The sequence below is a fragment of the Pholis gunnellus genome (genome assembly GCF_910591455.1).
Source record: "Pholis gunnellus genome assembly, chromosome: 5".
Classification (NCBI taxonomy): Eukaryota; Metazoa; Chordata; class Actinopteri; order Perciformes; family Pholidae; genus Pholis; species Pholis gunnellus.
The window spans coordinates 15678485-15735900 of record NC_136531.1 but is presented as its reverse complement, the minus strand read 5'-3'; the positions used below and the strand labels follow the sequence as shown (position 1 = coordinate 15735900).

The 57416-nt window shown below is 39.9% G+C and overlaps 2 protein-coding genes across 2 annotated transcripts; one reads left to right on the top strand and one right to left on the bottom strand.

Annotated features, from left to right (window-relative positions):
- Positions 1-2134: 2134 nt before the first annotated feature.
- Positions 2135-21337, top strand: dok7b (docking protein 7b; the record flags this gene model as incomplete). Its single annotated transcript, XM_079159954.1, has 13 exons — positions 2135-2188; positions 2304-2349; positions 3162-3250; positions 3533-3683; positions 5774-5974; positions 10427-10546; positions 12740-12847; positions 13368-14266; positions 17085-17156; positions 19393-19438; positions 19678-19821; positions 20225-20422; positions 21213-21337. The coding sequence occupies 13 exons, from the start codon at positions 2135-2137 to the stop codon at positions 21332-21334; spliced, it is 2250 nt and encodes a 749-aa protein (XP_079016080.1). The 3' UTR covers positions 21335-21337.
- Positions 21338-22591: 1254 nt separating this feature from the next.
- Positions 22592-30772, bottom strand: lrpap1 (low density lipoprotein receptor-related protein associated protein 1). The gene is made up of 8 exons (XM_079159955.1): positions 30531-30772; positions 29405-29549; positions 26960-27090; positions 25880-26000; positions 24743-24898; positions 23964-24046; positions 23376-23552; positions 22592-22730 (listed from the first exon to the last, which is right to left on the bottom strand). Exons 1-8 carry the CDS (start codon positions 30693-30695, stop codon positions 22662-22664), a joined length of 1047 nt encoding a protein of 348 aa, XP_079016081.1. The 5' UTR covers positions 30696-30772; the 3' UTR covers positions 22592-22661.
- Between the last annotated feature and the right edge of the window lie 26644 nt (positions 30773-57416).

Here is a 57416-nt window from a genome sequence, read left to right as displayed (position 1 = left end):
AGGAAGTGGGAGGGTGTGGCCTTAGAGCTGCGATGCCGTGGCAGCAGGATGAGGTCAGCAGTATACCAGACTTCAGAATTGCCCTCAATGGTCAAAGCCAAGAGGAAGTCGGAGCAGAGTGAGGGCAAAAGGCAGATTGACCGGAGTAAATTGAAAGCAACCTTTGTTTGAGGAGCCGGCGTTCATGACTCACAGACTGTCTGGCCTGGTGATGTTGTCTCTGCGACTCTGACCTCACTGACAATGTCTGCCGCAGCTGAAACACTGTCTAGCTTTCAAGCTGAGGCAAAGGGCTCAGTGTCAACAACTGTGCAGCTGTTCTCAGACTCTATACCGAAGGCTGCTATTAGAAGATGACAGGCTGTAATTAACCAAATGCTGTGTCTCAATTCCATACTACATATTCGTTCTCAGTATGTACTACGCAGTGGTGGAAAGTAACAAAGTATGTGTTCACTAAAGTGCCGTACTTAAGTACAGTTTTGAGGGACTTCTACTCTACTGGAGTATTTCTAGTAAATACTACTTGTACTCTCACTCTATTACAAGATAGAACTTTATTAATCCCGGGGGAAATTCTTGAATGTTTAATTCCGAAGTCACAGGCGGTGGATCAGCTAGATAAAGTATATTTATACCTCGTGTATATAAACTGCAAACACAGTATCTACAACAATTAGTAATACCGTATACAAAGAGCAGAGCACAGAATTTGGACATGGCTATGCACTTCCGGGGCCTAGCTGTTGGCCCTCTATCACGTCTGTTGAGCCCAAACGAGAGGATACTTGAAACACCTGTAGCTCTTTGGTTCTGTATTTTGACATGCATCTCTAAATGAAGGGGCACTCCAGCAGTTGTATTACTCTTCCATAACATTGGAACATTAGAATACTTGCCGCCTTGTTAACCCCAACATCTTTCTCACTCCACGACCCCAGTTTGCATCGGAGACTTATTGTTCAGAATGCGCATTCTTCAAGCCCAAGTCAAAATAACAATGACATCATCAGGGTTATTTCTCAGATTTGGCCGAACTCCTCCAGTAGTACTAAACATGGCTAGTAGTAGTAAAATCATCTTCATGTGTAAAATCTGTAGAGTGCCCTTTTAAAAGAGTTAGACAAAATAATGAAAAATCTAGCAGTATTAAAGTCAGTTAAAGCTCTATTTTCATAAACTGTTTTCACATGTCAACCACCTGAATTAGAATTAATACAAACATGTCAAAAAAGTAACCCGAGACATTGTCAGCTGTCTGCATTTTTAGGATATTCTAGCATGAATGTGCATTGGCCCAACTCTGTTGTAAGAGAAGTGTTCCTGGCACCAGCTATAGTTCAATCATTTCAAATGGCTTTCCAGGAATAAATGCCCCTGAACTTACAGAGGCTCTGGAAGTAATACCATCTCCACACATCAAACGCTGAGTCAAGTACCTCAGTCAAGATGGAGCAATGCAGGGATTTACAGTATAGCACACTGGAGATTGTTGCTTAGAGACAACAGTGATTCAGTAAAACCAGCAGGACTGCTGTTTTTCCCCTTTTGCTCTCAGGATGTGTTCATTCAGTGGGCATATGGACATGTTCACATAATAAAGTATTTTCTTGACGAGTAATCTTGTATAATGATTTATTTACTGTTGCAAATTTGGAGCTAATTTGCTAATTTTACATCTCTTAATTGGCATTACTCTCGAGCCAGTTTTTACATATTCAATTGGCTTCAGCTGAGGCTCAACTGATTAGCATTGAGGCAACATGAATCCCTGTCTAACACCCGGCTCAGAGCCATCTTCACGAGTTAAGTGAAAGGTGTGCAAGTTATTTAGTTTTAATCAGATTAGCTCCATTGTAAACAATAAGCACTTGACGCAGGATGACAACTGTACCAACTTTGCAGGACCCCGCGGGGGGAGGCAGGTGTCACTCCCCACCTCGTGGGTCTGAATGACGGGGAGAGAGTGCTGTCTGCCTGCGGGGCTCGGACTGTAAGCGCTATTTTGAAACGTGCTCCCCCCTCTTTCTCCCCCCTCCCTCCCTCTCTCTCTGTGAACTAGGGGAGAGGCAACACACACACACACATACACACACACACACACACACACAGCTGCTCGGAACCATGACAGAAGATGACGGATACAGTTGTCGCGGAGGGACAAGTCAAGTTTAGAGATGGAAAAAAGGTTAATTCCGCCAATATTCCTCTTCTTTTTGAGCGTTAAAATGTCTTTCCATACATAAGGGCCAACGGCAGGAATTTACTTTGTCATTTTTGATTCTTTACAAACTTCTCCACAGTGGAAGACTCGGTGTGTCGTCCTTAGGAAGCCCTCTCCGGTCGCAGGTATGTGGCAAACCACTTTTATTTGTTGCTATCATCTTATTATTACCTCTCAAAATGTGCACATCTATAGCCTACAGCGACAGACAGTTCATTCATCGGTATCATTCAGCACTAATCCCGTCTGCTTTTCTGCAGTTAAACTAATCACAACTTGTCAATTGGTCTCTTGGCTGTGCGCCACGAGAGCGCATAACGCACCATATCCGTGTCAACATGTGGGGATGTCTTGCAATAATAAACCAGCTGAACTGAACGATTGATTTCATTTAATGCCTGTGTCTTTCAAGTCTGAATATTAAAACTTTTTTTGCCAGTTGGGTACCAGGTTAATCACTTGAAAGCATTCCAGTTAAAAACGTAAACTGTGACATTTCCACACTGTAACAGAGGTTTCTCTCTTCAAGCGTGGCAGGAACAGAACGCAGCATGTAAAAACAGAATCGAGTTTCACTTGAGATGCTGTGAGGACAGACACTGTGCCTCTCAACACACGTAAACATGTGGCCATGCAGTAACCTATGGGTGTAATGTAGGCTACTCTGCTGTGTGTGTGTGTGTGTGTGTGTGTGTGTGTGTGTGTGTATGTATGTTCATGTGTGTGTATTTATGTCTTTGCTTTCACCACCAGCTGTGTCAGTGGATCAGTTCATTGTTTTCGGGTTTGTTATCACAGCTGTGCCATAAACACAGGCAGGCATGCAGCAGAGATTACAAAAAAAGTGACTGTTGTTGTTCTACATTCTGCTATTAAGCACAAAATTGACTTTTAAGCCTGTCCATCCTCAAAGCTCTTCACTCTGTTTCTGCTTCAGACTGTCTGTCTCTGCTGGTGTATAAGGAGAAGAAGAAAGGGAAGGAGAAGGGCAGCGGCCACAAGGAGAGGCTCAATGTAACACTAGAGGTATGTTAAGCTGCAGCAGACCAAAGGCTCGCTGCTTCTGATCTCAAGTGCAGGTGGAACACACTGGTGGGGCAGCTTTATTACAGCTCTTTGGTGCCGGTGCGTCACATGCTTCCTACGGCTGTCACATGTACAGGGGGTAGACTAAATGTAGATGTCACACGGATAGATAAGGACTTGAGGTGGGTCACAAGTAGACTGCTAGTAGACTAACAAAAAGAATACAGAATGAAAAAGAATAATAGAAATCCAATCTCAGTGTAATTTACTCTGCTCCCTCAGGGGATCTGTGGCGTGGAGCCTGGGCCTGGGTACGACGGGGTATCCTACACCCTCTCCATCCTCTGTCTGGCTCAGACGCTGGTCCTGGGCTTCAACAGTCGAGATGCCCTGCTGGCCTGGGATGCTCACGTCCGCTACAGCCTGGGAGAAGGTCAGTGGTTTGGCCTAGTGTGGATGTCACAGTCCTGGGTGCTTGTTCAAGGATGTGATGCTTGTGCAAATGATTCATGTACTTGATTCAGTGATCTGCAGTTGAATAACACACATTAACCAATTTAGCTAGTTGTTTTGTATCGGGTTAGTTTTTGTGTTTGTAAGAAGAAGAAGCAAGGATCTCAAAGAGTTGCAAAATGCTGAAAAAGAGGTTGTTTATTTGTGGAGCAGCAGTACTAACAACCCTCTTATAGAGAGGTATTTGTTTCAAGGGTTGGAAGGTTGGTTCAGTAGGATCTAAAATATTACGTAATCAAGCCTTAAAGCGACACTAGATGCTCCATGGCACAGTTATTATTGTCCGTAACATGTTTTGAAAGACTAAAGCCTGAATGTGGTTATATGCATTCACAGTAAAAATACATAAGGTATGTACTGTATATGTAACTGTTGGGATGTTAAGCAGTGTTGCTGAAAAACACAGGGGGTCAAAGAAGTGACAAGTGGAGTAGATACAATCTGTCTTCCATCACTCCGGTCTTTTCAAAGTGGTTATCTGAGGGACAGATAATGTTTTTCCCCCCATGCTGTTTCCAAAGTTTGAATTTGGGTACGCTGGGTCTTAAGGTCCACATGTAAGAAATGCCCAAATACACTGAATCCCATTTTATATATATATATACAAATTATTCGACTTACTTTATTATTTTAAGTTTAGTATAGTGTGCAGTGAAGCAAGGTTTTTAAGAACACAACACAAGGGTAGTATTTTTGTTGTGCCCCTCCTCTAGTTAGCCGTTACAGGCTTCTCCTGCACATGAAGAAGTTTGCAAGAAGAGTAAAAAAGTCCACTTTATTCAGTTGCCAATTACCCTGCTAAATTCTGCACTCTTTTATATGAACTCATCCTGCATTCTTGATACAGTCCCAGACAATCGGCCCAAAAAAGTATGAAACAAAAGCTTTGTATGTGCTGTTAAAAACTCTGGCTTTCAATTGTAAGTTTTCAGTGGTACACTTAAATATTATAACTTATTATAACTTTCCCTATTTTAACTTGTGTCATTGAGAAATGTCCTCTCCATTATCATGCATTTTAATATCATATTTAAATAACTTCAGCCTGATTTTTAGCTGTACTTCACATCCAGGCTGAGTTTAATTTGCATTTTCAGTCATGTCAGTACTTATATTTCTAATCATTTTTCTACACGGATAATTTTCCTTCCTCCTCTTTCCAAAATGTCAACTGTGAGATATTTTCGAGGCTCCATACTACCCCTTAATAATATTACAAGTCTCTTTTCTGTTCCTTTATCACATACTTTTATCTTCCCTTGAAACCCACAAACTTCTGTTTTTATGGTACTAAGAGCTCATGTTGAACATATTTCCAGCTTAACAGCAAATCTGTTCTTTCCAGACTTCCTGACTGTTAAAATAAATTCCACATTTAATATTTTATCTTCCGATGTAAAATCCACTGCTAAGAATCACAACTGACCTATTAAAACACAGGTTTTATTACAGCTGTGCTTTCTGTTGCTGATAATGGTTTTACACATATCCACATGCCTGCAGTTTGTCCACAGTGCTGCCGGCCAAATGTTGAAACCAAATTACCTACATTTACCCTTCTTGCAAGCTGTGAATACTTCAAATTGCTGTTAACAGTTTCCAAAGCCTACTGATTCAGATGCCTTCAAGGCAGCATTTGGTTTTACATAATTTCATTATGCTAAAAAAGGCTTGCTTGAGATCAGTAAATCTATACACCAGCAGGATGTTCCCCTCAGCTACATCTTTGAATGTGCAGCTCCCTGTAGGTCAGACTGCACCCAGAGGGGCTGGTGCAGAGCCCTTAGTCTGAAGGTGAAGCAAAATCAGCTCACTCTATTAAGTTAAACTCATTTTATATGAAAGTGCTTTCTGTAAATATTTTTAAATTATAATTCATTTTTGTCTTGTCACTTTTTTCTTTCTTTTTTTAAAGCTTGCCCTGTTTCTTTAAGCCATTACAAGAGACAGTTTGGAAACCACAGACACTCAACTTTCACTCTCCTCTCTGTCTCTCTTCTTCTCCTTCAGTCCACAGGTTTAGTGTCAATGTCGAGCCAGGTACCAAACTAGAAAGCGGCCCCGCCTCCCTCCACCTGTGCAACAACCTATTGGTCCTTACCAGAGGCGTCCCGCCTGTCGTCATTGGCCAATGGAAGTTGTCTGCGTTGCGTCGATATGGTGCGGTGACAAATGGCTTTGTGTTCGAGGGGGGGACTCGCTGTGGATTCTGTAAGTAATTCCTGGACTGAGAAGGTTTTACTGCAGTGTGAAATCAGTGGCCTGCATTCAAGAAGGGCAACACTTCAACACGAATAGCTGGATAACAGCTTTAGGCAATGCAGAGTATCTCACAGCCTTCACTCTGTTGTTGTCGTTGGTGTATTTGTGGCTAACTGATCAAACCTAGGGTCAGTGCAATTTCTACCAGAGCTACATTAGAGCTTAATGGGAGTAAAGCAAATATCACTGGTAATACCATATTTTAATGGCAGTATTTAAGAATCAAAGAGCTTCTTTCTATGTTCCCATTTTACACTAATATTCAATTCATCATTGACAGCACCAGTGATGAGACATTTGCATTTTGCATCATCAGTGTGATTTGAACCTCCTAAACACTGATGCTCTTCTTACATGCAGTATATATTTGCATTCATCTTGGAAAGCATACAAGTGGAAAAAACAACATTTTCTCACTCAATGAACATTGAGATTTTAGTTGCTCTTTTCCCGTATAAATGGACAATTCTACCTTTTTTCATAGATACCCTTCAATATTGAGAACTTGCTTGTAACTTACTAAACCGGTAACTCTGTCAATGTGAAATACTAACACTGCAGCACAGTTGTCTCATTCCACTTTTTATAGGGCTTCCCTTTCATAAATAAATATATCTCTTCATTTCTCTGTAGTGCTTACAGGTTGCAAGATCTGTCATTTAATGATATAAAAAAAAACCCGATTTATTACAGGTCTTTATATAATAAAGATCCACATAAGTTAATTACTAAAAAATGTAAATGAAATACTATGTATGAACCCACACACTATACGCCTCCCTACCAAATAACGTGGCGTGTGTTTGTGTAGTTTGCCAGGGTTTAGGTATCGTCTGAATGTCCTGTTGACATGGGCATGAATGTGAAGAATGAGAGGCAGTTTTATGTTTTTGGGTTGGGATGTGTGTGTGTGTGTGTGTGAGACACATGGACAGCAAGATAAATGTCTAATGGGACAGTGTTTAAAGTGTTCATTGTGGGAATACTTAACTTGCCAACAGCTGCTGTTTTCCTGATTTTATTAAGACACCTGGCTCTGTTATATCGTGAGACCTCCTCACTGACTTTTTTGTTTTAGTGGTGTGTTAGTGTTAAGAGAAAGTTTCTGCACTTAGTGAGGCTTGTGTGTGTGTGTTTGTTTGTGTGTTTGTGTGTGTGTGTGTGTGTGTGTGTGTGCAAACCCTCTCATGGCTCCTACAGGAATAACCCTGAGGGCCAAAGGGTCTGGTTTCAGTGTTTTCATGGGCAACATCTATAAATACCACCCTCCCCTGTAGTGGTCACTTAGCCAATCACATAGCACCTGCTAGCTGGACTGCTAATCACAGTTTTCTCCTTTAAACTCATCTACATATTACCCAGCAGCCTCAGAGGCAGTAGAGAGAGGCCCTCTTGGCATGGTGCAGAAATAGAGTGACAGAAAGAGAAAGATGTGCGAGTCAAATCGACAAGTGACATTCCTTGCATGAGTGCCGAGTGTTAGCTTACATTTGTACATGTTTATTTGTATTTGGCGAGTACATGGTAGACATACCAGAGCTCTGCAGTGATTCTATGGAGTGTTGTTTGAATTCACCCAAAGCAGACTTTATTTTGGGTAATAGGATTATTACAATAATAATAAGATTCTGACTTGTGTCTACTATTTGTACATTACCCCAAAATCATTGCAAAAACATTTCTGTGCACTTCACTCGAAGCAAATGCAGTGCAACATGGCTGATATGCTGTATTAGCATGCTAAAGTCTGTCCTGGAGTTCTGTTGGACCATGTAAAGCTGCTGTGTATGCACGTTTAGTATGTATTTACAGGAGAGAATCAGACCATGATCATTGCAAAGATGTGCAAACGGTTCAGTACTATTACGGTATAATATTAGGTTGCACTTTTTTTGGCACTGTACTTTGAACCGAATGACATATTAAGAAAATGCTCCTTTACCCTCTCGGCTCCCTAATTTCCCTTAAGGCCTCAAGCAAATCAGAAGGCCAGTTTGTTGGTCGTCTAATGCTGCTGTATGAACATATTTCACCCTTGACTGCCACCGTGCTCTCTGCTGCAGCTGCACTTTGAAAGTCAGCTGTGCCTCGGACGATACAATTTGCGGCTGCAGAGTTGTAGACGTACACCGCGGTGACACAACAAGCCTTTCTACTGCCATGCCGTGCAAAGACGTTTACTCGGCACTAATCGGTTCAGCCTGTGGGCTTTTGCACACACTGTATCAGTGTGAATCGTGTATATAGTGATATCTGTACTTCAGCTCCCGTCCAATGTGATAATGAAACCACGGTGTTCTGTAATCGATGATGCTTGGGGCAGAGCGGTGTTTTAGCTAGACGGATATTTTCTGACTTATCAAGTCCACATGTGTTTCTGTGTCACACACACACACACACACACACACACACACACACACACACACACACACACACACACACACACACACACACACACACACACACACACACACACACACACACACACACACACACACACGGTTTCAGAGCAGACACAGTAATAACTGATCCTTTGCAGAGGCCGGATGGCCGTCAAGCCGATCTTGATAAAAGCAACTTTAAGCTGACTTGCTCTTTCCATGTCCCTCAGCAGGCACAAACACACACACACACACCTAATATTGTAGTACAGTATCATATCAATGCACTTGTGAGGTAGTTTTTCTTGTGTAGAGATTATTACATGTTATAAAGTACTACGCAGCATTTGCTACAAAGAAACTTCAAGCCAAAACAGCTGTCGTCCTGCCTTTGTCTCATTACTCTCCGACAGTATATGACATTAAAATGACTGTAGAAAATTGCCTACGTGGAGAAATAAGATGAACATTGGTCCCTAGCAGGCAGAGATTTGGTTTGCCTGTTAAAATTTGACAGAAAAGCTTCTTCTTTCTCTATTTTGTATGATTTATTACTGCTGCAATATGAAAATAAGATCTGCTTCTTTCAAGATGAGCTGCCATGCAGCTGAACTCAGCATGTTTGTGAGAAATGAATGAGGACCAGGTCCAACAAGGCTTCTTAGTGTTCATAACAGATAAAACATAATAATTGGCATTCAATGAAATGACTAAAAATTAAGAAATAATTTATTTCATGACTACAAATCCTAATGATTTTCTTTCCAGCCATATCTGGTGAAATAAATATTTGTGCATTGTCCCTGTTCAATTAACAACAAAATTAAAGTGTAAGATAAATGACTTTGTGTAATCTGAAAGCGGACGCTCATATACAAACCCACAGAGACGAACAGCTGCATCGGGATCTCTCTTGAGCCAGCAGTGTTTGGTGCTGTAATTGAATTGATGGTGATAAGATGTTAAGTTGTTTAGTAAACACCATAGAATTGTCCACCGAGTATTTTTTTATACACGATATATGAGCTCTTTTGTTGTCGTGAAGTGGCACCGCGCAAGGCCAGAGTTGCAAGGCTCGTAACCTTGTAGCTGAAACACTTTCTGACGTACTTAAAACTAGATTCATGAAAGGCCAGCTTCTCAAAAGTCTGTCTTTCAGTTCAGATGAATCATTTGGATTAAAAAGCAGAGCATCTTTTTATTAGTTATAGTTTTTGTGAGTTCTATAGTTCACTATGTATATTCCGAGCTTTCACACAAGCATCACCTCAGCTTGTAGCCTAACGGTGATATTATCCGTGATGCTATTTTCATACTGCATCTGCTCCTGTTGGGACTCGAGAAAATACTATAAAATACACAACAGCTAATGAAGCTAAGAGTTTTCCATTACATTTAATGCTCAGTGATGATTCGAAAGGGAAACTCTTCATTTATTCACTAAATGGAAATGTCTTTAAATTGTCTTTGGAATTGTCTTTAAAATCATAAATGCAAACTTAACTTTCAGCTCTTTCAGTAATAAAACAACAAACGTTTTTGAAATTTGTAAATTACATTTAAAGCAAAGAAACTGAAGACTGACAACTGTTCCTGGGGAAAAAATGTTTTCAACAATTTCTACTGTACTTTCTCAGCAGTTTTTTTTATTGGCTGCAAACTAATTTCCATAATAACAGATACATGACACTTGCTTTGTGGCTGTCTTTTCAATAACGCGGCGATGTGAGGTTGTGATGTTTCGACATCATTTTTTTTGCAGACTCATGGCTCTGCGTGGGTTTGATAGCAGAGTGGGGGCTGGATTGAGTGTTTTATGTAACCTTTATAAGAGGCTTGTTGCTGATTCAAACAGCCTTGCCTTCACAAAAGCTTTCTGGCTCAAAGATGAGTTTACTCTATATTTCATAATTTACCACACTTCATGCTGTTTGCTGATAAAATATTTTTTTCTCATCCATCATAGGCGTATGTCTCTCATTCATGATGATGTTTGTCTCTTTCCCCATCCATCTTCCAGGGGCTGGTGTTTTCTTTTTGTCCTGTCCCGAAGGAGAGCAGATCAGTTTCCTGTTTGACTGCGTTGTCAGAGGCATCACCTCCAGCAGGAGGCCTCATGGCCTGCGACCTGCCCTGCCAGGTTGGGCATGCACTCACTCACGCAAGCATGCACGCACATGCATGTAAGCTTTTAAAACACAATACATACACAATATGCCTTCAAACATAAATGCCTATATTGGCAACACTGTTCTGAACTAAAACAATCCATCACGTTGGTATGGGACTTTGTGACCTCCATTATAAAGGTTTACCGCCTGTTTAGTGTACATGTTTAGCATTTGTGTCAGGCGCCATGCTAACGGAAACACCACGTGCTTAAAGCCCTAAGGGTTACCGTGTGGATTAAGGGGTCATGCCTTTGTGTGTGACTTGTGTGCTTTTGCAACGGACTGCTAATTTCCCAGGCACTGAGACCATAAATATGTAGACAGAGGGTTTAATGACAGTTGGAAAGAGAAAAGGACACTTGCCAAGGATCTGACAACTAAAACACACACACACACACACACACATATATCAGGATCTGGTTTTGGACATATGCCCTTGTGAAGAAACTTTTAATAATCGTTCAGTTTAAATTGGTGGAGACTTGATGCCATCATGGAGAAAGGTCACAAGTAACTCCTTTTGACTTTTTATTGTTTCGTACTCTACAAAAGGGACAAGAATAGACCTTCTAATCTTTATTTTTCCGACATTAACTACTGCCAATATTAAACAGCACTTAACATTTTTGCAGTCAGTCATCTAAAATGAGGCTATTTTGACCTGGACACCGTTTTTAAATCTATTTCCTGCATACTGATAGATTTTAACTTTCCTGTCAGTAAGTATCAGTAGAATAATTCATATCTTGCTTGTCAGGGAGTTCTCCACTTGCAGTTTTGTATTGCAGAAGGACTCAACCCTGAAGCTTGTTTTCTTTAACATATAGATTGCTCACTTTGTAATCCAGATCCTAATGATCAGTATGCTTCAGGAGACATGTTGGTACCTGCGATGCGTTTTTATGCCTCTGTGCCGCCAATAGCCATGGCCGGAGACATTATGTTTTCGGGTTGTCTGTTCTTCCGTGTGTCTGTCTGTCTGTCTCATACTGAAAGGGGCACCTCAGGAACACCTTGAAGGAGTTTATTCAAATTTGACAAAAATTTGACTAAAAAAAGAGGACAAACTGATTAGAATTTGGTGGTCAAAGGTCACTGTGACCTCACATCAGTCCCATTCTCACGAAAGTGATTGCTGTATCAGCTGAGTAAGTAAAATCTCTGAATCTGACTGCTGAGAATATAAGAAATAGTGTAAATATATAAATGTATATGGTGTGTTTTTCACATGTTGCATGGTCAACAATTAAAATGTCCTGAGTAAAACTTCCGCCTCCCTGCAACATTTGTCCTCGTGTCTGTCAACCTGCGTCAGCCTGCTCTGAGGCCCACTGTAACCCTCGGCATTCAGTGCTGTGAAGCAGCTATAATTAGCGTAGACCAGCTACGTTAGAAATGTTAGCTGACACCTCACATAGCGTAGTGAAGAAACTTGGCATCTGCACGTTAGCATTAACTCCTGCACTCCAGAGGCAGAGATCCAGGGGTTAGGTTGTTCACACCTATACACACAAACACCTTGACCCATTGCAACGTCCACGCATGCACACACACACACTGTGTATATATAGCAGGCATTAAGTGTGTAATTGGCAGGGTTTTACACTAAAGTGATGTTCAAACAGATAGCCGAGGCGCGTGTGACCTCCTGGGAAGAGGTTCAATTTACAAGTCTCACACGGCAAACCTCTTAAAGAAGAGGCTGAAGCTTACAGTAGCAACTTAACGACTTCTGCCGTAATATTTTCTGGTCTGGATTTGTGCCATGTGTATTTCTGAATTATTTCATTCTAGGACACTAAGGTTTTCACACTTTAATGACATAAAGTGAAACGTGAATTATTTTTATCTACATATACACCATCAAAATTACAGTGGATTCATTCACTCCAAAGCCTATTTGGACCACAGTCAAAGCAACACTTTCATTTTATAATGTGATAAGTAAACAATTTCTCACATTAGCTGATAAATAAAAAATGTTCACAAAACTCAACTTGAACTCCCCCCTTTTACTCAGTGATTGTGGAAATTGGTTTTAATGTCATCAGCTGTGTGCATACAACTGGGTCATCGTGTCTTCATTCTCTTTGCTCACACACTCTGAAGGTTGTGTGTTTTTGTGCCCTTGTTGTGTTTCTGCATGCCTGTATGTACTGCAGATCCCAATGCTGATCCAGTGTCAGCAGAGGAACGTATCAGCCAAGAGGCGTCAGAGCTGGAGAAGAGACTCAGCATGTTGTCTCAAAGCAGCCTAGCGAGCAGCACAGGTACATTACACTGTTACCTTCACTTTAGGATATATATTGAATATGTAACTCATGGGCTCTCTGTAATGTATCAGATGGATAGTATGCATCATTTTAGGGCCTTTGGATATTTGATGAACGTTTTGGGATTTCTTGTATGCGTCTGTCATTGCAAAGGATTTATCCCTGGTCTATATTTATGAGGACCTTCTGTCATAATAATGTTTGTATGAGTCAGAATTGTGAACTGCAGTGGGTCAGAGTTCCTGTGTTATTCTTTTTTGCTGACTAACTTTAAAGCTCAGAGAGAGTTTGGGAAAAAACAAGAAACAAGATTTCTGACTTCACTGCATAGAAAGGTATGAACCGTTAATTAAAAACTGATTTCACAGGGTCATAATATTTTGTATCTAGAGCCTAAATATATATGTATGAATCATTAAATGTTCTTTGTATACAACTTTGATGTTGGTGTGTTTGTGTTTAGATTAGTTAATAAATTACTTCGTCAGGCTCTTAATAACTTTCTCGCCCTCTTCAGCTTCCACTTACAGCTTCAGCACATCTGTCGCCGGGGACGACCACAGCAGCATCTCCAGCTCCTCCTCCAGTCAGTCGGAAGCAAGCTATGGAAGCAGACTTCCATTTTGGGTGGAGCCGTTAGCTAGACCGCACCTCCCTAACGAGACAGCCTCGAGCTCGTCCACACTGAATGCTTTGACCAATTCCGATGACCGGCTTTACGCTGCCGTGATGGGAAGTCCGGGGACTCGTCCGTCCTCCACCCAGCTGCATCCTCGTGGGCTCCATGACAGCGGGCGGCAGAGCTCATTAGACAGTGGGATTGGGATAGCAACAGGCAGTCAGTCATCTTACTCAGGGAGCTTCTCCTCATATACTGGGAGTCTGGACATGGCCAGCCAGGGAGGTGACGGGGAGTTTGGCTCTGTGGCCAGCCTACCTGCTCTGCCGCCGCCTCCTCCTTCTTCACCTCCTGCTGTTCCTCCCCCGCCTCCTCCTCCTTTTCAGTCCACACTTACCCCAGAGCACAGTTCTGCGACCCCCTCTTCCTGCCCTTGTGTCTCCAGATCTTGCTCTCGTGCGTCCCAGAGGAACGGTGACGAGTATCAAATCCCCAGCCTGCTAAGACTGCGGTACGACACCCCTAGGAGTCTGCTCAAGACCCTGTCCCTGGGGGAACCATCCATCCATGAAGGCCCCCCTGAGCTGAGCAGGTACAGCAGGAGCAGTGGGGACGGATGGGGTAGTCAGGGACAAAGGTTAAGCAACATCCCCACAGGACCCAGCGCTCAGCGTCAGGCCATGATGCAGCGCTCGCACTCATGGGGCAGTGAGGGGACGCCCTCTGTGGACAGTGAGGGGAGGTCCACACCTAGACCGCTTCTGGTCCCTGGAGGCCTGGTTTGTGGAGAAACACAGGTAATGGTATTCTCACTCTCTGACAATACAAAGCAGATGTATTTATGTGATGTAGGACATTTAAACCCCTCTTTAGAAATTGGAACACAAACCAGTTGTACATCACACACATATTTATTTCAGTGTGACCAGAGAAAATGTGCTTTTTCATAACACTAGAGAGATTTTCACATAATAATAAAATACAATCCAAGAAAACAGATTATCTTCAGCTCTAGTCGTGCCTTAGCACTATAGAGGAATTCTCAGACTCTTAAGTTTTGTTTCTGTGCTAACATTTGCATTAAGTAAGTTTCTTAATGAAAGAAAATGTTCATGCTAATCACTTACTCCGGCCTTTGGGTTTACGCTCAAAGATACTAATTTCAAATTTTTTTATCCTCTCATAAATAAATGGTAACTTATAAAATGGGATTAGCTCCTCGGTAGAATTGTGGTTTGGATGTTATAGAATGAGGAAAGAATCAGGGTGAGTGATATCGCTGGGGTTACCAAATCGACACCTGCTGTCACAGATGTTGAGCTCTATTTGAGTGGAGACACTGCTGTATATTCCAGTTCATGGAAGAAACTGGGTTTTTTTGCTCTCACCAGGCAATGTTGAATGTACTCTTAACTCCCAGGGACCTGTGGTACTGTGGGGTTTTAGTATGTTACATCTGTTTGATCCTGGGCATATATTTACCTTTAATATGGAATCAAGAGGCTCTGCACATTTCGGTCCAGTCTTGGGTTTTCGATAGTGATGTCAAGCTTTAGGCCACTAGACCTTCATCAGGGGGACCTTCAATCAAGTTTCACTGCAAATCAACTACCATATTTCAGCAAACACAGAGGTTATGGGATAATATTAGTCCCGTGCAAATCAGCATCTCTGTGATTTGGGGTTGTTTAAAAAAAAGTTGTTTTGATTTTATCTGCTTTTTTTTGGCCTCTTTCCTGCTTCAGAATTATGGAGGCTGAGTTGGCAATCATAAATGAAAGCATTTTGTTCACCCCACATAGTGATTCAACTTGAGTGTCTCTTCACTTGTCCAATGCTTGTTTTTCTTCTTAGCAGCTTGAGTGAGGATTCTAAATTACATGAGGTCCCCTGGTAATACTAGACCCAGTGCAAATAGGGCTGGAGTGTCTTTTAGTCAGTCTTGGTGAGGGTCTACTTTTCTAGAGTTTTCCTCTGTTTGGCCTTTTGTAGTTTCAACTTTTGCTCTTGCCGTATTACATAATTTTGCAGTGTTTGTCACTGATGCACCAACAGTTCAAGCAGCAATTATCTCCTCTCTTCACATACACACGGCTACTTGCAATTCAACCTAAAGATTCAGATGTCTGCCTTTTGTCATTTGTATTTATAGCCAATGCCTTCAAGGCTCTTTGGGAAGATGAAAACACTGTGAAATGTTAAGCTGTGCTTGCTGCTGCAGCAGGAAAAAGGATACATCAACATGATTTCAGTATGGAATATACTTGCTATTCTTTGATTCAAACTGGGGGTCACTAGCATCATAAACCATTCCTACCACACTTTTTAAGACCATACACCGGCTCATACTGTACTAATGTTTAATATGGTAACTGCTTAATATCACATGCCTCCTCAGTTTCTTGTCTACGGGCAGTTTAGCCTCCAGTCCAAGTGACTTGGCATGTCTTTGGTCGAACCACTTCAGAGTTTGGAAACATGGTGAGAGGATTCAAATAGCAAACAGAAGTGACTGTGAATCAAAGTCAGGTCCTTCTCATTATGAGGTGACAGTGCCACCCGCTGAGGCACTGGACCGCCAATATAGAAGAAAAGAAAACCTGTTAAAAATGACGTGTTAGTTTCCATCTAACACCTGTCTAGAGCCGGTGTTGTTTTTCCTTTGAATAGTTTGTCTGAAACCTCAAAAGCCCTCAGAAGAGACCTCTCCACATTATGTCTAATTAATTTTCTGTGGGGTTGTGAAAAGCACTTCCCTCTTGTAGCGAGTAAATTGTCATCAGAGCAGGATAGGAAGCAGCATGTCTTGTGGTTTCTGACAGCTTGTGTAGGAGTGTGTGTGTTCATTATACGAACGAGAGAGAGAGAGAGAGAGAGAGAGAGAGAGAGAGAGAGAGAGAGAGAGAGAGAGAGAGAGAGAGAGAGAGAGAGAGAGAGAGAGAGAGAGAGAGAGAGAGAGAGAGAGAGAGAGAGAGAGAGAGAGAGAGAGAGAGAGAGAGAGAGAGAAAGAAATATGTGCCAATGAGTAGTGATGAAACCCGACAGAGACCCTGAGAGGAGAATCCTATTGTATGAAACAGAAATTACTTTTCTTTATTCATCATTCCTCGACCCTGAAATGTCGGCGGTTCAATGTGGCAAAAACTACACATCCTTCGTGTCCGATAATGAGACAGTCCACAAGTTGTATTATGTACCTTGAAACAAACCGTATGACAAATAATGTTCCTGATGCTTGAGCTCGCTGTGTTATTCGCTGCTGTGGGCAAGAGAAAAATGGTAAATTGGGACACATTGTCCTGGTTTCTTATCTCTGAGCCAGCCACCCTTTTGTCCCTTGTCTACCACCTCTAAAAATATCACCTCTGTCCTTTCGGCTCTGTATCAACATTTTTTTTTCATGTCATGCCCTCACAGTTCCCCAAATTGCTCCTTTTCTCCTGATCAATCCGTTTCAAAGCTTCTCTGTCCTGCTGCTTGCAATATATCTATCAAAACTAATTTGTTACGGGTTTGAGCAGTTGTAGTTGTTTCCCTTGTAGCCAGTAACAAAGTTGAATGTTGCAGTAAAAGCACTTACACCTTCCTCGACAATAACATCTCTTGTCTCTCCAGTGCAGTCATGGTTTGGACAACTACATAACACCAGAGCAGTGGTGGTCAGCGAGGAACAGATGTCTGACTCAGGTATGATTTTATTTGCCTATTAGTTCCAGGTCTGGACCATAAAAAAGTTTTTTTTTGCTTAAAGCTTAACTGTGTAACATTTGAAAGAAGAAACACGCATTTTTCATTTTCAAATGAAAAAACACCGTTGCTTTTAAATAATCTCAGAGGTTTTACTGTTATATGTATGATCTTGTATGATCAGTAGTTAACGGTGATTAATATTAGCAAACTTGCCTGCTAAATTTAAAAATCAATGCATATCTATAGTTGAGGGATTGCATCCACATGGGTCTCAACATTGCTACGGCTGAGGTTAGCACCTAACAGCACAAACTACGGAGTAAACTTTGAATATAACCAGAGGGTAGGCATTAGGCTTCTGTGGCAGCGGCGTGGGTTGGGACGGCCCTTTAACTTTTGATTGGTTTGCCCGTCCCTTCCACAGTCTCTAGATAACTGGGTGACGGGAATGCACCCGAAAGCTGTTGGGTTTTCTGGCTCATAGTGGTTGGATTGCGGGTGGGTAAAATAATGCATCATTAATGATGAAAAGCAGTAAAACAAACAAGAGAAAAGCCCCGTGGGCCCAACACTCGCAGGGATTAGCATTGGGGTCCTGTGCATTGTGCCTCCATTGTCGACTGGTAGGAGTTGTGTTCGGAAGGTCATTGGTGCCTGTCGTGGTGGTAACCTAAGAAGTGGTTCCCATTTATTAAAAGGGAGAGCGGAGAGTGTGCTCAAATGAATGGGGTATCAACCTGCTCAGCCTCCCCAAGATAGTTTATTCAAGGGTGCTGGAAACGGTAGATCCAACCGATTGTCAAACCTCAGATGCAGGAGGAGGGATGCGAGTGCTGTCCTGGTCATGGAACAGCGGTCCAGCTCTTTACCATTGCAGGTCTTTTCAAGGGATCAAAGGAGTTTGCACATCCAGTCTTCATGTGTGTTGTGGACTTGAAGAAGGCTTACAACCGTGTCCCACAGGAAGTCCTGTGGGTGTACTGGGGGGAATACTAGGTTCCCGGAGTTGTTGCTACAAGCCAAGTCAAACACCTTTTCAGTGGGTGTTGGTCTCCGCCAGGGTTGTCTCTTGTCACCGATCCCGTTTGTGATTCTCATGGACAGGATCTCATGGTGCAAGCGAGGGAGATAAGAGTTTCCGGTTTGGGAACCTCAAAATTGTGTCTTAATGATGTCTCTGTAGGCTCCTTCAGACCGTGACCTACAGCACGCAGTGGGTCTGTTTGCAGCAGAGTGTGAAGTGATTAGGATGACAGTTGAGTGTGGGAGTGAGTCACTGACCCAAGCGAAGGAGCTCAAGTCTTTTTTACGAGTGAGGGTAGAATGGAGCAAGAGATGGAACGCGAAGCTCTCAATTTAGCAGTCCCTCTACGTTGCGTCCCTCACCTATGGTCATGATCTTTGGGTACTCACTGAAAGAATGAGATTTGCGGATACAAGCGGCCCAAATAATCTTCCTTAGTACGGTGGCTGGACTACTCCCTTTAGAGGTTTTCCGGGCATGTCCAACTGTTTTGAGGCCCCCGGGTAGACCCAGTACACCATGGGAAGAGATTATAAATCTCTTCTGTCCTGGGAACGCTTTGGGGTTCCGCAGAAAGAGCTGGAAAGCGTTGCTGGGAAGAGGGACATCTGGAATACCCCGCAACCCGGCCCCAGATAAGCCTGAAGATAATGTATAATGGATGGAGTTTGAATAGTAATATAATTCAATACTTTCATATCTAAACATCATGATTAATATATAGTTGTTTGAGGTCCTTTTATTTTGGCCCCCGGGCCCAGGTTGCCTACCTTGCCCAACAGTAAAGTCTGCCCCTGGTGTTTTTACCGTGAACCAGACTATAGGCCTAATTACTGGTGGTTCTGATTGTGAGTTGCCACAACTGAGGTGTGTGACCCAACTATGTCATGGCAGGTGTACAGCTAAGGAACCAAGGAAGCACAGTGTTACTTATGTCACAGGTAAAGATGATGCCGTTCTTAAATCAACTGACGAAAGAGAATGTCCATGACTGAGCGAGTGTGCGTCTCTGTGGCTAATCTCCCAGTCTACTGCAGCAAACTGCATACTTGTGGGTTCCCAGTTACGGATGCATGCTTAAGGACCTCTCTCAGAAGTTATATAACATGACAAAAGCATCAAACAAGCTTGTTTCTTAAAAATAATGCACTGTAAATAAGTTTTTCAAGACAAAATCTGAAATCATGTTTTTGTCATTTTGTTTTCTAGGTTGCCAACTCTCCATCAGTCCTGTCACCTTCTGCAGATACACAAGGTATGTTTGTATATACAATTAGTGAACTTGGGTTGTACTCGGTGGTGGGAAGTAACTGAGTACATTTACTGAAGTACTGTTCTTAAAGGAGACATATGTAATATGTTTGCAAAGCAGTGTTTTTCTTTGTTGTTAGACAACGTTGTATCGGTACATTTCGCTGATATTACATACTACATCATATTTTCCTGTAGTGTTCACATTGTTTTATTGTAATAATCTGAATACTTTGCTCCCAGATCGTTTTCTCTGTGTGAGAGAGGAGCAGGATGAAGCTGGTGATAAGTTAGCGGGTCTGAAGAGGTCGATGCCCTCTTTGCCACCCTCTGCCCCTCCACCTCTGCCTATTGCACTGAGCATGCATAGGCCAACATCAGCCTGTGGTAAGAAAATCACAGAATGTCTGTTTTTGACTCATTTGTCTTGGTGCTTTTATGTCTCCTTTGACCTTTTTTTAGGACATTTCTTTGCTGTTTTTATGAAATACTATATCATGACTTCATTACATTTTTATTTTTTTTATTTATTTCTAACTCTTAATGGCATACTATACTGTCATACTATACTCTGACTTTATGTTGCATACTATAGAATTATATATATATATATATTTTTATGAAATACTTGGGTTCTATTAACGGACTACTATCCTTTTAAGACTTTTTTGGACATGCTATACTATGACTAGTCCAATCAAGAGTATCACTGCTTACATATTGGAACTTGCTGGTGTGGAATCAAATGGGCAACCAGCTTAACAGCTAATCTTTTGGGATTTTTCTTTAGGTATTTTCCAGTCTGCCCATGAAGCTCCTCCGTCTGTAGCCCTGGACACTCGGCTCCATAGGGACAGCCTGGTTAATTATGTTAACATCCCCATTAGCGCCCTACCAGCTACAACTCACGGAGAGCTTCTCTACACAGAGCTGGACCTGCAAGAGCCCATCTCAGCGTCAGTTTCCAGTGTGTACAGTGCTTTCAGAGGTAACACTATGCAGCTCTGCAGACACAGTAAGAACGGCAACATCTGCGTGTGTATGTGTATGTATGTATATATATATATATATACTACCGTTCAAAAGTTTGGGGTCACCCAGACAATTTCGTGTCAATTTTCAGTTTCTTCGCAATTTCTCGCATGGAATAGCTTCATTTCTAAGAACAAGAATAGACTGGCGAGTTTCACATGAAAGTTCTCTTTTTCTGGCCATGTTGAGAGTATAATCGAACCCACAAATGTGATGCTCCAGATACTCCTATGTAGATATTTCATTAAAACCAGACGTTTCCACCTAGAATAGTCATTAACCACATTAACAATGTATAGAGTGTATTTCCGATTAATTTAATGTTATCTTCATTGAAAGAAACAGTGCTTTTCTTTGAGAAATAAGGACATTTCTAAGTGACCCCAAACTTTTGAACGGTAGTGTATATATGCTTTATTTACAGATGTGAAGAAGGGACTGTAAACTAAATGGGGAAAAATACTTTATTCATGAAAAACAGACATATCAATGACATTTTTAGATTCTGAAAATGGATCAATTTACACAGTTTAAACATTAAAATTCTAAGCTGTGAATTTGCAAAATAAAGCGAAGATCTTTAAGTAGTTTACTGTATTTCCATTTAATGAATGGTTAAGCATTATATTCCAGCACTACCAATGAAGTTAATCCAGGGTCAAAGTAACTGAACAACGCTAGGTTACCGATCACGTAACGCAAACGTCTTTCCTTCTCTCCCCCTTTACCACCGATTTCCCGACCAGAAGAGGGCTCCATCAAGTACGCCCACCTCGACATCACTGCCATGGAAACAGCTCAGAGAGTGGGGGCGGAGCATGTTCGGGGCAGAGAGGACAGGCTGACTCAGCTGGAGAGCAGGCGGTGAGGGCCACCAAACTGACACTTCAAAATAGTTTTCCATCTCCTCCGTAAATAAGCTTAAGTGCTTAATTGCAGTTGATCATAGCAATCATTGTTGTACTTAAAACACAAAAGTTATGCCAGTGTTCCCACCAGCCGTCCATCCCACTATAAATAACAATAAAAGCCTGCCTCGGCCTCTTTTAAGAATCACTCAGGTGATTGTTATAAATAGCCTTAATCATAAGGGAATGGCACTAAATACTAATGTTAACCACTGATAATATAGGTATGGAAAAAGGATTGACAACAGCTGTACTTGTCAAGGTGGAATGTACAAATACATTCTTTTAACATTTACAGACTGAGATCAAGGCCCCCTTATTGCACAGACACCTCGACTGTTCGACAAGCAAACTGGGGAACTCGCCGTTCCACATCTGAGCTCAAACGCACTCAATTGAAATAAGCATCTTAGCGACACTTTAGGTTCAAATTACATTAATCCAGACCCATGTGGCCCAGCCAGCCAGGAACACTATTCATCATAATAATCAATGACACTGCCGACTGCTGCTGGTGGGAATTGATGAATAGAAAAGCACAGTTTGTTCTAAATTCTCCAACATCTGGCACTAATGTTATGAGTAGAAAAACGTAACCAGAAATAGCACTACAGGATTTGTAAATATTAACTGTTTTTATCTGTGCCAAGACAATGAGTGATATTTAACTATATATTTTTTAAATTTTACTGTTTGTATGTTGTTGGCACCTGTATCTTACACATTAAAGATTGCTGTTATCTTTTCAGGTTTCTGTGTTTCCTTGCTGAATCTGCACTTTCTTCATTTTAAATTGATTAGACGATACCACAATAATTCAGCAGACTGAGGTACAAATTACTACAGTAGCAACACCCTATCTGATATTGCATTTGTAACTAATGACAGAAGGGTGTGGAAAATATGAAGTACTAGTGCAGTCGGTTGGCTGTTCCCCTGAATCATCCCTCAGCAACTAAACTCCATCACCTGATTAAGAGTGACTCAACTTCTGTCCTCCATCACTCACCAGCCACCCCCACGAAATGTTGCCGTTTTGGGATTATGGCCACATTTTCAGCCAGACATTTCTTCTACACCTGCCTGCCATTAGTTGCACAAATAAATGTACCAGACGAGTATGTATGTTATGTACAAACAACCCACGATTCATCGATTCCTAAACAAAATAAATCAATGTCAAATAACACTAGAAAAGTAGAAAACTGATTTCTTTTTTTAGTCGAAGGGGAGCGTTGTGGTGATTGAAGAGGGAATTATTTCAGTTCAGTCATGGATCCGAGCCTCTCAAAGCTCATTATGCTGGAGGCCCTCCCGGGAGATCTTGTTAGACAAGTCCTGCATATGTTTCTTCATCTGAAATCAAACAAATACACGTATGTGACCATTTGACAGCTACGGTTGGTTGTAAACTTCTTGGCAGCCTCACAACCGCACTCTACCGTGGCACATTTATCTATAAGAATATACTTAAATAGAATCATGACCCGTTATACCAATACATAAATGCTGCTAATGTTTTAAAATATGGCTGACTAATTATGCCTCAGAAACTATCTCCAACTAACATGACATGCCTGCTTTATCCAAGTTATTTCTATTACATTTTTTTCTGATGACCACAATGATGTGTGTAAATGTTCGGTATAAAAGGGCAAACACATTTTTCTTGTGAGGTTTGATTCCTTTTGAAGTTCTTGAACACTTTCCAACAGCCTTTTATTTACTACCAGAAACAGTTGAGTTGCAAGTCTATAAATAAGACTTTTAAACAATGGGAACAGCATTAAGTGTTCTTAACCCGTGTCCCTTATTTCTTTTTCTCTGCACTATGCAATGTTTTATTCATGCCCATTTTGCAACATTATTCATTTCTACAGCAGGCGAGCAGTCAGCAATTGGACAGCAGCTTTGTGCTGTTTGATGGCAAAATATATAGTTAAGAGTATTATGGACAAACGTTGTGGACAAAACTTAGACAAACTTTGTATCCCTCCTTACCTTGTAACCCATCTCCCTGGTTTTCTCAGCAAGTGACTCGTACTTTTCCTGGTTCCTTTTGATGTGCTCTTTGTCTCCGAAAGACTCCACATGTCGCAACTTCTGGTGGGAAAGCTCCAGCTGTTCCTGGTAATGGCTGTGCTTCTCTACCTTGGTCTCAAAGTGACGCAGCTCCTCCTAAGTGAACAAGGAAAGGAGGGCGGTGAACACAGAGGGGTTTTAAGTCCAGTTACCGGCACAATAGAGCTGATTTACATCTCAAGTACTGACTGGAGAGGAAATGTTTTCTTTGACACAGCTGATCTTGAGGCCAGATACACTTAAATAGAGTGGACATTTCAATTGGTTTCTTCACAGTAGATTTGGGACAAAGGGTGAAAGGAGCACAATGAGAAATGGGAGAGTGCGTAAAATGTAATCACAATGCTGTGCACTCTAGGCTTACCATGCACAAGTAGTACTTAGCTACAAAATACACCACAAAAGTGTATATACAAGTAGTGTTAAAAGATTTAGACTGCAGCACTGTGACAAAACAAAAAGGTGGTAAAGCATCCAAAAGACCATGACTAGCAATGTATGCGCTACCTTGAGAGAGTCTAACTCATCTTCGCTGAGGTTGGTTCTCTTGGCAGCCTCCCACAGTTCAATCACACGGGGCTCCCGAAACTCTACAGAGGAACAACCAACAGACCCCAAGATGAAGAGATGAACACTCCAAGGAGACAGTTTGGAGCCTTACCATTACATGCACACTCAAAGGGAGCTTTGAAGAGGAGCAGTCACAGCAGACGCTTTATAAGAAGCAAGCCGAGTTGCTCAGTCATTTGGAATAGTCACAAAATGAAAGAAGATTGCATTAAAATCTTTTTTTCAACATATACTATAACTTTTTTTGGAAATGCTACACCAAGACTTTTTAAAAACTTTTCGATATGCAATATTATGACTTGTCGTCGACATACTATAACTTTTCTTGGTGTTATACTGGGACTTTATTACTTTTTGCAACATGCTATACTATGATTTTCTTAGATGGCATACGTCTAAAAAAGTCAAAGGATTCTATGTCTTTTTTATGACATACCAACTATACAATGGCTTTTTTGAGACTTTTACTTACTTTTTTATGACTTATTTCAACATACAATGACCTTTTTTTGACATAGTATCCTTTGACTTTTTTAACGGAATACTATACTGTGACCTTTTCATGACATTATGGACATTTTTACAATGACAACTTTATTTTGGTCAATATACTTTTAATAGACTATTTTATGACATACTACGAAGAGATAAATGCAGCGTAAGACTGAGATGCACAGAGAGTCGAGCTGTATGTGTGTGTGTGTGTTCTCTCTCACCACTGTCTTCAGTGAAGCCCTCGTGGCTGAGTTTACGGAGGCGCTCAAAGCCCTGGTTGAGGTCTCTCATCTTCTGCTTCAGGTCCGTGTGCTTCTGGTGCAGCACATGCTCTTTGGCGTCACCCTCCAGGGAAGATATCACATTCTTGTGTATTTCTATTGAAGTGAACAGGCGGAGAGAATGACGGGAGGAGAATAAACAAGAATCCATGAAGAACAGAGAGAAGAAAGGAAGAAGAAACAAAAGAATAGGAGGAAGAAGAAGAAGGGAATTAAAGCAACACATGAGACAAAGAAGAAGAGCATTAAATAATATACAATACGTGCCTGTCTCACCGTGAGGAGGTAAGAAGCCAACAAAGGCCATTCGGACAACAGTTGACATTTGGATCAAAAGAAAAAAAACAAGGCAAAATAAAGGCAGCAAACGTGTGTGTGTGTGTGGTTGGAGGTGATGGTGTTGTGAAGGTGCACGGACACTCCTCAAGGCACCTTGTGATCGGTTCAATATTTAAATGCATCAGACAAGCAGAAAAACACCCCTGGCTTGTACGACCACAAATGTAACGCTGTGGAACGCTAGTAGCAAAGTTCAGCCATGTTTCAAAGGAGACCTGCCTTTCCTTCCTGCGTCTATCTGAAACACACTAGGTGGGGCTTCTCAGCTCAAAAGTCACAGCTTGATGTGATGTGACTATAACACTAACACAGCACAGAGCGGCAGGTGGCAGCATGTGCAGGCTGATACCTTCCACCTATGTACATGACCACCAGACTGAACAAGCAGACGAAGAGACTTTCCGACTTGAGACTGATTTTTGGATGACTGACCTGAGCAACAGCAAGAATTGATAACCAAATGAGGTAAAGAGGGTGAGAATGTGTTAATCCTTGCATTCATTTACTTTGGAAACTGCCCTGACAGCTAGAAAATATAAATTTGCTCAGCAGAATTCTCCAGGTTTTAGTTTAATATGTAAAATGTAATCTTCAAAGTTATTCTGGTGTGGGCTTAGGAGCAAACCTGGGATCAGAACCATGATTTTGCCTGTATACAAAACATATAGTGGATGGCAAAGAGGAAGAGAGAGAGAGAGCTCAGCAGCAAAGCAAATGGGAGCGATTCACGTAGCTCACCTTCGGTCCTGCTGATAGTATCCATGAAGATGTTGTACTCGTGGGTCTTGTCCTTGTGATGCTGGAACTCCCTCTTCAGACTCAGCAACTCCTCGTTGGAGAACTTCCCTGAGCTCTTGGCCTGATGGGGGAACAGTCATTGTAGAAGGTAGTCTCACAAGCATGAGCGTAACGGACATATATCGGATAGAGAAGAATGACGTGAGAATGATGGTGGTGTTATTTCATAGCTATCTTTCAAAACACAAGAGATGTAAAACCGAGTGCATTGTCACAATATCTACTCTGGTCCTTAAGCAACTTCTGACTTGATTTGCAATTGTCAAATAATCTATTACTTGTTTTTGTCCAAACATCTTCAATAACACAATTAAATGTTTGATGAATAAAGCTGTGTAATAACGTCTCTGCTTGTATTCCTCTGCTCTCCTGTGTGTTTATGTTTCAGTGTAAACTTAATATGCCAGGCTGAACACCAATGTTCCGTCCTCTTTGTTTACCGTTGTTTTTCTTACGTCTACAGCTTCCATTGGTAACTCTGTGTTCAACGTCACATTGCTATGAATTGTGGGTAATTCCCTGAGACAAAGTCTGCAGAAATGCGAACTTACGGAAAGGGTTCATAAAGGGCTCAAAATATGTGTGAGAGAGCCCTCAAACACTCGACAATTTGACAGTGGGAGAGCCCTAAATCTTCATGGACTTTGCAGGAGAGCACCTCATCGTCTGTGAGTCCGTGAAAGTGGAGATTTGATTTGTGCCAAGCTTCTGAAAATAACGTTTTAGGCACAAGAGTGCAGTTACTGTGCCAAATGCAAAAGCTCCATCAAAGAAAGCACTACTGGTGATGCTGTGTCAGAACCTTGTCAGTACATTTAGTTCAGCTGATCTTTTTAATGTGAAAATTGAGGGACACTTCCTTTTAAGCTGATTTGAGGGTGATGTCTTTATTTTAACAGCTGTGGTAGATTTCCTTCCACCAGCAGCAACAGAGAGCAAAATGTCCCACAATGCCACTGTAAAAATCAGGGCGGATATTTTTTATATTTCTTTTCTTTCTTCCTCTGCACACATACACACCTTGTTCCACAGTTTGTCCAGCCTTGGGTCGTCAAATATGTCTCCCTCATTAGTGTCGTGGTCCTTCAGGTGGTTGCTCTCCAGTGGTCGAGTGTCTCTTTTCCCATCCATTCCATATTTGGCCAGGATCACTACATAACAAATAGACTTTTTACTAAAAAGCTTACAACTGCTGCGATAAATGATCCTAACATGAGCCTGTAAGGAGTAACAACTGAGGCCGCCATGAGAGGAAACGGTTTGACAAGTAAGAAAATCTAAAGTGACTAAGACACAAATATATTCATCATTTAAGAAGGACTCAAACATGTCACATCAAATATTACCCAGAGGCCCACAACCCTTGACGGCAAATCATTAATATCAAAGTCACAACACACATTTTTAAAAAACATTAAATGGAGCAGCATCTCTGATGAATCGCATGCTGAAAATAAGCTACGAAGGCCAAGAAGCAAACTTTAGAGTCGAGGAATCTAACAAGAGCTCATCTAAACAAACTAACGTCACTTTTCTGTTGACACAAGTAGCACAGAGTAGGTGACATCCATGTGCTTTTTGTCATGCTTATCCTAATGCAAACTAATAAGGATGAGAGTGAGACGAGAGGAAAACAAAAGATGACAAAATATCAAAATGAGGATTTTAAATGAATCCAAAAACTGCCAGCGCACAAACTTAAATAGACTGGTTTTCCAGGACAGATGAGTGATGCTGCTGCCATGTTTGGTATAAATATAGTGAGCGGCTACTGAACATATTAGCAGTTTCGTCCTCTCTCAACATGTTGGACTGCTACAGTACAATAAAAAGTTGGACTTAGCTCTGAAGATGCTCTGCCTTTATTATTCTGCTGTAGTAAACTGTTATTGCAGCCGCTGATTCAGCACTTTCTCAAACTTTTGGTAACCCATCAATGTCACTTATTAACTACACATATTTCATTAGGAGAGTGTCCACATGCAGACATTTAAAATCCTCATAAAAAGGATGCAACTTGAGGACAATGTTCCTTCACATTTTATGGGTTCAGCGGAGTTTCTTGACCCGAGCGACCTGCAATGTGTGCAAACATTCCCAGACCAACCAATTAACAACAAGCTAGGCATATCGAACTGAGAGTATCAACAAAAGTGCGATGAAAAGATAAACAAGGAAAGATAGAAATTACTTTGGAGCCCAATTAGAATGACTCACGGACAAGGACTTGATTCAGTGGGGATAAGGTGACTTGAGGTCCTCTTTCAAAGTGTTTGTATTAAGCTACAAAAGGAGAGTGACTCTGCTGCTCTGCCTAGAGCGGGAAGGTCACTTCACCACTGGGGAGTGAGGAACTAGAGGAGTGGGGTGCAGCATGAGTTGCCAAATGGTGGCTCAGCAGAATGCTAAACAGACGACTCCATCTGGCTGGTTCATTGCCTGCAGGTACTAAGGTACACGCACTCAGGAGCTCTGGATTTAATCAGGACTGGATTAAGGATTTGATTGTCAAAATATGCCAGTCCTGCATACAATTTGGGATCAATAATGCAACAAGCACAGCATACTCTCACATCTGTACTAATTCTAACCTAGCTAATTTGTATAACTGAAGGTCCTCTAGACCGAAAGCTCAAATAAAGTGTGCACTGTCTAGATCTAAGCAAGTGGATATCTCATTTATCAGCTGGCTTGCAAAACTTAAAACATATATTATAAAATGAATATAATATATATATATATATATATACACACATCTGAATCTGTTAATCCCACTTCATTCCCTATCATAATGAATCCAAAATGAGCTTTCTACACGATCAGAAGGTGCAAAGAATTGTGGGATGTTTTCCTCCTCTAATGTCTAATGACCACGAGCTCCAAAATCACATATGAATGTTTCATATATACTCGTACCTTTGTATGCTAAATTCATAGACTGAGACGTTTAGTATGGAGTATGGATAAAGCTAATCTAAATTTCAAAAGAACATTTTGCCAAGAGCGGTTGGCAACGGTCCTTGACAGGGACGAAGAATTATATTTCATTCTCGGCTGACCTACAAAGTACCACACTAGTTATTCTACAAGCCAAAGGGCAGAGTTTACTACATAAACTATTCATTCCATGGTATGTGATCCTGATGAGTTCCAGTGTTATTTACCCTCAACCTTGAAATGCCCAGTGACAACATTTTAGTACATAAACTCTAAAGAAAAGTGCTCTATCATTAGCTATATCCCCTGTTTCTTTGATTTGTTTGATGAAACACACAAAAATAAATTAAGGTGTCTGGATTATACTTTTATAATACCAGTTTTTAGTTAGGTAGCCGCTTGGTGAATACCAACATGTTTCTGTTCTCAGGGAGTGAACGAGTGCATATTTAGGGCGGACTGACTCTACAGTGAATTCAGGACAACATGTGGAAACAGTTCAACTCATGCCTGACAGAGCGGTCTCACCGTTGAAGCTACGTCGGAGCTGGGCCTCTTTCTCCCCATTTTCATCCAGCCCCTCCACTTTCATCTTCTTCCACTGCAGCTCATCTTTCTCCTGGATCTTTAGGTCACTGTGCAGCTCAGCCTGCCACACTGGAGACAACTGCATCTACCAAAAACCAAAAATAAGAGACAAAAAAACTTTAGTTAAACAGAAGGTGGTGCGTACTTTTATGGACAGATAAGTGTAAGGAGTGAGGAAAACCAGACAACAAAGGGAGACAGACAGTGACAGAGCACACATACTGTATGACAGCTGCAAAGAAGTGATACTTTTAGGTTATTTTATTAATATAAATGATAAGTCTCAGTCACTAGAAAAACCTATTTAGGTGGAGCTGGAAACACGCTACACAGTTTAAAGCCCAAATCTAGTCCCCATTTGAGTTTGATGGAAGATTTTAAGATCATAGTCTGCAGTGTTGTGAAAATAGGGCCGATCACCAGAGAGAGTCGGCTCTGTCTGGTCTTAGTGAGCAGTCAACATCAACTTTGGGAAATGCCGGTCGTATTCAGCTATCTTGTCTTAATCAGTTTGGTGAATAAAGCATGGCATACAGGAGAACTTGACTTTTCTTGATGGACTTGTATTGAAGTTCACACTGGTCTGTACCTTTGGTCTACTGCGTTCATAAATGAGAAAAACAGTCAGACCACATTTACCAACAAAATGTTCTTTCTGATGAACTAATTTACTCTTGTTTTTGCAATGCATGTATTATTATTATTATTATTATTATTATTATAACTTCAGTTAGCTTACTACATATTCTAGCAACACTCTACCAAGCTTTAATCCACAGCTTCTTTGCTGTAAATCCCTCACTCGGAATACAATGCACAAATAAACTAAATTAAGCATGTACACCTGACTTTGGAGTAAGAGTGCATCCTCTGCTCCTACCTAATTAACCTGCGTGTATTAACGCTGCAGCTTCAATTAGGCTGACGAACATTACAACTGTAGGTAGCTGAGAAAACTGCAGCACCCAGACTAAGACTGTATCGTTAGCTTGCTTGGTTCTCACTGACGTTATTTGTGTTAGCTCCACGCTAACCGTGCAGGTAATAGCTTGTGTCATACACCTACCCTTTTCGCCTTCTCCCACACCTGGTTGAATTTAGCTATCCTGAACTCCACCGTCTGCCCATCACTGCCGCCGCTCGGCTCGGGCTCGTTAAATTCACGAGAGTATTTTCCGGCCAGTGCACCCACACCGAAGCACAGAGCAACGAGTAAACACTGCAGCTTCATTCTCAAAATACCTACACGCAGCCAAAACGACGAGCTTGGAAACAAAGATAGCCGGGACAACGGTACAAATGTTTCTGTTGTCGCACACTGGTGTACCCCAAGTCATGTGCTCAAAGTGGGAGGGCACTTCCTGAAGTTAAAGCATTCTGGGATATGTAGTTTATTGTCTCGGCCCATGTGTTGGCACTAAAGCGAACGCGACCTTTATGCACTACACTTCCTGAAAAGCCGCTCTGCGCGGTTACCTCGCAACGAAGGCTGCAAAAACTCTGAGCAAATAGAAAGCCTCCACGCCTTTCACTGAAGCGGCTGCTGCTCATCACTCGACTGTCCGTTATACAGCAGCAGTTGAAAGTTTTCCCTGGGAGGTGGGAGTTTATAACCACACACACACTTAAGGCCTAACTGCACTTTTAAAATTGACCCAGGTGAAATGTTGTTCCTTTTTTTCTCTTTGTAGATTATCACAAGATTCCCACACGGAGGATATCAATTTGTGATATATGTTCGCCTTTATAAATAATAATAAACTATTTTAATAGTTACAACATGCTGTATTCACAAGCACAATAAAAAACAAGTGTTTTGAAGATTACGTTGTTTTCTAAATCCCACTATGTTTTTTGTTTATTTGTTTGAGTGTTCTTTCTTTTACATAATATATATACATATTTATATTGAAGGAAACCTGCATTGCTGTTTTGTTTTCTGTTATTGTTTAATTTGTGCTCAATTAAGATGAAAAAAAGACAATTGGCTTTCCAGTGGACAAGCGTGAACCTTTCATTTTCTATTTTTATTTATCTAATGGAATATTTTGTTTTATTATATGCTAATGAATACATGAGATGCAAAACAAAGGGAATCAATCAGAGCCTCGTTTTAATATTTCCAGCTTCAAACCCTATCAGAGTGTGAATTTGTTATTTTAGGTCTTCGTATTACTAGATATCTTTAGCTGTCTGAACATTTGTTATGTTTGAGACAAAATAATTAAAATGAGTTGAAGACACACACACACAAAATTATTAAGCAATTGATATTGTTCATCTCATATTTATACCAGCCAAGCTAATATAATTTACAGTATATGAGACAGAATGAGGGCAATCATTTTTTTATTATTAGTGATCTATTTATCTATTTTATGATTGAACTGTTCTGCTTGACAAAATTGTTTGCACAACATCAATGCCAATACACCGCAATAACTGAACTGAATTCAGTTAAACTATATTAAACTGTGAGGAAGAGAGGGTAAAGTGAGACAGATGCACAATCGGACAGAAAGACATTATATTGTACTCCCTTGCTTTGACAATATTGTTTTAGAACTTTAATGTCGATAAATCTCAGTCAGCTGAAAGTGAATTCAATTGAAGTGAGAGAGAGACTGAGAGAGAGATGGAGGGGATACGTATTGGACCTGTGCCACGCAATAATTTACATCCGCTCAACAAAAGACCAAAACAAAGCAGAATAGTTTTAAAACAGAAAATAGTTTCTATTGTCTACCTGACAATATAAATACTATTAGGATTTGTCCATATGCATCATTGTTTGAAAATTTGCGATCATAAGTGAATTTAATCATCTGAAAATGATTTTATTTGGAAACTATGAAATTTGGAGGATATGTTGTAGTCCAGTTTCCAGACTTGTTGAGATACAATGCTTATTATCCGTCCAGAACAGTCCTTGAAGTCGGGGGACACACTGTTCACAGGATATAACTGTCTGGCTGCTTCCTGCGTGGATACTTCCTCGGGATCACTGATTTCAGATATTTGTAATTTAACAATACACAGGAGTTTATTGTACCAATTAGGTTAGCATTGATTCAGGATGGACGACTTCTGATGCATAAAACAAATAAATAGATAAATAAATGAAGCTTAATGCAACATTTGGCAGTAGTTTGACTTTTCAGGCATGACATGTAATGACTGTAGCAATTAACTAAGCATGGATTCAAAAAATAAGAGGAAACATGAGTTATAAATAAGAGCAAGTGATAAGATTGTGTCCTCATTTAATGGTGATGTTAAAATAGTGCTTGGAAAATACATTACAACAAATAAATTATGATGTACTATTATCGGTTAAAATAAGATTAAATAAGACTATATTGATTCCCGGGAGAAAATTCACAAGCTACCCAGCAGTATATAAAGTAGTTAGCCCCACCTTTCCCAGCTGCAACATTAAACATAAAACATAAAACAAAATGCAATATCATATCATTTTTCCAGCTCCTACAACTCCCCGCTTTGTTGTGTTGCATCTCTATTCACTACACCTCCACATAACAGGTTTTTGCTTTAACTAGCAACAAAAAGTCTGTCAGAGATCGGCTATTGCTAGAGCCACACCCTAATGTACATGTATGGGGGATGATTAGAAAAACAATGTACTTGCCTCTGTAAATCTTTTTCTTTCTTGTCATTCAGTGGGTATGTTTATATACATCACTGATTATCATCAGAAGACCGTGACTTCAATGCATTCAAACACATCACCCCAGATAAAAAGAAGTGTTATACATACCGTCATTGCTATTATGATTAAATAAAAACTCTTTTAACGTCTAAGTGAGTTAAACACATTTCTGCCTCTCTGTATTCTGATTAAATTGCAAAGCCCTGGAAACTTGACATATGTGTACTTAAAATAACTGGGATTCAATTGTAAGGTCATAGATCACAAAGACATAGAATAGAGAGTGTTGGTTTGGTTGGGATTTGGTGTGAGCCGGCACAAATATCTGTCTGCCAGCGACAGAATCTGGAGTCAAGAAGGAGCGAGAGAGATGTCAAGCCAGTGGGAGACTGCGGCACAGCCCACGGTCCCATGACTGTTACATAAACTATGTTTGATGACAGCATCATTTTGTCTCCCTTTGGCTTCCATTAGGTGGAAAGAGAGAAATTGACTCAGGTGGATTATGAGAGCAGTGAGACACAGAGCAAAGACACAGTGAAAGAAAGCAAGAAAGTGCAAAGGAAAGAAAGCAATAAGGAAAAAGAAATGAAGAAACAGAGAGATTGAAGTAGCGGGTGTTTTGTCAGCAGGTTCTGTTGTCCTGTGGGTGTTAGGGCGAGTCATAATGAAATAAAGGATATATTCAATCACTGACCACGAACAAACACAGTTATTAAGACCAAGTGATTGCAACAAGTAGGCTTTGATAATCTTATTACTTGTGCTAATTTAACTGCAGGGAACAACAGAAGCAGACGTCACATTAACTTAGAGTCTAGCTCGACACGAACGAGCTCCTCACTAATAAAACTTTCAGCATTTCCAAATCTTCTAAAGAGCTATTTCATTTTTCTTTCAACATTGTTGGGAATAGTTTCTGCACGTGTTATTCAAATAGCAGTATGTCTACATTTTGCAATAGCTCAGTAAAAACAATGCATATTTAATGACTGCAGATATACTGTAGCTAAATGTTTGCTGATAATGGACTGCAGATTATGGCCGAGTGTACGAGAGATGGCCATTATATACAATATAAAAGGAACTGCATTCAATGACTGCAGTGGTGGGAAAACATCATTACAATGTAAGTATACTCCATTAAATGTCTCTGTACTTTAAGTATCTCTCCAGAAAGATGCCCCTCCATTTGGAGTTACATTTTTCAGCTCAAATGTTTTATATTGACAATATAATTAACAATACAAATAAGGAACCGTGGATATACGAAGAAATCATCAGTTACAACCTTAATGTTTACTTCTAGCCTTCTTCTCTGAGCGAAAATGAATAATTGTAAGTAATAGTACTTTAAATGCTTAAAAAAGAAATTAGAATAAGTTTGTGGATGCGGATAAACTGTAGAATTCACAAATTATAAACCAGAAATTAGTACGTTCATTTCAGGAACTAAAAAATTAATTAAAAGACATTGAGTGTCGTCTAATGTGAGGGAATTCTTACTGATGCTGAGAGCAAATAAGAACCGCTACAAAACATGTATAACAAAGGAAAGGACAACAAATGTGCCTCGGATGATAATCTACAGGTGATTAAGGACTCTGTACATCAAAAGCACATAATAAATCCCTTATGTAGTCATACCTATGCAATGTGCTATTACAAATAAGATGATTATTAATATTAGTTAATTTTTCATCACTGAATCAAATGTAATTTGTATAAGATACAAATGACAAACCCACATGACTTATTTAGTTTGAGTAACATTTTATGGACTTTATATCGGTTACAATAGTAAAAAAAGTGATTTTGCGGGTATATGGTGTTATAGCCTATTATATGACACTGCATATGCAGATTTATTGTACATGCATTTTAATGTCAGCGTCTGTCTCTTCCCTGCCTCTTTCATCTGTCTCTCTCTGTAGCAGCTCAACCCAGGTCTTTGAAAAAGATGAGGAAGATATCCCAGAAGTCTCACAAAAAAGAGGGAAAAAAACCCATCTTGGTTGACTTTTACTGCAGCTAGTGTCCGTTCTATGAGCCACATCTAGTCTTAATGTGCCAGATGTCCAGGTACTGGACAGGCCTCATCCTGTCTGAGCAGGGCTCATGTTCGACATGTCAACATGTTGTTGGACTGAGCCCCTGCTTCATCAGCACAGCTCAGTGGGGGCCAGAGCCCTCCATCATTTGATGTAGTGCCAGGAGCCATAGCATATCCATATCATAGGGATTCTGTGCTCTTGTCAAATTTAATATTTTGGACCAAAATATTTCCACATTTTTCAACCACCACCTTGTGCTTCTCTTACTGACCCTTTTAGCCTGAATACATCATGTTGCTTGTTGTTAGCTAGACGTAGTTGCTGTCCAGCTATATTTTTTAACAAAACTGACTTCCAAATTCTATTTGCTTCTATTGATGCCTGTAATCATTACAAAATGTATGCAAGTAATGCATAAGGAGGATCCTATGATGGAAATGTGCTTATTGTAGTTTGAAAACAAAATAGTTTCTATGTTTGCATCCCTACAGCAAGGACTTGGTCTTGATGTCCACAGAGTGCAGGTTTGCTTGTCCTAATTTTGAGCATTTCAAATCAGTTCCTTGCAATTTCTGCTGACTGTCAGCAGTGGGGACTTTCAACTTTGGAAATCTTTGATGCAGCTTCCAATCTGAAATGTCAGCGTGAAATTGAGTTTTTTGCCAAAAGGCAAATGATATTATGTTGTCAATTTCTGAGTACTTAAAATGATTCAGCCAAGGAAGTACACTATATAAAACCTGAATGGCTTATCTAAAAAATGAAATTAAAACATACAAACGTTTAAGTTTAGGTCAAAAATGTTGATGATAATCTACAGAAGATAAAACACTCTGTACATCACATGTTTTCTAATAACTCTCCAAGGAAATTTCTGTTATTCATTTACCATATTTATTTTTATTTATCTATCTATTGTTCCACATGTTCATGGCATACCAAATGTTGCTTCCTCAGCACTAGATTTAACATACATTAAACACATTATTTAAGTGTTCGTGAATCAAATTGTTTCTTTTGTGACATGGAAGCCGTTCAAATACTGAAATCCAGTTTTATTGCTGTAACGATTATGTTTCTCACAAATGGATTACGAGACAATGACACTGATTAGATCAAGAGTTTTCATGTTTGTTGTAAAAACTTTTGTTAGTGGTTAAGTTAACAAAGGTTTAATCTAGAAAAAGTAAGGTAATGGGAGATAAAATCATCTAGTAACGGTCATGGTAACATATTTGCATTTGAAATAAGATGGATAAAGATGTCTACAATGCCACACCCGGCCTTATGTTTCATCGTGCTATTTAAATGTCAAAGTATGGCCTGTTTGTAGTCATGTCTCCTCCTCTTAATGCATTTGTGGTGGGGGAATGTATTCGGCTACTGACTGTATTACTCACTGTGCAGTGCATTACTGGTATTTACAGATATCGTTAAATTCCAAGGGCAACATGAAGATAAGGGATTGGGACAGAATGGGCTGCGGAATGAAATCATTGACCCATCAGAGATCCTGTATCTGTCAAGTGTCTGTGATTATTACATTTATTAAGTTATGACAGTGACTGGATGTCACCTCGGAAATGGCCAATCATGCACTGAACAAATCATAATATAATGTGTGTTGTAACATTCCAACCATTTTGCAAACACAAGATAATATTCCAAAACCAATCAGATCACAGAGAAACGGTTAAATAGTTTATCAATTAACGGTGCAATTTATTTTGTCTACTTTGGGGCCATGAGGCTGTAAACACAACCTTGATATATGATCACCTTTTAGGTTTATAAAGCATACCAGTCAGCAAACAATTGCCAATTTACACATTCAGCAGATACAACATTAGCATGTTTGTGGTCATCGGATGAAAGTAAGTGCAATTTTCCCGCTCTGTTTTGGTCTTCACCAACTCTGAGGGAAATATTTGGCTCTTTAGCTGCTAAATGCTCCACTATGTTTACTAGCAAGTTGTCTGTCTGCCGTTTGGTACTGAGCAGGAAGTGAACAGTGGATTTGTAGAGCTATAGAGCTTTATAGCATGAAAAACAGCTGCTGTGACTATAAACAAGAATAAAAAAGTTGCAGGCTGGCAAACCCAAACAAAACAAAACAGCAATGAATTGTAATGTCTCAAAAGAAAAACCAGTAATTACACTCTCTCCTGCACTTCAACAAGAGTTGTAATTATAAAACTTTTTGGGCTTTTTTTATCCATCCAATCCCAGTGGAAAAACTGTGTAAGTACATATCTTTATAGATATTACTATTGCTTTGGTGTATACAGAACATCTTCAAAAACGCACCGATGGCATAGAGCGAATTTCTTCTGATTAAAACATCTGTCGTATTGCCTGTGTGTGTGTGTGTGTGTGTGTGTGTGTGTCTGTCTGTGTGTGTCTGTGAGAAACACACGCAGAGAGAGAGAGGGGTGTTGGATTCAATATTCATTAAATGTTCTCAGTCTGCTGACCTTTTCCCTCCTTCCTCCCTGAGTCCATGCTCCATTTGATTCAATAAGAAGCGTTCATTTTCAAAAGCAAACCTTCACTTACAGATTTATTCCCTGAAGGTATTGCTTTGTCTATAGAGAGGAGAGGAAAGAAGGGATGGTATAGATAAACTGAGACGAGACGGATTACAGTAGAATGGGGAAATAGAGACAAGGGGCGGCGAAATAACCTGTTCATTACAGCAGGACCATGTTGTCATTTTGAGAGTGGGAGAAGGAAGAATACCATCATTATCCAAGACCCTATGCAGGTATACTAAATTATTTCGTCAACTCCACTGAAGGAGATATTTATAGCTGAGCTGGTAAGCAAAAATGTAAAGAAGACTCTTAACTTACAAGACTATAAAGGAGGATTATGATAAAGTTGTTTGATTGAGTCGGTAGAAATGGAATGGCAGTGAATCAGTGCACAGTAGTCAGACTGGCGTTTACTGGAAGGAATGATTCACCAATGTCGACAGTTGTTTTACTTCTCTTCCATATATCAATATGAGACTTCAATTCACTCATGCACTCAGCAATTTTTCATGAAATGCTGAACTGAGGCATTCAAATGTTATAATGGTGGGAGACCTTTATGGACGAACTGACAAAGACTGTTTTTAAAGCATTTAACAAATGTTGATTTTGGTCCAAGAGTGTGTTGTAGGCTACGTTTCTGAAGGAGAAAATGAGGCTTTGTGCTGTGTGTTAGTGTGTGTGTGTGTGTGTAGTTTGCTCATAACAAAAAGCTGAGATGCCCACAACAAAGAAAGCAGGAACAAACTAAGCATGACTGTTTCAACAAAAGAGCATCTTTGTCCACAAAGATCTATTTCTCAAAGGCCAGCTGAGGCCCGGGGCTGACTCCACAGACACAACGGTGAAAATCTGGTTTCTCTTGTTACCTCGCAGACCCTGCTGCTCGTGTTGACCTGAAACCAGCAGAGGCGCAGGCAGCCGGGACTGTTTCTGTTGATCAGTCCGTCCGTATACCTGATGCTTGCGGACTGTATCACATCTACTGCACCACACAGTATTTTGTTTTTCATACAGATATACATGTGGTGACTATCAAAAACATTCACGTAATCCAATACAGATGTAACAAATACTGTAAAGGTCATAAATACTGCATTGGTGTAAGTCGACATGGACAAGAAGTCTTTAAGGATATAATCCTTAATTAAGACTTCAGCCCTGGCTAATTTGGCGACACCCGGGGCTACAGAGGTAACAGAAGGTGCGATTAATACCAGGCTACGGCAAACACTGTTCATGATCATTTTCTTATTTTTTAGAGAGTGGAAGAGATGTGTTTGAAAAAATCTAAGATGATTTTTGAGGGTGTAGTTTGTGTGGTGCTTTACGGTTATTTTGTTTTGGAGAAATGTACTTAATACATCAAGCTGTCTCTACAACTTAAACAAGCATCATGTGTCCCACACTCTCCTACATCCAACACCTTGTCAAAACACATATATATTGCATTAGACAGGTGTTAGTATAGGAAATATATATATAATATTTCTGTTACATCTCTTTTGTTAAAGATGCCACTAGTAAATTCAGGAATAACCACATTTATGCAAAACTAAACCCTTGATGTTTGCTAATAAAAAGGCAGATTTTTGCAACATGATTTTTTAATTAAAAATTGGCCTTCTGAGATTTACCTGGGACTTTTCAGCATGTCTCAATAATTAATAATTACTCGTAGCCTTGAGTCAACAAGACGCATAATTTGGCCAAAATATGTTTTGCCTTTAGAATGTCTAAATGTTACCTTTCACTACTTAAAGCATTGGAAAAATTAAATGGATCAGGAAAATAACCAATTATGACTATAATAATAATGAATAATTGAACATGCTTCCAAGGGCTTCAGGCACCTGTGAGATGTTTTTCTAATGACATAATCAGCATCAACAGGAGCCTTGTAGAATATCAAAATATCAATTTGATGTGAAATGTAGTGACAACAATTTCAATCAGCCTTATCTCTGAAATCTGGAGTTTTCTGTCAGATCACAGTTGTCATCTGATCCCCAGCATGGTGCCACCACAACATACCTTACTTAAAGCCTCAGGTATCATGACGAACCACGGATCTCATGTGCAGAGGCATACAATGACTCTATTTACCTAAGTACCATTACATTACAGTACAGTCATTTAGCAGATGCTTTTATCCAAAACGACTTACAATTCAGATTCTATCACATTCATACACCGTAGGCACAGCTATGGGAGCAATTTTTGGGGGTTAAGTGTCTTGCTCAAGGACACATCGACATGCGACAGAGGAATGCAGGCATACACCTGCCCTTAGCACTAAAAAAGAGGAGAATAAAGACCGGAAGCTCCTGGGTCCTGGTGAGCAGCCAGGTACCAGAAAAAAAAATAGAAGCTGTGAAGTGTTTCTCTGGGGAGTCTGTCACTGAGAACCAAAGTCTATAGCTATGCTAGCCGCAAAGTCTTTCCTACAGAAGATTGGGAAAAAAATTGTAAAAAATGAAAGAAACCAGCTCTATACTACCTCACAAAACATATTGCATCTGCCATACAGCTGCAGGAATATTCAGGTATTAAGAAGGATTGGTATTTTATTTGAAATCAATCTCTTGATAGATGAATAGGGGGGGGGAGATTGTACGAGACCATTTTCTCCTCTTTCTGCACATTAATCATAAAATGCTGTTGAGTTATAACACAAGGAGAGAGCGAGCAAAGGCAAAGTTGAAAGAAATGGAAACAGCAGGAGAGAGAAAGAGAGAAAGAGAGAGGGAGAGAGAGAGAGAGAGAGAGAGAGAGAGAGAGAGAGAGAGAGAGAGAGAGAGAGAGAGTGCTGTGTGTTTGGAAAGACTCCAATTCATTCACAGGCCTCAGTCTGAACACCGATCTTATTTCAAAATGTCAAGTTCAAAATATTCATCTACCTCAGGGGTAGGCAACTTTATCCACCATTGGCAGCTTATCCAATGGCACATTAGCAATAAGTGTGCAAGACAGTTTTTTGGAAATGTCCTCTCAACCGCACACCTTTTTCACAGCCATTGGTAGTTGTGCGGTCTGGTATTTACAGTAGTCTGATTGTTGTATTTTTACCTCTGATGGCTAGTACTTGTTTTATTTGCAGAACTTGGAAATTAAGTTTAGTGCTGATGAACAAGATTGGTGGAAGGTTTGTAGGGTAACTCAGATGTGGATAATATTTACATTCTTTTTTTATATAGCGCTTTTCTAAGTACCCAAAGACGCTTTACATAGGGCAGAGACCAACAAAACAAACACACAAAAAGAGAAAGACGGAGGAGCAAACAAAACAAACAAACAGCACATTTTTGGTAAAAAAGAACTGGAGAATGGGTCATGTAGTGGAGGGTAGGGTGCAGGGGTCAGCGGGTGAAGGCGAGTTTGAAGAGGTGGGTTTTGAGGGCTTGTTTAAATGATGATAGGGAGGGAGCCTCACGGATGTGGATGGGGAGGGCGTTCCAGAGGGGGGGTGCAGCAGCTGAGAAGGCCCTGTCACCCCAGTACCGGTGCTTGGTCCTGGATGTTTTCAAAAGGATGGCGCCCTTCTTGTATAGTGGTCTAATATATAATTACAATGTCCTGATTATGGGAGATTTCTTTTTTCCATCTGGAGATCTAAATGTTGTTGGTAGTGTCATAATTAAACTTAATGCAGGCTCCTGTTTGAGAGCGCTCTTTTAAACGTTTTTTAAACAGCTCTTTTTTTCAATTTCCCAATTTAATTCTTGAAAATGTAATCTCAATGAACATTAGATGCTATTTCAGATACCCATCTACTGCTGGGGGTGGGGGAAATGATCATTTAGATGCTACGGTGTGGAGAGAATTGCATCTTTATAGAATGTTTGTGAGAGTTTTCGTAAACGTTTGTGATCGGAGTACAGTTCAAGCGAGGGGCTGCAGTTATCTTTAATTCATTCGGAGCAGGACCATCAATGGACATAATAGTTTAAAGAGACAGAGACTCAGATAGACACACAACAAGGGGAAAGGAAACTAAAAGAAGAGAAAATGAAAAGGTTCAGCAGCAGTGGGTGACCTTGCTCGAAGAGAGGACAGGTAGACCTGTCATGTGTTGGATACAGGACGTCCTCCAAGGTGCAGTAGTATCTCTGCCATTTACCCAACTTTCCTCTCCTTTTACATCTGATTATGGTTTTCATGGCATAAAGGGGCACTCTGCTGTATAATGTCTTATATGGCTCCGCAGGAGCTTTGTCAAGTCTGAGAAAATGAACCTAAAGATGTCATAGTGATGCAATCAGAGTTATCTCTAGTTGATAGTTTAATATAGAGACTACATACTTATAACAGAAAAATGAAATCCATGGCGAAGATGAGTTTGCATTTTTGAGGCGATAATATAGCAAATACTGTATCTTTAATTTCATGAGAGTTTTTCATTGAACACAGCCATCAATCAATTCATTTCTGGAGGATCTGCTGTTTCTAAGGCCCCCCTGCCTCACAGGCATCAGTGCATCTACACTGATTGCACAGATTTCCGGCCCTGAAAACCAATCATACAAATCCAGTAAATGTATTTGTAATAATGAGGCTTGATCAGTGACACAACTTGTGGTCCCTTTTTTTAGACTGAAAGGTGCATTTACATATTTAACAAGACAATATTCCACTCACGGAATGTGTCTGTACTCATTTGCGTTCTTTCTTGTCAAATGTCGATAATTGTACTTAATTGCAGAGCGACTGTCACCGTATGTTGTTCTGTAATGTAGCCATATGTTCACCCCGAAGCTATGAACAGCCTTCTGTGAATTACATAAAAGCACGCAGTTAGGTTCTGCCTCATTGCATTGGCAAACTGATATGTTAAACAATAAAAGCAGACAAAGCACACACATTTCTTCTCTTTCAGTTTCCCCTGTAATGCCTTGGAGGTGACCAAATCATATTTAAAGATCATTTTGTCTATACTACACACAATACTATCTGCTTTGTGAGAGATGACTGAATCACCCCGGAGTGTCCTTGATTTATGATTAATACGACATGGAGCAAAACATTAATGGGACAAAAATAGACATTTCTTTCTTCTTTCTTTATTATATATATTGTATTTATGACAGTTGGCAGACCCTCAACTTTCAATGCTGATCTGTATTTATGAGTTGGCCAATAACATCAGACCAACTGAGAATGTCTGGCAACAATCAAATCATAAAGGTAGGACATCCAGACACAAAGGAAGTAACTAAAAATGTTCTCTTATACACTCTGCATTCATTGCAATGAACAGCATATACTTGCTGGATTCTTTTGATGAAAATGCACATTTTATAAATTCTGTCTTTGGATTGTTTATTATTTAATTGGCAGCCACGAGGGTCGTGTTGGTCTGACATGTTTTCTTTCTAACTCAAATATTTTCTAATACTGGGAAGAGAAGCAGCAACACAGAATCAGCCCTTCTTATATTTGACAAATAATCATGCAGGTCTATGTTTAATGAACCAGACATAATATCAAGATATGGATTTGACTGACACTGCATTGATGTAATAAGATATTATTTTAAGTTACTGAATTCTGACAAAACAGAAGTTATCAATATTGCTGATTAGCTGCATTCTCTGATCCAGTTTTATTTTGTGCCGTTATCCAACCATATTGTAAAACCGTGCTTTTTGTTTAAATCAACAAGAGTTTTAGCTACGGAGGGCAATTTCTGTTGGTCAGTCCATTGCTTTAGTCCAGGTAGAAATATCTCAACAACTATTGGATGGATTTCCATTAAACTGTGTAAAAACCCTCCTGGTTCCCAGACAATGAATCATATACTGATCTTGTGATCCCCTAACTTTTCCTGATAGTGAAATATTCTTTGGTGATCCTTGACATTTTTATTTCACGCAGGTCAATTTTTGAAATTGTTTAGTACTTTGGTGAATGACTAAATAGGCCACCTGCAAAGCTGATGACATTCCTATAAGCCCCAGCGGTACTTTTGTGCTTTTAGTTCTAATTGGCAAATGTTAGCATGCTAACATGCTAAACCAAGATGTTGAACATGGTCAACATTATATCTGCTAAACATGTCAGCATTCTTGTGAGAATGTTAGCATACTGATGTTAGCATTTAGCTTACAGCCTCACAGAGTGGCTGTAGGATCTTAGTCCTGTTTTGGTTTTTCAGGACATCTCAGCCTCAGCTTGTCAGGCTCAGCTCTGAACTTTCTATTCGGGAGGTGCAAGAGAAGAATGTGCACAGCAAATATTGTGCGTCTATGGTGGTTCAAGTTATGTTGATTAAAAATTGACAGGTTTGGTGGTGCCATTAGAGAAAAGGTCAAAGGATCACTAAAAATGTTTCAAACAACCTATACAAACAATAGTTGCTCTTCAGCATGTCAATTCGGCAGGTTTGTAATTCCAGTATGGGTTCAGGCTGAGCCACACTGAAAATTATAGATTAAAAATGAGAACATATAGTGTACTATACAATAATTACGGCATGGAAACTGCCTTTGTTGTTGTGTTGGTGGTGGTGAAATGGTCGCTTCGGGTGAACAGTTGCTTGGGGTGTTTTGTGATGTTTTCTATAAACAGTAATATGACCGGATTGCAGATGAGATGGAGAGATTCAGCTGCTTGTGAGCGAGCGAGAGAGAGAGAGAGAGAGAGAGAGAGAGAGAGAGACTACGAGAAGACTAAGCTGCCAGCCGATATCAACAGAAGGTTAACAGTTGGACTTTTGGGAGAAGGTGGCGTTAATCTGCCATCGGTTCCTCGGCTAGTTCCCTAGTTCTTGCATTTGTGAGCGTTCTTCTTTTTACAGCAGTGTTTCTGTATGTAAGTCTCTTAATGCAAAGAGTCTAAGAGCTCACATACACAAAATGACTCATTGAGGAGTCATATGATACGTTTATTGTTAGATAGTTAACAGTAGTTTTGCTGTTTTGCTACTGAGCCCACTTACTGTTTACATGAACACAACATCTGAGTTAGTATTTTCAGTATATAATGAAGTACAGTGCAGTCAGCTGTGGTTCAATAGTTGTAGTCTTCACCCTTTATGTCAGACTTTGATCTTGTCTTTTGGATAAATTCTAGTCGTATGTACACAGAGAAACAGAAATACTACTCCTATCAAGCCTTCATTATTTTGCTTTATGAGATGCATTTTATCTATCCTGCAAGAAAACAGAATATCATACTGCATCCTTAGAAACATCTAGCATCCTCTCTTACAATGTGATTTGTAGAATTAAGGTTTTCAAGAGGTTTATGGGTTATGTCCACTAAAAACAAACATAACTTTGGCTCAAACTCAAGACAACCCATATATTAGGTGGGCATATAAACTTTTCATATGCAGCATGATGCATCGTGTTATTTTTCATCCGTACCATGTTTTCTCACTTGGTTACTACACATAAGAAGGCACATTCACTGGCTTCAGCTTATATCTAACTGCATTTATTTCAAATATCCCCCCTTTTTAAACCCCTCTATTTTATTCAAGCAAAAGAGCTTGTATGTTAGAAGCCCCAGCTGAATAGAAGAATGTACCTGCTGGTATTAGATCCATTTTATCACTTGGTATGGTTTAAGCATGCCCTGTCTTCTTACTTTGTGATGGACTGCTGTTGTTATCCATGAAGCTGTCACTTGTGCTTCTGTCTGATTTTATTTGGTGATCCACTAAACCTCCGCTGTTTATATTTGGCTTATTTGTGGCTGTAATGTTTTCAATGTTTTCATGTATAAATGTATGTGGGCTGTCTTTGTTTCTTTGTTCGTCTGTTGCTGTATGGATAGTTGTATTTCTATTTTTTATTTATTCTGTCACTCCTTATGTAATGAATGTGATATATGTTGGGAACCAGTCACAAACGAAATGGTACATCTCAAGGGATTTTATCCTGATAAATACATTTGAACACACTAAATATACAGGAGAGGGCTACACCACCTGCATTTTTCATGACCAGCTGCAAATAGTCTGAAACTATAAATCCCATGTACTGGTTTGATGGCAGTTGCACACACCAGTCTCTTAATGTTTTAAGAAAGGTTTGGATATTTGATGCACATGGATGAGTTTATTGAGATATATAGCAACAAAGAACAGGTAACCTTTTCTTACACGTTATTATCTTATAATAAAACAGTTTGTGAGGGACCAAGAGATGTATTTCATCCTGCACTGTCACACACAAACTGACATTGTTACAAATGCTGTAGAGTGACAGAGAAGGGGAGAATACAAAGTGAAGGACAAATAAAAGAGAGAGGACTTTCCTGCACTGATGAGAAACGGAGTGTGATATTTGAGGTTATTTTACATTTAAATTAACTGAATTTGTCACAGAGGCCAGGACACCTTAAAATCTGCCTCATTAATATGAAACAGCATGCTTCTCTGTAAAGAGGAGCGGATACTCTGTCAAAGGTTAGAGTACAAAACTGTCTGCATAACACATTGAGGAAGTAAACAAGTCAGCAGTTAAGTGACTGAATATTGTGAACAAAATTCCATATCTAGTTCTTTATTCCTCTCTCTTTAATCTTTTAGGACTTACATACATAAACCCCGCATCGGTTCACTCTAATGTCCTCCTGTTCCGTTTACTGTAAATAATTGTCCATGATTCCAATTCATCCATAATTACTTTAACCAATAATGACTGCAGCTGCTGCCAAAAAAATATTCTGATTCTCTGTCAGGGTTCAAACTAAAGAAGATTAAAGCAGCCTTATTTTGAGAACAGACAACAGGAGACCTCATTATCATCGTATCAAGGTTAAGTAATCCAACAAAATCAAATGGCAGATCACGGTGCGAAACAATGTCAGAATAGTTAACCAAATGTCCCCCCAGAGTAATTCATAAAGGGAATTTAACAGGCCACTTTTGATTAAGCAGTTTAATGATCACAGGGTAAATGATTGGAAATAATGAATGATTATGGTAATTAAAGAAGGGAGTCCTCAGCATACATGGTTCTGCTTGGCCTAAGCATGAAATTACTGAGGCTGTTTAGAGTTTTTGCCTCTGACAAGCAAATCAGTGTATTAACCATATAACCAACGATGCAGGTTAGGTCTCAGAGGTGTGCGGACATAATTAGGAGATTGGGGTTTAACCAAAAATAATTAAATGAAATGAACGACTGAAACACAATTTCTTGCATTTATATGCATTTTTATTTATTTAGAAAATAACACAATTGGTTTCTTGCCATAACAATGGCAGTTATTAGAGAGGCAAACCCTGGGAGAAAAGAACCTAAAATAGCACTTATTGCTATTCATGAAGATTATTGCTATGAGTGCACTGTAACAATTGGAGGCAACTCAGAATTTATCTTATCTGGATTATGACACCTGAGCAGTTAGAGGACATTGTTTAGGGAAACTTTCCTGAGTGGATCCAGCTGAATCTAGGGGTGGGGTGTAGTACAGGAGTGGACTTGAAATCAGCCCAAAACTATGACACAGAGAATGTCAGTGTATCTATGCTTAATACATTCATTTTAACACTAATGCCATGATTTTAATGGTATAAATGTCTTGCTGGCATCCTCCTCCTCTGTTTGGAGCAGCACATCACAACTACACTGAATCAAAACAAGATCGTCCAGGAAGGCCGAGTGAGCTGGACCATAGAATGTATATAAGAGGTGGATGTAGTCACTGTGACATCTCCCATTGGTTAGTGGAGTGTCGTTTTGAAACCTCGAGTTCAGCATTTTGGCCCTCACCATCTTGCTTTTTGCAACCAGAAGTGACACGAGATTGGGAGCTAAGTACAACCAAACACTGAATAACACATTTTTAGGCGGCTAATTTGTCACTCTGCGCTGTCGGTGACCATTCAGTAACTACTGACATCCGAAATTGAAAAATAAAAACTCTATTCCTACCGTCCATTTCAGGAGTTTTCCTGATGGCCAGTCCGGCCCAGATGAGGGATGATTTTCCCAGTTAAATTATGCCTACGAAGTAACTTTTATACTAATAAGATGAGTTTCCTAAATAAGTGCATCGCCGATTTAGCATTGCACTCCTCCTACAGTATAACAATATTGTGATGGATGAAAAGTGTTGGAATCAATGCAAGCGATATTTATTCAACGCATTCCTCTATACGGGCGTCTTTATTCTTCTCTTCATCAATTTTCACACTACCAATATAAGAAAGCCAGTCGTAATGTACTTCCTCCGATTTACATGATTTCTTGGCTCGTGTTGCTTGATATTGCCATCCCCTTTGATCACTCCTTAAAAATTCACTTGACTCAAGTGAGATGAAGAAGATGACTGTGGGTGGGCAGAGACAATCTGCTTGTAAAAACCTCCAACTCCCGGTTTAATAGGAATGAGATCATTATCATTCTCTTTCAACATTTATGTTATGTTAATGACATCTGTTATCACGGTATAAACTCTGTGATTCAGCAGTTAATACCTTACTGGGTGTATTAACAGTCAAGGGTGTCTCTGCCACTTATATGTATGCAAATTTCTTTTTTTACACCAGGAAATTGAAGCCGTGCATTATAGTGTGCAATGCGGGGCACGTGAAGACATGAGCATACATATTGACTTCTGTCACAATACGGTTTCTAGCCAGGTGTACATAAGTAGAATCAAGGTGGACACACCGTGATTCACATGTTTTATTACTACATCTCGCTCCATGTATCCCTGCGTGTAATTTTATTACACTTTAGAGATGGGATTTGAGGATTAATCGAGAAATATTATTGCATGGAGCTAAACGTCTGAATCTGGCCAAATGGTTTGTGTACATGTGTGCATGTGTTTGTATCTGCAGCATGGTGCCGTGTACTCCCACCGGCCATCTGTACCTGCTGTTCTCTTTCTCTGGGCCAAAACAGGTAGAACATGGCAACCAACTGCTGCTTGCAAAACCAACATGGTAACCTGGCTGAGTTGTGATACAGACATGATCTGAACACGTTTAAGCGCTTAAGTTAGATTTCATCAAGAACACATTTTTTCTGAATGTGCCTTTCATGGCCTGACTGTATTTCTTCCTCCTCACAAAGCCAGCTTACAATTTTCCCTTTACCCAATGTGATCCGTACGTTCTCTGTTGGTCTTTGCTTGAGGCAGGTGTCATGTCAGGTTTGTAGATGACAGCTGCAGTCCTTCAGTGAGACGTTATGATGAAAGTATCCTCAACCTGACAGGATAAATGCACTCACTGGGCTGTCACTGGTCTTTTGATCAGATTTTGAAACAAGGTGGTAAATCTGAAAATGTGTGATTTAATGCACCAAAAACAATCCCTGCACAGATCTGAGGTGAGACACAGGTCTTGCAGTTGCAGAATAAGGGATTTTAAGTATTATTGCTGGTCACTTGATGAGTTTAAGTTCAATATTCACGCTCCTTTTAGGTCCGTTTTAGGTCCACCAGCTCCTAGGGGACATACCTGACTCTTTATCTGCTAAATGCTCCACTTTGCTCATCTGCTAGTTGCTAAATCATAATAAACGTCTGATTCTGATAAATATAACAATCATAATATGATGGAAAAATTATAGCTCTACATTTGGACACCCAGTTATCCATTTCTGTGCATTTTAATATTACTCACTCTATTTTAATATTAAGTGTCTCAGTGTGCCTGATTCTTATTTCTCAGCTCTGCGTTCTCTTCTTCTACTCTCGCTGGTTTCTACTGAACTTTATTTGTGCTGAGTGCACAGAAAGTATATGCGGATCCAGTTCAGTTATGTGGTTTGTGTCTGTAATTGTGTATTTGTGAGGGATGGATAAATGGATCTGCGACACTGAGATCAAGAAGCGTGAAAACAGAAATAACTTCAAAATTGGATGACATTTTGAGATTGAGGAGTGGATTCAGAATGAAAGAAGAGAATAAGAGGCAAGAGAAACAAAGAAACCGTAAAGATGTCAGAAGGAGCAGCTCTCAAATTTCTCTGCCGTTACCTACTTTCTCATTCAATTCCCCTGCTGTGGCTGATGCAAAATGTATTTAATGCTTTTCATTCTCAGCTCATTTATAGCAATCAACCCTGGCTTTCGTCAACTCTCAGCTGAATTCAACAGTAATTCATTATGTATGCACATTTGTGTGTGTGTGTGTGTGTGTGTATTCCCTGTGAGATTTAAGTCCCTTTATTGCCCTTTTTCCTTTGTCATTTCATGTAATGCCTGTAATATCCTTTGTGGGTATGTGTGTATGTGAATCTGGAATTAAATGTTGCGAGCGCAGGATATCAAACAGCTCCCCTGTGTAGTGTACATTTCCATCCTCACTATTCCCTGACCAAATTATGAAATCATATGCATCAGAGACTTGCAATGAAAGCATCTTAACAGATTCACATCACACGGCTGAATACTGGTCTTCAAATAAAGACATCACTAGAAAAAGGATCCATCAACCCAAACCCATTTTTAGAATCCACTGCGTTCATCTTGAAATATTATTTTTTTCTAGCCAATTAAATGGCCAAATAGTATTAGAAAATGGTGAAGTATCAGAGGAAATGCTTGGTCAGATGAATGCATGCACAAGGGTGGCTTCTTCATGCAAAACGCCTGTATCTTCATATCTTTTATTTCCCCCATGATCCAATTTTCTCAGCAGCAGTGCACTAGATCATATAGTGAGAAAAAAAGAGAAATGCTCTGCAGACTATCATTTTCCAAAAAAACTCCATGCTGTGAAATATTCATCCTCGCAAACAGGTTTATTCTGGTAGTTTCTGGAGTGCCACTCTAGGTTTGAATGTGCCTGCAAAAGGAAGAGGAAGAGGAAGAGGAAGCCGAGAGGGTAATGGAGGAGGGAGAGCTTTGATTGAGTGAAAAGGTCAATGTGTGTGACTGTGCAGAAATAGAGGGTCACTGATGGGTTAGTGAGTCTCACTGAAAAACTCTGACGCACATACTGTAAGAAAAGAATCTATAGCCATTTACAATACATTCCATGCATGTATCTCTCTACTCTCCATTTGCTTAACTTGCTTTAGTTTACAAAATGTGTTTTTCTTGTTAATCCCCTTCTGTGTTAAGAAGCCCATTAATGGAGGCTGGAGGTTAAGATGAAGCTACGTGTTGGGCAGAGCTGCATGTGTATAGCCTGACTCACCACACAGTGCCTTTGACCGTCATTGAAACATGCATCACAGCCAGCTACACTAATTGATGAGTTTCACTCTAAATAAAGATCCACCATAACTCATACGCATACAACATGTAATCACATAGCTTATCCTAAAATGCTTTGTGGAATTAATGTTGTTCTGTTCATCTGCGATGCCACTTGAGCAACAGGCTAATGTTTCTGTTACGAAGTTGCATTTTACAACTTCAGCAAAATGCCTTATTAACTATTTACGATTTCACAACTATGGTGTTGAAGCAAAGATGCTTCTTTAAATTACTTGTCAGATTGTTTGGTGTCATATTCATCTGTTTTGCATGGTCTGCCAGTTTTCTCCATCTTGCATTAGGAAACTGGACAACAATAGCCAGTTTATTTGATAGGTAAACATGGATGCAAAGGGTGATACAAGTACAAGGCAACTGCAAGGCACAGCCTGTTTAATTTTTAATTCAAACAGATCAAATATTATTTTTTTTCTTACTTTGAACTTCAAATAAAAGGTGAAAGCCCTGGTAACAGCACAGAGACAAGAGTGGGAGAGGAGATCTTAATAGTAAAATACTTAAAACGCTAATGTTATGAAACATACAGTGCCTTTTCTATGGTTAAAGGAATAGTTCAACATGTCGGAAATGATTGCTTTCTTGCTGAGAGTTACAAAAGGAGATTGACTCTGTCTGTATGACAAATAGGAAACCACAGCCAGAAGACTGTTAGCTTAGCTTAACGCAAAGACAGCAAAATGGAAAACAGCAAACTAGAAAAATGTGGCCAACCAGCACCTCTGACGGACTATTTGTTGGCTGAGCAAAGCAACTCCCTGTAGACTTGTGTGTCAAACAAACACAGGACTTTTGTTCAAGGGACCGCTGTTCATGTCCGATGCGAAACTAAAAGTCAACTGCTCTTTTCCTGAACCTTACTATGTGGTTTTGTTGCCTAAATCGAACTTCTTTTAAAGATGGAAGTTTATTTTGAAAGCGAGTGGACATTGACACGCCGTACTAGTGGGGCACCTAGAGTGTCATAATTTGAAGCTTAGGGCCACTGACCAAGCGACAGTATTTGACGAGTTGGGAGTGAAAATGTCCTGGTGTGGGCGCTTGAAACTGCACATGTAGGCCAGCCCTAAATGTGACCCTACACAAGCTTTCAGTGTGCAATAAGGAGTAACTGTCTGATTCAGGATCACTGTTGTCAGCCTTCACAGATTCTGCTGACAAGAAAAAAAACTAGAACCCTGCCATTTTTCAAGCACTGCTGCCAATCAAGACTCATGTAGGGAGTGAGGAGAGAGGGGAGAATTAGGGTTGCAGGCCGACTGAGTGGCTGGAGGGATTTGTCATGCAATAGTGAGGTCATATGTTAGACTTCTGCCACAGTCACTGGCCCTTGTGTATCAAATAATGGAAAATATATCGCAGAATCTACCACAGAAACTTTAGATACTGATAAAAACGTAATCACGTCACCAAAATAAGCTGAAATACAATTAACATTAACAAACCAGAAGACACTAATTATTGAGAACTGTGTGGAATCAATATTTCCTTGACACATGCACATTTTGGACAATCTACATGCAAACTAGAGAATTCCACAGAGATCTATGGCACAGGTACCTGGTCATGTTATGATTCCAACAGTTATACCTTTCTATGCACTGCCAAATTCTGATGAGATATGATTAATTTTACAGCAACCAAAAAAATGAAATGAATGAGTTTGACATGAAGTCAAGTTATCCCTGCTGATTGTTTGTTAAACCTACTCCTTGGAAAATACACTTGGTGCTGTGGCTCTTACATATTGCTGTTGTCTGTCACTTAATTAGCTACTGTATTGGGTTTCTGAGTCTTCTCTTTTTCTTGTTTTTGAAAAGTTTCTCTTGAAGCTTGTGTTTGACCAGTCACAGATGGTCAGTGCTAAAAAGTCCACACCATTACTTACTTACACAAGTCCTTCTTTTAATTCTGAGAGGACATTATTTGTGCGAGCATAAGAGGTCCATTGTCAGGTAAAAATAGTTTTTTTTAAACTGTTTGAACAAATGACTAATGCTGTCATTTCTCTGGTGTCCTAATATAGTTTTCTTGATGGCACTGATGTGTTTAGAGGACTTGTTGCCAAGAAAGCAAAAGGTTCCTCAAATAGAAATGCAAGTGAAGTTGCTTAGTTCTTGAGAATGTTAATCCGGTCCTAGATTAAAATAGTAAAAAAATACGTATTTCTGTACACTCTGGATAAGCACTACTTAAAACCATGTCATGTCCATGTGAGAGGAAGAGGATTATTAAAAAGAGCTTGGTGGAGATTTTTAATGTCTGTTTAAAGGGATTTAAAACACGTTTCACTTATTGAACTTCAGACTAACTTTATAATACTCATCACTCATCACAACATAAAAAAGATTTACTATGTAATAAAACGCACTAAGTGGCAGTTCTCTTCACTAATGCTGTCAATTCCAAGCAAGGGCGGGTGTGTTCCTCAGAGAAGGACATCTGTTTTACGTCTGCTCTCATTATGCAATAAGTAATAAGAGACATTTTTAAATGTGTTAGTATGTTTCATGATGTCACAATAATAATACCATGTGATTGCCAGTGTCATTTCTGAGAATTATTTATCTCCCCCATAGCATCTTGCTCACATGAAAACTGCGCACATATATCACCGTCTCTCTTTAACACACACACACACACACGAACACATGCATGCATGCTCACACACGGACATACCCACACATGTATAGTATGTGTCTTGAATCCCATGACACACCATTTGTCTTGTTCAACCCACCTAATATACAAGTACTATAAAATCAACGCAATCTGTGTTTCTGTGAAAGCACTTCCTCACAAGCCCGTGTGTGTGTATGTGTGTGTGTGTGTGTGTGTGTACAGTGCAGCTCCTTCAACACACATCCAATTAGCACTCTGGCAAGTGTCGACTGCTCGCATCTTCATGATTTTTTGAGTGTGTGTGATGACAGGGATTTAGAATGTCAAGTGAAGGCCAACTATTTACTTAAAGATCCAATCATCTTGAAATAGTAAATTAATAGAGAAAGGAGAGGAGTATAACAGCTTTCTAAACATCATCAGTGTCATCAACTGCTTGGAAAGCAGACCCCATTACTGTAAGTGACTTGTCTTTGGTTTAAAACTATTATTTAATTTTGTTGACAAACCTTTGGCCTACCATGAAGACTCAAGGTCCTTCCCTTAATTGTCATAGTTATTCATTATTTCCTAGTATTTCCTTCTGTGTCCATTGAAATTGTTTAATCAAAGCACAATCCTTTATTAACTTAATGAATTATTCGGGGATGACATTTGGTGAACTAATTTGACATGGCTGTTTTGCTATGTGACCTGCCATTTGATACTTTTGGATTATTTAGCCCTGATAAGATGTTAATGAGGTCTCCTGTTGTCTGATCTAAAGAACAAGCTGTTTTAATCGGCTTTAGTTTGCTTGCTGAGAGAGAATCTGACACCAGGCACCAGTCATTACACAGGGATTTGTCTCATGGACACTGATTCAGATTCTCTTCTCCTGTTGGTCTGTAGGGCAGGAGGATCTTAGATATGGAGCGAACAATTGCAACTGCTTTTAGATCATATGGAACAACTATGGAACAGGCAATTAAGTGAAACCCAAAAGTAAAAACGGGTGAAAGCCAAACAGTATTTGAGGGGTGGAGGAGGGGAAAAGAAAAAGAGTTAACAAAGGGTACAATTTCATAAGACTGATAGGAACTGGAGCTCCTTGGCCTTGAAATGCTCTTTACCTTTTGTCCCTGGAGGTTTCAGTCAATGAACGGAAGGTTGGACTGTTGAGGCACATCGGATGTGACTGAAAAGGCCATAGGTTCAATTACCTCCAGATAATAAACCTTAATGCTCCATTAATTAATGCTAAAGGGGGAGTGGAGAGCACGGTAGAAGCTGTGCTCAACAGGAGAACTGTTCTGTGATTTCAAGTGAAATACAGTTTCTCCCATGACACGTTGTTGTATGTTATGTTTTCATACAATATATTATCACTGTAAAGGCTAGTAGGCCTTAGGCTACAACAAGACTAACACTTGACTGCCAGGCTAGCAGCTCTATGAGGTTGTCCATTGAGCTGAATGCTAACACTGTCATGCTAACAACTTCACAATGGTGTTGCTAACACGCAAATGCTAAGCACACATCATGTGTATATATATATAATAATATATAATATATAATATAATTATTGTACTTTTTGTGAGATGCTGCATATAGAATAAGATCGGAACTGAAAACATTTTTGCATCTGCTGAGTGCACATGAAAAACAAAGGGCGAAAAAAAAACGTACACACAAAAATAGGTAAGCTGTATGGTAAAATGCTCTTGTGAGGTTGACTGTACAAACACAAACAAATGGATCGTTTGAATATGCCACAGCTTGATAAGCACAGGTGTAATTGATAAAACTAATGATGCTGCAATTCACTGTTAAAGCTTACTCCAGCAGCACATGCTGGCTCACTGATATGGATTAATTGGCCACTTAGATGAAATGGTAACACCTGTGTTCTGGTTGTCTGTCTAAAGGAAAAATGTTGAATAGCATAAGCTACTGTCAGCTATTTTACTGAGTTTTCCTTTAGTGAAATGCTCTGAGTGAATTTTGCCTAGGGCTTTTATTGTGAAAGGTAAGAACGAAAAGAGTGGATCTGGCATGCGCCGCTTGGGCAAGGTTGTAAGGACATACATATACAAAATGACAAAGTACATTTACTGTATATGTGAGGTAACTCCACCGACTGATTGTATCACAGCTCCTCATCATTGCAGCCTTAGGTGGTTTGTTTTGTCACTCAGAGGGTGTGACGGAGTTGTATCATTTGGAAATGTGACAATAATATGTCAAGCAGACTAAGCATGGTCAGCACATTGCTGCACAAACTGTAGACAGATGAACCTGCGATATTTATACAGTATGTTAGCCAGTGACAAGAGACATTCATTTAAAGAATGCTCAGCGAAAATAGTGCTATGTGGGTCCAAAAGATTTTCTTCTCAGGTGTTAAAGATCACTTGCATGAGACATGAGATGCTTGTAATGTTATGACTAGTTGTCATTATGTCACTCACTTTTTGACAAAATTCATAACAACATTTTCTCAGGTAAAACATGTTTGTAACAGGTACCGTGTGGGATTTCTGACTAGCAGCGCTATGAATGAGTGTTTTTACTCAGGGTCCTCGTTTTGTTTGCGTCCAAGCATGTGTACAAGGATTCACACACAAGTGCACGCAGACATGGCTGACAAGTTGCATGTTCCTGCTAATGGTTTCACACTATTCCACTCAGCAATGTGTCAGAAAAAGGCAGCGAAGAAGACAGCAAACAAGTAAACGTAAACATTGCTCAAATATTTCAGGGCTATTGCATTGCATTGCAACCAGTGCAGAACAACACTTTGAATCAGTTTTTGCTTTAACATTTAGACAAACTGGAACGATATTGTAACAATTTATTACGCTATGTTTTTTTTAAAACTTTGATTTATAATTTATAACGTCTGTCTCCAACATCCCTTCAGTAAAAGCAATGAAGATTTACTTCTGGAAAGTTGGAAAATAAGAACTTTCTTAATGCCTTTAAGAAGTTGAACAGCATAATGCATTATACGACTTGAATGAGCTCAAGACCATTTGTCTATACTGTGCGACAGCCTGTAATTTAGACTCCCCACCTCTAAAATCACTTTACCTGAATCTACCTCTGAGTGAATGAGTGATTGAGAGTAAGAAGCAGAGGGAGGGCGGTAGATTGTACGGGTGGCCACAGGAGAGAGAATAAGACAGGTTGACAGACAAACAGAAAAAAATAGGCTTCAAAAAGGCTAATACGTGTTAAGTGATTGGCAGCTCCATTAAAATAAGCTACTCATTCTATTCTCATCACATAATATACACACCTTATCTCTAGCCCTTCTGCCAACAAAATAAAACATAACATTCTTCTGAATGCCCACACATCAGCACAATCAACACTCACAATTGAAAATAATGTGAATAATAATGTGTTCCTAAATGAGGTGCTTTCAGTCATACAGCGCACAGAAATGTCCATTTGCTACATTGTTTGTAATAATTAAATTGTAATTCTGCTTTGCATACTAATACCAATAATGAGCAGTGCCCATGCTTGTATTTACATAGTTTAATCAAATAAAAATAATATTAATGCTGTAGATATGTTGCTTTGCATACATGACCACAAACACCATCATCTGAACTTCTCCCAGTCGTAGTTGTTTTCCTGTCTCTCGACATCTCTCTTGTTTATAGTCATTACGGTTCTCCTGTGGGCGACATTCTCTCGTCTGTGTTGCTGTTTTCTTATCATTTACACTGATGCTCGTTATTAGTGTTTCTGTCAAACAGACAAGGGGGACGCTGCCGCATCTGCCTCCCTGTTGCTGACTCGGTAGTTGGCGGTGCTGCTTTCTCCTTCTGTTAAGTTGTTGTGTTCGAGTCGAGAGTGCTCTCAAAGAAATGACCCACTGAACCGAGACT

Bases quoted from the DNA above. Each gene is read 5' to 3' on its own strand.
- lrpap1 (XM_079159955.1), bottom strand. From the start codon at position 30,695: ATGAAGCTGCAGTGTTTACTCGTTGCTCTGTGCTTCGGTGTGGGTGCA. The intron at 27,091-29,404 runs GTGAGACCGCTC...TTTGTTATGTAG, and splicing joins GCTCCGACGTAGCTTCAACG to TGATCCTGGCCAAATATGGA. The intron at 24,899-25,879 runs GTGAGCTACGTG...TCACTTCAATAG, and splicing joins TACTATCAGCAGGACCGAAG to AAATACACAAGAATGTGATA.